The following is a 72,089-nucleotide window of genomic DNA, read 5'->3' on the forward strand; positions in this document are numbered from 1 at the left end:
AGTTTATAAGTAAATTTTGCTTTCACTAGTATTATATGCAAACGACATATTTAGACTTCCTTTTGGTGGTCGCTATTTCATCATACCTCCAGTGTATTGATTCAAAGTGTCAGGTCTGGGAAAAACTCTTGGCCAGTGTCTCCATAATTCTCATGGTCTATTCCAAGCATGGTGATCAGCAGCCTGCAGGCTAGTCACCTGCTTCTGGGGTCATGTTGGAATGCAGCCATGACTGTCAATCTTTGTCCTCTCTGGTACCTTCCTTGCTCTAGGGCAGCTCTGGACAGTGTTGGTACAGATGGTGTGGACCAGTAAGCTTACAGGATTCCCTCTCCGAATTCCAATTTGTCACCTTTCTTCTGCACTACTAGTGCTATTCTAAGAACCCTCAGTATATCCCACTTACATACTTGGTCAGGAAAAAGATGGGCAAAGGAAATGTCCAGTTCCTCTGTGTGTTCTGGTTTTGTGGATTAGGCCTGATTTTCAGTGTCTTTCTTTGTAATTTTGTAAGTACTCAAATTTGACCTAAGGCTAGTGACTCCAGTTCAGAGAAAAACAATGAACGGTGTCCAGCATAACACAATTCTCTGTGTTTGGGGCTTTATGAATCCTGACTGACTTTTCTGCTGTGCTTGGGTCTATCTCTAAGTTTGTTTCAGTATCCTACGGAGCTTATGAAAATATGAGCTGTTGAATAAACTCTTGCCTTCATTTTAGTATCTTTCTGGTTCCCTCACTAGTTCCTGAGGTAAATAAGAGCTGTGAGCTATATTCACTCTATATTTAGATTACTCATAAAGTCACGCATACAGGTAGGATGTGTAGGTCCATCCCGTCACCACAGCAATTGGGAGGCAAAGGCAAGGAGCCTATGGACCTTCAAGTTTGGGCCAGTCCGTGTTGCATAATGAGATCCTTTATAGAAAACAAAGTGTGTCCTTAAAAACTTGTATATTTGGGTCTAGAAGGTAGCTTAGCCAGTAAACTTTCTGTGCAAACATGAGGACCTGCATCTAATCCATGTGCCAGGTGTGGTGGTTCATGCTTGCAATGAAAAGCCAGATATGGTGTTACATGAACGGAATCCTGGGGCGAGGGAGGCAGAAGTGAGAAGTTTACTGAGGCTCTCTGCCAAGCCAGCCTAGTCTAGTCAGTCAGCCCCAGGTTCTATTGACAGATTGTCTTGCAGAAAGCAAGGTAGAGAATAATTAATAACACTTGAGATTGTCCTATGTCCTATAAACACACACACACACACACACACACACATACACACACACAAGCTCATATACTTTCATGTGCATACATGTATACACATTAGAATAAGTGCACTCAAAATTAAAAAGAGAACTTATACATTATTCAGGCACCACCTAAATCCCTGGGCTGAATCAAGAAGCAGAGAAGCAGTGTTAAAAGACTAACCTTGAGTTAGTCTAGTTTGCTGTTTCCTGCCCATCTTCTTAGCGAGATGATCAGAGTCAGACAAAAATCACTTAACATCTCTCTGTAAACCTCAGTCTTCTCCTCTGCAATGTGGTTATTTGAATAATTTCCACCTCGCACAGTTGTTTGAGGATTAAGTGACATAATTCGTGTACAACATCTAATATTCAGCAAATAGCCTGGCAGAGCCAGCTCAGATTGGTGTAATCGTGGTTGGAAATTGCATTTTTGTTCATTAGCTGAGTGGAAATTTCCAGCTTCTCCCTCATGTTACCTTCTTCCAGCTGTGTGCACACAGCCCTGATGACTTGGGTTGGACTCTTACACAAGCTGCACCTGAGACAGGGAGTGGGGCAGTCTGATTGGGTAGAGATTGTATCTTCAAGAAAGGATGAAGAACCGAGAAAAATAAGAGGTTGAAGGGACAAAGGGGAGAAGAGGAAAAGGCAGGGTAGCTCAAGCTCTCACCTCACATCCTGTTTCCTGTGCTTCCCACGTGCTAAGAGTACAGGTGTGGAGTGCCACCCTGGACCCCACAGCTTTGTGCTTATTGGCTGAGCACTCTGACGGTGGAGCTACACTCTTAGCTCATTATCTCAGAACGTTATCACCAAAACATAGCCATTGAGGCAGTAGAAAGATTGGGGCTTGCTGAGGATCGGGAGACAAGCAGGTAGGGAACATGAATGGGTGGAGCGCTTGAATGCTCTAACACAATGCAACCACCGTCTTGTAAGATACTGGAATGGCTAGTGCATGCCGTGCCTCTGTCTATAACCATAACACTATGTAGCACAAAAACATCAGTCCTCCTGTAAGCTAGGCACTTTGGTTGCTAACCATGGGTTAATATTCATTCATTGTAACAAATGTGTCACAGGGATTCATTGGTTCAACAAATGGTAGAAAATGTGAGGGTTAGGGGAATGTGGGGATTTTATACTCTCTGCCAGTCTTCTGTAAACTAAAGACTGTCCTTTAAAATGAGGGTTGCTAAGGACAAGGGCTCAGGATAACCTCCATCCTTCCTGAGAACCCACAGCCAATTAGTGGCAGAGAAGAGAGACATTTTCTTTGGTTAAATTGGAGCTGGTATGGTTCCCATCTTCCTGTAGTAACCCTTCATCCCTAAGGAAAGTCACTGGGAAGAAAGAAGGGACTAGTTGGGGAGAAGAAGCAGACCCAGTGAATGGGAGATTGTGTAAAAGTGTGTAAGAGAATGTGTAAGGGTGATCAAGGTACATTATAGACTTGTACAAAAATCTCATAATAAAACCTGTTATTATATATAATTGATGTATTCAAATAAGCCTTTAAAATACATTTCCTTAATTTAGAGCAAACAATTTATAGCAATTCCTTGCAGGTGGATACTGTGCATTACCAACGAGACAAGGAAAACGAAGCCCTGGCACATTTCTGGTGACCACAGGAATTTAATGGCCTATGTGGGTGGGATATTTGCATGGTCATGAGAGTTATGTTCCCACAACCACATCACCTTCCTTCCCCGTAGACCCCGCATCCTTGCTTTGTGCTCTCTCTCCTCCATGGAAAGTTGTCTCCAGTCTTTGCCTTCTCAGCCACATTGACAAGGCTGTCCCCTGAGGTCACCCTGCCAGCACACTGCAGTGATGCTCTCCAGGAAACCCAGCTCATCAGCTCCAGGCTTTCTAATGAGTCTGGGAGGTGTCATCAATTCTTAGTCCCCATTTCACTGAGGTACCTCAGGGCTGTGATGTATGGATCAATCTAAGTGCTTCTGGTCCTTGGAAAGCCTAGACCAGTAGCAGCCCTGGGACTCCAACTCACTCAGTTACCCTTCTGCTAATTTATAATTTAGCTGACACGACTCCACTGCTGTTATACTTGTCTCCAATGAATGCCAATCGGTACACAGGACAAGGCATTTGGGAGCTAAATTAACAAAATTATTGCATGAATTAGTTAGACCTCACTGAAACACAGCACCCATTTTCCTCTACTTTCTTTGAAACATTCCACAGAGAGCCTGCTAGCCTCCCCACCCTGACCCTGGCCCCCTTTCCCACTTGTATGTTGTCTCCGAATCCTGTACCTCAAAATAATTTACTCTGTATAGAGAATCACAGCTAGGAAGATAATGCTCCAAATATATGAATAATAATGAGAACCTTTAATAAAATCAGACATAAGTTATGCATACAGACATCAATTACAATAGGTTTTAAAGGTTTTGATCTAGAACCCGGGTGGTGTTACATTTAGACTAATAACTGTAAGCATGATTTATGTGTTTGCAACCAAAATGGTTTCATTGCCTCGATATATGTCCAAAGAAAAATTTATAGTCTGCTACAGAATGTATAAATAATGAACAGCCATATGTCATCATGCATTTAAAAATGTGACTCTCTTTTGTAGCTCCAATGGGGTAAACTGAATTAAAATCTTAAGTTCATTGGGAATCAACTTATTTGGGAGCTCTTTAAAGAATGTACATGAATACAAGCACGAATCTAATATTTTTTTTCCTCCAAGTCAAAAAAAATGGCCACTGTAAAAATGACAAAAACTCCGAGGAGATCTCAGGAGTCCTCAAATTAAACAGGGGCAGGAAAGAGAAAGAGGCTTGGTGTGTGGATATTGGGGGGGGGGTGACTCCAGACAGGCCACTTTCACTTCTGCTGGGACCTCAGCTTATTAGGAAGGTTTTAAATATGGTCAGAAGGAGTCAGCTAGCTTATGGCAGCATTTTACACAGTAGGTTTTCAGCAATTCAAATAACAGTGGATGGTGAGAGATACAGTAGAGAACAGCAGAAGCCATTCTCTATTTTGAGTCTCTGCAAGTCCCCTAAGGCACAGCTTCTTCAGCTATAAATAGGACAAACAAAGTTTACTAGATGCGGCAGCTGGAAGGAATTAACAATGATAATGAAGTGCTGAGAATGGTGGTGAATGCTTGCACATGGGAGGCCGCATCAGGAACATCAGTACCAGTGTGGGCTGTCTAACAAGAGACTGTATAAACGCATGCATATATGCATATATAAGCAAACAAACAAACCAGTGATAGGTAAAAGGCAATTGTATGCTACCTTGCACAGGTAGCTGATATTTAACATGTCAGTTCTTGCATCATTCCTGCTCATTCCTTCATGGGCAGTAACACGTAAAGGCCTGCGTTTTACTATGTTCATCCTTTTAAGGATAGAGTCTAGAAGAGGAAGTAGCTACCAAACATCAATGTCTCCCTTCACTAAGTGACTCTGGGGCTTAATGAATGTGGTGCTTGGAAGATGGCTCAGTGGAAAACGCACTGGATGAGAAAGTCTGATGACCTGAGTTTCATTCCTTATACCCAGGTCTAAAACCAGGTGCCATTTCAGCTGTAAAACCAACAGTTCTACAGAAACTGAATTAACCATATGCTGACAGACCAAGTAGACTGCAATACCCAGCACAGCAGAAACAAAAGAGACCTATTTGCTTCAACAAAGAGGAAAGTGAGACATAACTTCCAAAGTCACCTGATGACCAAGTGTGTGCCATGATACACACACACACACACACACACACACACACACACCACACACACACAAAAACTAAAACTAATATCCCATAATGTGATTTGATGGCTCTAAGGGGCATTGGAAGACAACCTGATAAGCATTATGAGTAAGAATATTCGCACAGTTGAGATTATTGCAAAATGTTCGTCATTAATACATTTATAGAAAACAGAAATTCACCTGCTGAAATTTTCACACAATGCCATTATTTCATCTTTGACAACAAAAATCTCTGAAAAATGTATTCCTCATTTCTGAGGGTTGCAAAATAACACGCTGATGAGAATGTAATTTGTCTTCCTAACTCTGTGTTATCACGAGTACATAAGACAATGGGATATGATTTAGTAATGGTTATTGTGAGGCTTTGATTCTGGTTTTTACCGTTTGCTTGCTCTTCCAGCTAAATGGTCTCTAACTCCTGTGTTTTGATGTCTTCTCTTGATTTCAGTGGTCCCCATTACTTCCCTCAGATTTAACTTTCAATTCCTTCTGCTGCTGGTCTTACCTTCCTACCTAATTATTATTCCTCATTGCTCTTTTATAACTGGAAACCTGGTAGCCAAGTATCTATTGCTGTACAAGTGAATGATTTCAAATGCACGGGTTTGGAATACTTAGCTAATATCTCTCCTAGTTCTGTATGCTGTGTGGGAGAGATAGCTCTCACTTGGTATGTTTGCTATAGTTCTAATCAGATAGCAGCTGGGTTGGAGGTACTAGAAGACTCAGCTTGGCCACATGCCCAAAGAGTTCAACACCTGCAGGATACCTGCTGCTGAATCTCTGCTAGGGTAGGAGCTCAACTGTGGCTATGGATACTCACCCAAAACCCTGGATACTTGGCTGGGGTTATAGATGCTGGGCTAGAATCCTAAATGGGGCTAAGGATTCTCAGCTTTGGCTACAGATGCTAAACTGAGACTGGGGAAGCTCATGCTCAGGTTGGTTTATAAAAATTAAAAATGACTCTGTTTGCCCAAGGGTCCATGTATGTTTATCTAGGGTTATACATGTTCAGATTGAGCTATTAGTGCTCAGCTGGGGACACAGGTATTCAGCTATGCATGCTCAGATGGAGCAATGGATAGAAACACCCACACAGGTATTCCTTTGATTTAAGCATTTTTTTAGCTGTGTTTTGAAAGAGAATAACTCTAAATTAAACATTCCCAAAGACATAGTTTGAAGAAATTTTCATAAGGCTATCACACCATTTGTGCCTTATCCAATTCTCCAAAGCATATATAGGGACAACCCAGGTGCAATAGCATTGCTAGGGAGTATCTCCAACAAGAGTGGCTGAAAGTGCATATAGGAAAGCTGGATGTATGTATATCCAGATAGTATGAAACAAAACTTGTCCAACTGAAGCCTTTTCTTTTAACTCTTCACCTTCCGATTATCAAGGTCACACTTTGTCATGTTTAGGGATGTAAGGTCAGGCACTATTTTTTAACTGACATGACTATAGCATAGACTTTGTTGATGTGTCTTTTTTTGGGGAAAAAAAGGCCTATTTTTATTTTATGTATATAAGTGTTTTGCTTGCGTACATGTAGGTCCATCATATGAATGTCTGGTGCCCTCAGAGGCCCAAAGGCAGCACCAGATTCCCTGCAGCTGGTATTGCAGCTGGTTGTTAGTCAACATGAGGGTGCTGAGAACTGAACCAGGATCCTCTGCAAGATTAGCAGGTGCTCATGTCTGCCGAGCCATCTGTTCAACTCCCTACCTCCTTAAAAAATTATTAACAATTCTTATAAGACCTTTATGCTTTTAACAAGGCTTCTTAAAATTTTCATCAGTGTGGCTCTTTATCACAACTTGCTCACCACCTTGGTCTTATTTCCTTCTTATGGGAATTAAGTTTTATTGACTTGAGGCATAATTTTCACGACAGGTTAAAATTGGGACAAACATTGTTGTATATGAGAATTTTAAGGAAGTTAACAAATTCTTCTTTTAACATTTTCTTTGTTTATTCCCACTCAACCAAGTACCAATTTAGTGTAAAAAAAGAGAAAAAAGCAAAAGGGAGCTCCTGTGCACACACAGGAGAGAGAGAGAGAGAGAGAGAGAGAGAGAGAGAGAGAGAGAGAGAGAGAGAGAGAGAGATTCTGTCATTTCGTCTGTGTTGTGTAGATGACAGATGAATGAAAATTACCCAGAACACTAGAACACCCATCCCTACAGCATGTTTAACTCCATATTTTTGTGTTTAATTTTATTGTCATTTAGTGGATGTTTGGTTGGGTTGGTGTTTAGTTTTATTTTGAGACAGGATCTCATTAGGTTGTGGTTCCATTTTGCTTTCTCATTCTGTGATAAACACCATGATCAGAAGCAACTGTGAAGAGGAACTTATTTATATCAGCTTACTCTTCTATCACTAAGGGAACTTGGAGAAAGAACCCAAGAAGGAGCTGGAACAGAAAATGGGAGACGGATGATTGCTGGTTCACTCAATGGCCTATGCTCAGCTAACTTTCTTATATAACCAGGGATCCTATGCTTAGGGGTGGGTCCAATCTAAATGGGCTGAACTTTTCTATATCAATAGGCACTCAAGACAATGTCCTACAGGTACGTCCACGGTCCAATTTCATCCAATCAAGGCATTTTCAACTGAGACATCCTCTTCCCAGGTTAAGTTGTAACCAGTTGACAATAAAACCTAATCAAGACAAATTTCCAGGTGAATCTTGAGCTTTGCACTCAAGTGATCCTCTTACTTCAGCCTTACCAGTAGCTGGGACTACAGGCATGGTACAGGCATGTTACAGGTATGCTACAGACTTGCTACAGACATGCTATAGGCATGTTACAGGAATGGCCAAATACCCCACTTTAAGTAACTATTTCCCAAGGTTAGTATTCTAACCTTTAGTGGTAGGCACAGATACAAATTTCTATTTTAAAATTATCTGAAGTCTGCTTCTCTTGCAGCTAGATCTTTGTGCCTATGCACATTCTCTTCTGCTGAACCAAGTACTCCCTTGAATTTCTTGCTGCTTTCTTCACACCAGTAAACAACATCTTTTGAAGTTTCTGCTTCCTCCCCCAAGTCATCTAGCTTTATCTTGCTTCTTTAAACCATATAGCTCAACAAAGACATTTGAAATTGTTCACTTAGCTAATGTAATTGACTTGAAGTCAGATCTTTCTCACCTTTCAGTATTACTAGTTTGAATTAAAGTTTAGTTTATTTAATAAATTAAAGTTTATTACTAGTTTAGTATTAAAGTTTGAATCTAATTATACTACTGGCAAAATATTCAGCATAGTTAACATATAAAGTAAAGGGGGGCACCTGGACTTAGTAGTTTAGAGGTTTAAGTCCACAATAGGGTAGCCCTATTGCTCTGAGCCTTTAGTGGGTGTGTTGGCTGGAGAGCAAGTGCTGGGAGCTAACAGAATTAAGAAATTCCCTTAGCCTGAGTAACCATTTTACATAGATCTAGGCCTAGGTTTCTGTTTCCTATGATAGAGGCCTTTCTCCAGAAATCAGGTGATCTCACTGTGGTCAGATAGTTAGCTGAGTAGAACTGATCACCCAGGCAACTGATCCTGCTTGGCAAAACATTCTGTTGCACCTGGGTCATCCCCAACCCCCATGTAATTCTCCCTGTTTTTCCTTAAAAAATGGTTTGGGCACATAAAATATGAGAGCTCTATTAACACTTTCAACTCGTTCTCCTTCTTTGTGTCTCTTGTCCCCCATTCGTCTGTTCCCTCCTCAGACCCCACAGGCAGGGATGGGCAAGTTAGCAAGAAAGCAAAAGGGGGGCTGGCATCCCGTGATCTCCTTGTGATCATTGTGATCCTATTCCCAGTGGCCTAAGAAAGTCCCGTTAGACACACCAACTCTAAATAATGCAAGGCTGGGGTCTGTGTTTGAACATGCAGATTCTCATGGAACACACATGTTGTCTCCCCAAGTCATCTTCAAACCTCAGCAAGTAGCTTCACTACACTTCAACAGAGAAGCACAGTTAATAAAACACCTGCTGTTTTATGTTGAGTGTGATGCTTCTATCTTCTGATCCTTTTTTTTAAATCTATAAAATGAGAAACATTATTCTTCACTTAAAATGTGATCATGAGACTTCAGAAACAAAGATACATAATGAAAACGCTGTGGTCTAATTACACATAAAGTGGGGTGAGTGTGTGTGTGTGTGTGTGTGTGTGTGTGTGTGTTTATTTATGTATATCAGCACTACAGTATGGTCTTATAAGGGGTAGGTGTCTATGATTGTGTTTGTGTGTGTGTGTATCAGCACTGTGGTATGGTCTTGTATGTTGTAGGTATATGCATGTATATTGTGGGTGTGTATAAATTGTATTATGATCTTGTATGTTGTAGATTGTGGGTGTGTATAAATTGTATTATGATCTTGTATGCTGTAGGTGTGTGTGTGTGTGTGTGTGTGTATGTGTGTGTATCAGCACTGTAGTATAGTCTTGTAGGTTGTAGGTGGGTGTGTGTGTATGTTGGTGTGTATGTGTTAGAGAGAGAGAGACAGACAGACAGAGCGACAGGCAGAGAAGAGAGAGAGGGAGGGAGGGAGGATGAGAGAGAGAGAGAGAGAGAGAGAGAGAGAGAGAGAGAGAGAGAGAGAGAGAGCACTGAAGCATGGTATTGCATGTTGTCAGTGGCTTTAGCCTGGGTTCATCCTAGTTCTCCATGAATGTATGTTCTAATAGGGAAGGGATGGAAACAGTGACTGGAGGAAAGTTTATAAAAGAACCTAGTCACAAAAGTTAAAGAAGAATCTAGGAAGAGTGCCACAGATAATACATTGTCTCTGAAGTGGGGCCTAAGAACAGTGCAAAGGGAGTGTGGATAGTAGCCAGCCATGGTGACCTGGAATAAATGGGGCTAAAACATCAGCTATTCTAATCTTACTCTCTCTGCAGCTCAGCTAATACCTTCTATCAAGAAACACCAAAGGCAGGAGCTACTTGTGCTCTGTACCCAAAAGCTTTCTTGCTCATGTAAAGCAGAGAAGCCACCAGGACACTTAGCACTGCCTTTATTCTCTCAAAAGATTGTGCCTTTTGTCAACTGGAACTAATTCATCATCAGGCTTGGGTCATATTCAGAGCCTCAGGCTTTGAAGTCAAGAAAGGGTCTGCTTCCTTCAAGTGTTCCCTGGGAATGTTATTTCTTGTAAGTGATAATACAGATAAATGTAAAACGTACTGTGATTGCTGTATTATCAAATGCTTGTCTACCAACTACAGGGCATACATATTGTCCCTTTGTGTTTCCACTTGAGTTGGCACAAATTGCTTCCCATATATTGTAGGGAATAGAAAGATGTGAATGTCTAATCATAGTACATAATATAGTATATGAAGACCAGACTACAAGTGTAAGGTTTCTAAATTGTTAAAAGTCTCTCTGTATATGTGTGTGCACAGGTGTGTGTGTTTATGTGTATTAATATGTGTGTTCATATGTCTGCAAGTACATGCATGTTTGTGCATGTTTGTGTGTACAATTTTGAATATGCTTTCTCAGGATGCTATCTATATGAGTGAGATCCTGTGGAGCTGGAGTTAGAGGTGACTATGAGCTGCCAAGATGGGTGTTAGAACCAAACTCAGGTCCTCTGCAAGAAGAGTACATCCTTCTAAGCACTGAGTCGTCTCTCTATTTCTATATCTTATTGATTTTCTGTTTTGTTTCTCAGAGAGGGTCTCACTACTGTCCTGGAGCCTGTCAAATAGGCTAGGCTGCCTAGCCAGTGAACCCCAAGGTTCCACCTGTGTCCACATCTCCAGCCCTGTAATTAAACCGTGACCTGCTTTATAACTAACATAAGTGCTGGGTATCAAACTCAAGTCCTCAAGCTTGCTCAGCAAACACTGATGAACCAAGCTTCCCCCTAGCCTTTTGTAACAGGATCTTGAGATGGAAGTCTCTTCAAAGTGATGATAGTCCACGGATGACATGGCTGTTCACACTAGCTTTGCGATGGTTTGTAACTGGTTTAGAACTTTAGAGACAGTCTTTACCTACAACTTGATTGGAGCCAAAAGTCAGTGATTAGTAGAAACTTCCTTTTCTGCTTTCAGCAGTCACAGTTCTATATATCCATTTTTGCACAGGCCTTCCAAAAAACCCCACAAGTTTGACCAAAGTCTCCAAAGAACAAATAAGATGTATGAAAGATGAAATGGCCCATCATAACTTGGTCTCACTCAGTGGAAGAATTTTGGTTTAGGAACTGCAACCTGGCCCTGCTATACCTGTGTGTAAACTCCTGGGAAACAGTGCTCAAATGCAGTTGAGCAGGATGACTGAGGAGGAATGGATTTTCTGTTTTTATCATCAGGAACAAAATGTTAAGAGACATTATGTTCACTAGTAAGCCTTGTATTCCCCAAATTATTGTTTAAGCCTCACATTGTAAATTAATGCATTTACACTGGATTTTGTTTGTATCGGAGCTCGGCTGTATTGACTCTGTGAAGCCACTTGGATTTTTACAGCTGAGTTAAAATAGCAGACCTGCGGGTGCATGCTAACTTTGCTAAGCACCCCTGTGTAATCTGAGACATAAACAGGAGTCCATGCTGGGGTTTCCATACCACTGCCCCACTCCCTTCCCCTCCTCCCTGCCAATAGTTACCTGTGCAGCTCGAAAGTTAGAGGACCCAAGTTCAGTTCTTTCTCTTCTGGGTTACTTTTGGCAATGATCTTCCAAAGTTTTACCATGCTATCAGGTTGCAGAAGCCAGGAGGCCAGAATCAATCACCGACAGACACAGAACTTGAAGGCGATGAAGGAGGGGGAGGAATCATCCACATGCCGAGTTCTGAGTTCTACCACCTTCTGCGCCAGCTCTGAAGTCCCTTACATAGTGACATTCTGATGAGGGCCCTTTCATCCTTTTGGAGAGGTGACAGGTTGCACTGCTTCCCACCTGAAAAGATGTAAAAATAAAGAAAATTCAACTTGTTCTGGAGAGAGACTGTCAGTCATGGGGACCATCTCCTTTAGCAAACTGCCCAGCATCATCGGGAAGTTACCTCAAGTGTCAGAGAAAACACTATTGAATTTTTTGTCTGTTTTATAAACCAGTCGATAAACCTTGATTTTTTTTTCTCTTGGCTTCCTGTCTCTCAGTTCTCTGAATCTAGCTTCTTCTGTTCCTTCTCCTTAGTCCCTCTTCCCCCCGTCCTTCCCCCTCTCTGTCTTCCATCCCTTCCCTTTATTTCTTTGCTGCCTTCTTTAGTACTATTACCAGACAGTTACCATAATGCTTCATTATGTCAAACTCAGCTCCTGTGAGATTCATGATAATTTATCCATGATTCATTTTTAAAGATAAATTAAGATTGATTTCTACTTAACAACACTAGCTGTAGCGTGGGTAGAAATGCTTTTGCTTGCCCCATTTGTTTATTTTCTGGTTGCTTCTCAATGTAGCAAAAACTTCCCCCACGTTGTTGAAGTAACTGCTAAAAGAAGCCATGCTAAAAGAGTCTCCATGATGAAATCTTCCTCTTGGAATCCAAAGGAGTTCTGAAGTCACACTCAAAGAAAAATCACACTTTGCCCAACTCTGCTTGAGTACTTGTCAAATAAGAACACTCTAGATTCCATCTTTAAAAATATTTGTTTCTATTTCATATGAATGAGTGCTGGTCTGTGTGTATCTGTTAGTACTGCATATTTTGCTGATACCCACAACGGCCAGAAACGGGGCACAGATTCCCCATATGTGAAGTTATGGATGTTTGTGAGGCACTATGTAGATGCTGGGCACTAAATCTAGGTCTTCTGCAAGAGCCATATCTTCAGCACCCCCCTCCCCATTATTGTAACAGCTTTAGTAAACTGGATTCTACTGTTATCACCATTTTATAGTCGAGGAACATGGGGCACTGAGAAGATTCTTCCATCCCTCTTTTTGTGACCAAAGTTTATGCCCAATCGCCTCAGGTTAGACATGATACATCTTCTATTTACTTTTTTCTGGGCAGGAGGTCTCACAATGTTGTGGCTCAGCATCGGTATTTCAAACTTAGGTGTGTGAACACCACATATACCAGAGCTTCTCTGTGACACACTCATGTATGCTCCATGGCCATTAGTGTCTTCCAGTGTCAAAACCAGCCAACAATACCCACTCTCAATCCTACAACGACCTCCAACTCATTCCTTTCCTCACATGCTCCTCTGCCCCATTCTTCAAGTGACTGACTTGTACTGGCTAGTATGAGTTAGGTTTTGCTGCAGAAACAGTAAAAGAAGGATGCAGCAAAGGTTTTCCTTTCCTGTGATACACTCCCCTGATGCTCTAAAAACCCAAGGTATTCAAGGCTCACAAATCTCTCAGTAATTACTGTGACAGAGAAAAGGACACCCAGAAAGAGCACTGTCTTACATCCTTTTCTTTCTCTCTGAACTGCCCCTGCTTCCAACTCTACCTCCTTCACTCACTTCATTTTATCCAATTTTATCCATCTCCATATTACCTAGTTTTGTTGTTGTTGTTGTTTGGTTTGTTAGTTTGCTTTTTTTGTTTTGTTTTTATATTTTTTGGTTTCTTTTTTTAAACAGTTTCTCTGTATAGCCTTGACTGTCCTTGAACAGGCTGTCTTTAAACTCAGAGAGATCCTCTTGCCTCTGCCTCCCCAGTTCTGGGATTAAGGTATTTGCCACCACCACCTGGCCATCTTACCTGTTTTTACCTGCACAGTTCATCAGGGTTAAATCTATTTGCACAATTGTGTTAATGTGATTCTCAAAGATCAAAGAACATTGTATTTATTTCTCATTCTCTTATGTTTCAGGTTCAGAGGAAATAATCTAAATTGAAAATAAGCAACTTTCACAAGCCAAGGATTCAAAAACATGTCAAGATGGATCTGTTCACCTCCTCTTTGATCATTGGCTGGAGTTTGCTATCAGTGATGTGTGAACAAAGAAATACTAAGTGTGAATCATTATATTCACATTTGGGTTTTTACAGCATATTTATGTTAATTGACAATATGTATATAACAGGAAATTGCTATTTAGAATTTCAAGTATCTTCTAAAGAGAGGGGATAGTACGGAAGAAAATAGTCTTTATTGTCAGGGAAAATACTAAACCACTTCGGAATTCAGATTTGCAGCTAAATGGCAAAGCGTTGGATTTATCTCCTCCTTTCCTTGCTCCTTTCTTTCCTCCACTCTTGCCCCAATATTATCTTTATCCTGTGTCCTGTCATTTTAAATAATGGATCTATATGGAGCTATTAGCACTGATATGCCAGTAATCCTTCTGTTCACTATGACCCACTACTTAAGGAGAGCAAGTTAAGAAGAAATTGGGTGTTTTTGCTTCTGGTGTGAGTATGTCCTATGGTGGAGAAAGTCTGGCAAAATTTCTAGAGACTGGGACACGTAGCTCCCATATCCTTAGTGGGACAGAAAACAGAGCACAGTGGTAGAACTGGGGACGATCTACCAGACTCTGAGCACATGTCACTATCCTACATCTCTGCTTCAGGTCCAAATGGTTCTCCATAGCACCATCTGGAGACCAGGTGTTAAACTCCTGAGTCAGGGACGAGAAGGGGTGTTTCAAAGGAAGCTAAACAAGTTAAAATGTGAATTTTTAGATGTGTTTCAAATAAAACAACGAGCTAGGTATACAAGGATCACGAAAGCACACCTTCATAATAGAAGAAGGGAAGAGACATGCTGATAAAGCTAGAGAACATCTGACAGGAAACTGCTACATAAAAGAATGTACCCAGGGTGCCCCACACTGTAACGACAGGAAAAGAGTGTCTCTCCAGTTACATCAAGTAAGCTGGGTGCTCTGTGTAAAGAGTCCAGTGCACTCAGCATAGGAACCCATGCCTGGCACAGACAAGATAGTAAGACTGCACATTAGACACATCTACAAATCATAGGAAAACCCAGAACCTGTACAGGGAGGAAAATGGGGGCAGCAGGCTTACTGGTATACCACAGCCCTCCTGATTCAACTTCATTGTAGAGTCGATGGTATTTAGAAGGATCTAGGAAACAGTTTCCAGTGTGGCTGTACAGGTAATTCAGGACAGTCTGAAAGGGGTGGGAAACTGACCTTGATGGAGGGGTGGGCAGCACAATTCCATGGGCTTGGGCCCAGGACCAGAGGAGCAGAAAAGGTGAGCTGAGAGCCTGCTTCTCTCTCTTGTATCCAGTCAGGATGCCAGGCAAGCAGATGCCTCTGGCTCCTACGACCACTTCGTGGCTCAACTGTGAGCCAAAGCACATCCTCTTTCCTTGGGTCTTTTTTTGTCCGATACCTTGTCACAGTATGAGTAACCAAGAAAGTGTTGTTTATAAAACATCAAAGTCAAGCAAGACATCCCTCCCCAAATTCTCTGCCAGTAACAAATCATTCCCGAAGAGAATAACACGATTAAATGACTATGTGTGCATGTTCAGTGGCCTCTTCCCATGCATCTCTGCAACTCTAAGCTAATACTTGGAATAGAGACATAAGAGTTTAGTATATTACAGGGAAGTCTTAGGACAGCCTGGAGAGTCCTCTCACCACGACAGTTTGTGATGGCATTATAGTGAGTCCAGACTAGGGGGATTTTGTTCAAGAAGTGCAGTTTCCATTCTAGGACAGAGAGAACATCTTTGTGACAGAGTTGGTGTGTATGGGGGTCAATTGTGTTAAATTGGTCCTTATGAAAATGATTTTTGAAAGTATGCCTTATTAACATTTTTTCCTTAGTATGAACAAAATATTTGCATTTTCTCAGTCAAGAAAATACTAAGACACACCCTATCCACCTAGAGAGTAACCTATTTTGCCCATTCTCCCCAATGTAGTCTGCATCATTGTGTTTTTAAAATTAGATTGTGTTTTATTAGTTCTTTCTTGCATTCATCCAACAAATATCTATTTAGCCCCGAGTTATACCCATATCAAATAGGTTTAACCAGACAAATACCATCACTGGGTGGGCTAGGGAGGTAACTGGAGGAAGAAAGGCATTGAAATCCAGAAGACTTTCAATTTTGAAACGTTAAAGTTTTTCCAAGTCATTCTACTCCAGATACCAATCTAAACTATAGATGTAAATGTATATTCTCATTGGAGAGAAACTAAGAAAATCATTCTCTCTCTCTCTCTGTCTCTGTCTCTGTCTCTGTCTCTCTCTCTCTCTCTCTCTCTCTCTCTCTCTCTCTTTACCCACCCACCCATTCACCCACCCACCCACACACGTGTGCGCACATACACAAACACACACACACACACACACACACAAATTTCCAGAGTAATATTCATCAACCGGAGAACAATAAGGGGTACCATATTCAAACAAAAATCTCCAAAAAAAGAGCACCACCGGAGTTCATCACTGTAGCCATCAGCAGTAGTATACAGAAAATAAAAACCGTCTTCTCTCTTCTTCTAGCCCAATAAAGAAATGGCAGTTGGAGAGCAAATGGAGCACATGTATGACCCCGTATATATGACATGTGCTCATCACATCTGCAGGGAGATGCATGTACATGGTACAAGGCGAGAAGAGAAGACCTGATAGCAATAATTCCATAGTTTCTGGTCCTGTTTGGTTGGTGTGGTGGTTTGAATAGGTATGACCACCATAGACTCATATGTGTGAATGCTTGGCCCATGGGGTGTAGCACTATTAGGAAGGGTGGCCTTGTGGGAGTAGGTGTGGCCTTATTGGAGGAAGTGTAGCCCAGTGGAGGCAGGTTTTGAGGTCTCTTATATGCTCAGGTTGTATGCAGTGTGGCACTCAGTCTTCATCTGCTGCCTACCAATCAAGATGGGAAACTCTTGGCTCTTTCTCCAGCACCATGTCTGCCTAGGCGCTCTCATGTTTCCTTTCATGATGACAAAGGACTGAACCTCTGAACTGTATATAAGCCAGAGCCTCTGAAATGTTTGCCTTCATAAGAGTTGCCATGGTCTCCGTGTTTCTTCACAACAATAAAAACACTGAGACAGTTGATGTTTCTGTTGTTGTCATTGTCACTGCTGTCATTTGTTTCTTTGTTTCGTATTCAGAAAGATAGGAGAGTCAGTTGTGGAAGAGAGAGATAGAAAGATGGAAGGAGCAGAAAGAGAAGGGGAAGCAAGTTGAGAAAAAAGACAGTGGCGTGAAGAGAAAGAAGAAGAGGGAGGAAAAATGCAAAGAGGAGAAAAAGGAGTCTGAAGTGGAGAAATTACTAAATGCCATTCTGGGAAAGAAGAACAATCGATACAATGTACCAGATGCAAGTACCACACCAGGGCGGAAAATCAAAAGAAACAAAGATGCAAATGTCTCCAGAGAAGTGCTTGAGCATCGTTAAAGGGGGATTGGATCAACAGTAAAAGGTTCCTGCTCTATTCAGGGGAGACCAAGTCTCTCCAGGAACTTGTTGTCATCTGATCAGAGCATTTATACAGACCCCCACCTAAGACAGCAAAGACCATCACCTATTCATTGAGCACAATCCAGAAATTATGGCCCAGTGGCTGTAATTCTATAAATATTACACACATTTCTTTCACTTAGCTATCGTACCCGTGTGTGTGTGTGTGTGTGTGTGTGTGTGTGTGTGTGTGTGTGTGTGTGTGTTGCACATTTGGAAGCCAGAGGACAACTGTAAGAAATGTTATTCTATGGTTTTGTGTGGTTTTTAAAACACAGTCTCTCACTGGCCTACAACCACCAATGACGAAATTAAGTTTCACTCTCCTCTTGTCTCCTCTTCCCCAGCGCTGTTACTACAATTGCCCGCACCTCACCTGTTTTTTCTTTGTTTTCTTTTTTTCCTTATTTTTCTTTTCTTTGTTAGTTTCTATCTCTTTCTTTTTTCCCTTCTTTTCTTACTTTTTGTTGGTTTTTTTGCTAACACAGGTTCTGAGAATCAAACTTAGGTCTTCAGGCTTACCAAGCAAGAATTTCCCAGCATGGCCCTTCAGTATAGCATTTTGAATAGTCACTACAATCTCATAATTGAATAAAATGACAATAATTCCAAAAGCAATCTAGTGTCTGGCCAGCATTGTTGCCCTTAGCTGTGCTGTAAGGTGCCATAAATTTTTGTTTGTTTATTTGTTTTTTACAAGATCCTTTCCAATATTCCTCTTTTAAAAACCTGTTTTTAAGTCCAATTATAACTACGTTTTAACATCACTGATACATCCCTACATCAGCAATCCGCAGTATTCACTATTCAAACAAAAAGAATATTTACTGTATTGATAAACCATAGAAGGGGTCAACATTTGGCCATTTGCAACTCAATGATTTTATGTATATATAATTAGGTCCGATTTTACCTTAAAATTTTTGTTTTTAATATATACATATATATGTATATATATATATATGCATGTATCTGTATTAGTGTCTATTTATGTGTGTAGTGTATATGCACACTGTGTGGATGGCTGTGGAGAACAGAAGAGCATGTGGGATTCCCCGGAGGTGGCGTTCTAGGCAGGTGTGAGCTGCTTGACTTGGATGCTGGGAACCAAACATCATCCTCTGCAGGATCAACTCTCCTTCTTAGCGTCTAACCAACCGACCAATCCGGCCATCTCAAATCTTAATCCTCACAAGCTAATGGAACACTAAAAGGTCTGAATGTGACCAATGTCATATTTCTTCTGACAAACCTTTTAGAATTTGTTTTGTTGCTGTTAGATGTTTTGGGTGTGTTTGTGTTTGGTTTTGAGGCAAGGTCTTACACAGCCCAGGCTGACTTTGAACATGAGACTCTCTTTGCTTACTCTCCTAAGGTGTGCACAGTTCTCTCTTGGAATTTGTAAAACCATATTTGTCTAGAGTGACTGTGCACATGACTTCTATCCCTGGCCTCTCCCACTCCACGAGTATTTTAAGACTATTTGTACAGAAGAGGATTGTAGTTCATTTTTGCTAGACGTGTATCCCTTTCTTAAAAAATGATGGTCTGGGGCTGGAGAGATGGCTCAGAAGTTAAGAGCACTGTTGCTCTTTCAGAGGTCCTGAGTTCAATTCGCAGCAACCACATCGTGGCTCACAAACATTTGTAATGAAATCTGGTGCCCTCTTCTCTTGTACAGACATAACACATGTAGAATATTGTATACTAAATAAGTAAATCTTTAAAAATTGATGGTCTGACACATGCTTTTACATTTTTAAATTTTTATATTTTAGCCTCTGCTCCCCCTTTTTCCTTGTGTTTGAGCTTTGAATTTTCCGGTTTGGAGACAACTTTGTTTCTAAGTAACCCACACAAAGAATAAAAGCCACATGTTTTAGCTCGAGAAGAATGCACTAATGTAAAAGACCCTTTGCACATCGATGGGTGAGGAATTTAGTGACATTCCCTGTCACCACAGGCATTTGAAGACAGGAGCTAATTCTGGAGGAACTTGGTAGGCAGCTTCAAGAAGAAATGTGAGATTGGACCAGTCTGTTTTGGGCTTTTTAAAATCTTGAAACTTTTCTGTTAAACTAAAAAGACATTTAACAACATCTACATGACCGAGCAAATAAGTCCTCAAACTAACAGAAAAAAGAAAAAGTAAAGCTAGATCTGGGTTTGTCTGTTTCGAGTTGACAGGATATTAAGGTGTCAAGATGCCGTGTCAAATCTCACCGCAGCATTCATCCTACTGACAGTGAAGATGGGAAACTTCTAAGAACGAAGGAAGAGGGAAGAGAAGGAGAAGGGACAGGGAGAAGGAAAGAAGCATGGAGAGAGAGGAAGAGAAGTGAGAGACAGAGTGGTGGGGGAGGGAAGTAGACAGAGGGAACAGGACAGAGGAAACAGAAGATAGAAGGGAAGAGAGGAAAGGGAGAGGGACAGACAACACAAAAAGAGAAGGAGGAAGGGAATGTCCAGGAGAGAAGACCTCAGCAACCCTGACACTGACTTGACAGATCTGGAAACAAAGAGGAACTTGGTATTCTTGCCAAGCTTCCTCCCTGTCGTCAGTGGTTTTTCCTAAGCAGAGAATTTCTTTAGCTTCTAAAACTATCTTCAAAGAATGGGACATGGATTTTTGCCTTGTCAGCTGAGTGCTGTTAAATTTCAAGGTAAACCAGAAAGAACAGAGAACAGCTCCATATCTGTACGTCAAAGCCCTCATGGGGATGTTCAGGAACACCTCAGAAAACCAGTGAGGAAATGGCAGCCGGGGAAGAGTCTCGCAGTCTTTCAGACCACGCCCTCCCTCCTGCCAGCCATTCCTGAAGCCGGTGGACATTTTAAACAATTTTTGCCGAGTTGTTGCTGTGTTTGTAGTATATAGATACTGTTTTTTATTTTTTTTAATTGCTTGTGAAAATAAAAGGAGTGAACACTTCTTAGGTAGGGTGAAAGGTTTGTTTTGTTTCGCTTTGTTCGGTTTAGTCTTCAGGGATCCAGGCGTGTTGCTTTCCCAAACCTCAGTCTCACTTTGCAGAATGCTCAGGTGTGTGCAGCATCTCAGGAGCAGTGTTTGCAAGCCACGGAGCAGGTGCTCAGGACAGGGTCTTCCACTTAGTTCCATAAGCCTACTAGTGACTGGCCAGGCTCTGACGAAAACATCACACAGTAAACAGTGAGGACAAAATGGAGGAGGAGGACACGGGACTCTCTCAGAAAGGGGACAACTGGCGTTGTCATTAAAGCACCATCTCATCTCTTGTTTAAGTTGGGACAGCTGCGGCAAGCAAGTTCAGTGTTATGTATGCGAGTACACCGTCGCTTTTTTCCAGACACATCAGAAGAGGGCATTGAATCCCATTTTAGATGGTAGTGAGCTATCACGTGGTTGCTGGAAACTGAACTTGGGACCTCTAGAAGAGCAGTCAGTGCTCTTAATCACTAAGCCATCTATTTGATTGTTTTTAATATTTAGTGGTGTGTGTGTGTGTGTGTGTGTGTGTGTGTGTGTGCATGCGCGCGCGCGCGTGGCACTTTGGATCTGCTGGAGTCACAGGAGTTTGTGAGCCACCTAATGAAGGTGAACTAGGAACTCAAGTTGGGCCCCCTGGAAAAGCAGCAAGCGCTCTTCACCATGGGGCCATGTCGCTCCTATCCCGGACAACTCAGTGTTCTTTCTCCCGTATCACCCTCCTTTCCACGAGATAAAAGCCCAAGCGGCTGACTCTGGTTCAGGTCTTCTTCCTGTTTCCTCGCAGTGATGAGTACGAGATTGCAGCAAAGAGAAATAAACCTCCCAACTTGGGCAAAGGCGCCATATGTCTTCAAACTCGTGGCACAACGGGGAGCCTCTTTAATGACTTTCCTAATTCTGGGCTCCCCCCTCCTGCCCTTACATTGCCAATGCTGGCTGCACATATGGTGCCTTTCCCTTCCCGAGGAATTGCTTTTCCTGATATCGTTTCCTGTCACAACCTTAATATTCTTTTAATGTACTGCTGCTGCTCAGTGCAGAGCTAATCTGTTATGCCTTGTTATGGAGACCTCCTTCCAAACGCCAGCACAGACAAGCACGTTTCCAAGCCAGAGCCACACTCTCTTAGTTTCAAACCTTGGCTTTCGAATGACGAAAATCACACTCTACATTGTAAAATTCTGAGTCTGGATGTGCATGACAGTATTAGTCATGGTGGAATATTAGCAATGGCAATCCACTAGATATAACATCAAAAAGCCCGTTACCTTGCATCAAAAGTAATTTTCTTTTTATAATTAAAAAGCTCAGACACAGAGTGGAGAAGAAGTCCAAGTGGTTCAAGGAGGGCACCAGAATCAGCAAGAAAAGCACCAGCATCACCAGGGAGGGCACCAGCGTCACCAGGGATGGCAGCAGTGTCACCAGGGAGGGCACCGGTGTCACCAGGGAGGGCACCGGTATCACCAGGGAGGGCATCAGTGTCACCAGGGAGGGCACCTGTATCACCAGGGAGGGCACCAGTGTCACCAGGGAGGGCACCGGTATCACCAGGGACGGCACCAGTGTCACCAGGGAGGGCACCGGTATCACCAGGGAGGGCACCGGTATCACCAGGGACGGCACCAGTGTCACCAGGGAGGGCACCGGTATCACCAGGGAGGGCATCAGTATCACCAGGGAGGGCACCGGTATTACCAGGGAGGGCATCAGTATCACCAGGGAGGGCACCGGTATCACAGAGAACCAATCACATCCGTTCACTCTGCCTTTCCCAGCACCTGATCCATGCTGGACTCATCCTCTGTGTTAGTTACGTTTTGTCACTGTGAGAAACGTGAGTGAGAAGAAGTTCAAAAGAGAAAAGGTTACTTCGGCGCATGCTTTCCGTAGGTTTAGCTGGGGTTGGCTGGGTGCATCCTTGTGAGCCTGATGCCATGAAGGCACAGAGCATGTGCTGAGCATCCTGTGGTCCCCCAGCGCCATTCTCTCAGCATGGGCTCTCTCATTCGCATTGACAGTCTCAGTCCCATGTTCATGTCATAGATACACAATGTTAGGTATCGTTATAAAATTAGGAGCCACGAATAAGAAAAAAACTGCACCTTTAATCCTAGAACCCCAGAAGCAAAGGCAGGCAGATAACTCTAGGTCCAAAAATTAGCATAGATTGCACCTTGTCAAAAGAAAAGAGGAAAGAAAGGGAATGAAAAGGAAAAGACTACCAACCAGCATGAAGCACCCCAGGCACAATTGCTTGGTATGAGCCAGGATTTTGCATTTCCTAGTTTATAATAATCAAAACAGAATCCACCTCCTTTCACCGGAGTCGAGGCGGGATTCAGAAAATATAATCTCATTGGCCTAGGTACGTGATGTGACCAGGAATAGGGAAAGTGCTGATTGGCTTAAAGCCAAGAAATCTATAATTCCTAATCAGCCCATCAGGTTGTTCAGTAACCACTATTTCTATACATTGTTTTCCATATTTAATAATGAAGGACAGGATGAAAACAAACCGTTCAGCTACTTACAGGGCAAATACTTTAGTGAGGTGTTAAAATTCCTTTAGGAGCTAAAATAAGTATGGCAATGGGGAAGTTCATTCTACATAAGCTCTTCCATCTCAGATGTGCCCTTTGCAGAGCCCTATGTTGGTCTAAATGTATTAATCTTTCTTAATTGCTGTAAGGCCTGTAATAACAGCATCAGGTAGTGGACATGACAGCCATCACATGCAGTTCACACCAGAGAGAACCAAGGCTCTGGGTCTTTCAGGCCTTCATCATGGAGAAGGAGTGTGGGCAGGAGGTGAAGGCCACCGATCACATCACTGACACAGAGATGAGGGCTGACTCTCAGCTCACTTTCTCTGTTGATGCCATCCAGGTCCCCAGCCCATGGGATTGCCTTCAGTTAAGGTTAGTCTTCCTAACCAAGGTCATCTCTCACAGGTGTGCCCAGAGCTGAAGCTAACCTAGATAACTCTGCAGAGTCACGCCTAGAGGCTTGTCTCTTATAGGATTCCACATTCTATCCAGTTAACAATTCCTGTTACCTACCACAGAGACCAAAAACATTTTTCTAAAAGAATCAGTGGAAGAGAGTGTCATTGACTTCTCACAAATCTTGTGTGGTCATGTGACAAAGGTGTCTTTAATTTTATCAATTACTAAAATAAAATAACTAAAATAAAATAACACATAGCTAGCCCATGTACACAGTAGGTACACAAGGGCACTTGACTAGACCTGATTTAGTTATATTTTGGAAATTTTTCATCTATAATAAGTATGTGCAGACAGTTTTTTTCTTACCATTATCTCTGAACAATGCATCCAATTATTCATACAGCATTCATATTATGTTGGATATCATGCATTATTTAGTGATAATTTATAGCATGGGAGCAGATGCTCAGAGTTATGTACAGATATTCAGTATAAGGGTCTTGGACATCCTTTGAGAGTGATACACAAGGAATGTTCTAGAACAAGTCCCTTAGTAATGACTGCAAATAAGGAAAGCACATTGATTCTATTTAATGTTAGAGCCTAATGTTAAAATGACTTTAAACTCTTTCTGTCTGTCTTGTCTTTTGTTCTCCTCTGAAGGAAAGAAGGTGCACCCCATGAGAATAAGGAGCAATAGCCTTGGCCACTCTGACACACACTGACACCTACATGGAACCTGGCACCCCCAGTTTCAGATGCTCCATGCCAGGACATGTCTTTATAATTAGCTTCTCTGGGAAGTACTCTATGCTTAAGTACATAGTAAGTTGGTAACAGGTACATGAAAAGGGGGCTTTATGACAGAGAGTAATGTAAAACTGACTCTGGATTTATTCTTCTTTTCCTCTCCTCTTGGCTTTCACTCTTCTGCATTCTTCAAGATGGCTTTGCTTCATGTATGTATGTTTCTATGTGCATATGTATGTAGGGGATATATATATATATATATATATATATATATATATATATATATATATATATTTCATATGTTTAAGGAGTGTATGTGAATATGTGTGTGTTAGTGTGTGTCTGTGTGTATGTGTTCAGATGTGTTTGGCTTACAAGAGATTTGAGTCTGTCCTATTTTGTGGGTAAATGTTATAGAGTAAAGATGACACACTTTCACTTGTTGGGCTATTTCCCATAACCTAAGGCCATCCCCTGGATAATACTTGGCTTCTATCTCCTAGAAGTGCAGCTGACTTTCTGCCTCACCCTTCCAAACATGAGTGCAGAAATTCAGCTGGTCTCCCTGGATGTTGACAAACTCTCTGTTCCTCCTCTCTCCAGAATGCATTTTTTTCCTGCTTGCCTTTTACCTAGGCCTTGGAAGGTCTCCTCCTCATTTGGAAGTCTTTCCCTTCATCTGTTTTTTTTTTTTTTTTTCATGACGACTCTATATACCTCTGATAACTCTTTTTTAAAAGAGGAGGAGGCAAATGAATTCTTCATGTGAGTGGTTTCAGTGTGAGTAAAATATTTTAAAGTCTGATGGGTAAAGTGGGGCTTTAATGCCTTTTTACACCAGGGACAAAAGATGTGTAGTTCTAATAGAAATGCCAGGCCAATGGCTTGTTTTCTCCTGAGACTTTATCAAGAAATTGCTCTTTTAAATAACTCTGGTTTAAAAAGTTAAATCCTTCAGGGACATAAACAAAACCAAAGCAAAATACTGAACAAGTCCTGATGCAGATACATATGAAATTGCTTTGTCTCTACATTCAGCTAGAGTTAGGAGACACATTTATAGAGTTGTGTCCCGTGTGTAAAGTCCTGTGCACAAAGCCACCTCCACCCTGTCATTTTAAAGCACCAATTTGATCATGGTACTAAAAACATATAATGGGTACAGGACAATATCTTTAATCAGTGGTACTGAGGAAACCAAGTTTCACATACCGGACAATGACTGAACTTTTGCCCCAGCCTTCATGCAAAATCTAACTCCAAATGTAAGAAAAAAACACCAAACAAACAAAAACAACCTTAAATCTATGACTGAAACTAAATCTTCTAGAAACATAGAAAGCCTTCTGTTGTGAGAGTTTGAGTTTCTTTAAAAATGTAGTTCTACTGGGTGAATATGTTTTTGTTTAAATACAAGGTGTGGAATATGGGGGCTGCTTCAGACTCTCCACAGCTGCTAACTATGATTGTCTTGCGCTCTAGGAGGGGTAGGATTTTTGCCAGCTGGAGACAGTTTCTGTTTGGAATTCTGGGTACTCTGGAGAGAGTATAAATGTGTGACCCCCAAGACAGCTAAAGTGGCTGCTGCTTTTGCTGTTGCTGCTTTTGCTGTTGCTGGTTTGCTATTTTTCTGTATTGCTTGTAGGAGATATCCTGACAATGGAGATTGGATTCTCCCCAAGGAACAGGGTCATCAGAGAGTAGTCTAAAGAGGTCTACATACTCTTTATGCTCTAACACTCCCCCCCCCCACTAGTGTTTGGGAGTTGGGAGGGATTGGGCTGGAGTAAGGCCTGTAGATAACAGACAATAATGGTCGTAGTCAATAGAACCCAATAACGTAAGCTAAGAACGTGTGCCAAGAACATTCTCTGTGTCTTTGTCAGGGCAGGAATATCATAGATAGGATTCTAAAAGCATAAAAGAGTGGGGGAAAGAAGGAACACAGCACGGCAAGGGGGAACGCATGGCTGTGTTCGTGGAATGCTCTGGCTGCCATTTTTGAAGCCCTGGATTTTAGCCCCAGCACTCCATAAACTATGCACATTGGTTCGAGCCTGCAATCCCATACTCTGGAAGCAGAATGATCAGGAGTTTAAAGTCATCCTCAACAGCATAGCAAGTTCAAGGATAGCTTGGGAGGAAAGAGACAGAACTGTACTTAGGTAAGTCCCTGCAGGAACTGGACTACTGTCCTGCTTCCTGCTCCACCCCACCTCTCCTTAAAAGATGTGCATGCATCTCTACCCACTTCATTCTCAAAGCAAAATTCAAAAAGTCCCCTTTGATCCTTTCCCAGTCGTATCTGCCTATTGTCCTTAGCAGGACCTGGAAGTTCTCTGTCTGAGCCGCCTCAGGCCTGACAGTCTATCAGAACCACACTCTGCACCCCATATTCCAGAGCATGAACCATAACCGTATCTTCTGGTTCTAATTGTATTCCCACCCACCTCCAGTCTCACCTCATTCTTCTCTCTTCTGCACTGGGCATTAACACACAGATCACTGCATGCCTGGAATATCTTCTGTAATACTCAAGCCGACTCCTTGTCTCTCTTCCCATCCCTTGTCTTTTCTACCACGCCCCCCCTGAGCCTCGGGCCAAACAGTTCTTCCTCATAGTTATTGCCTTGCTCACCTCTGCCTCCCATTCCTCCATGAAAGTGGGTTACTCTCCTTGGTAACTGGTGAAATGGAACAGGAGAATGATTCTAAAGGTGGTAGATCTTTCTCCTATTTTGTGTTAATCCACAATTATATGCTTTCTGTTCACTAGTGCCCAAGAAAACCGGTGCATGTCCCTCTGCTTTTCAAGAATGTCCTTCTCCCCACTTTGTCTCTTTCTTCTCAGATGGTCATGAATATAGAGAGAAGTTTCTGTTTGGGCTAACTGGCTCTTTGGCTCACACGGCAATTCCAGCGCCACATACAGACCTGTCTCTCCTCTTCTGTCATTGGACAGCCAGCCCTGTTTAGAATGAAATGGTAACACTGTGTCAATGAACAAACCTATTTCTTTATGGAGGAATGACCTGTTCACCAGTTAGGAACCCTGGGCGCCTTCCAGAAATTGAGTTCTTTGGGTATGTGGACCAGGCTTTCAGGGAGATTTAGAATTCTGAAGCTTTGAGCTGCACTCATATTTAAACAGATTTTTCTGGGACCTAATTGTGATCTGACAGAGGCTCAGTGTAGACTACAGTCCCATCTCAAATGGTCAGTCCTTTCCCATGTGTCACTCTGTTCCTCCAACTCATCTCTCCCATGATGTGGGTTGGTTGAGGATATAGAAGGACAGCTGTGGAGGAATGCGAGGGCTGTAGGCATGCTGAAACACTCTTAGTGTTATACAGTTTCTGCATCACATCTAACCCTCTAAACTTCCCTCGAGATTAGCTTCCTAAACTGCTCTACCCAGAGAATGTCACCAAGTCATTAAGTAAGTAAAGGAGAGTCAAATTTACAAGGCTACTAACTGGGACACGTTTGCTTTCCTCATACACCAGCGGCCATTTGAACAGCTACGTCACCTGCACTGTTTTCTTTGACTTTGTCCCACAACAAGGTTTATCCTTATTTAAGTTACTGATAGAGATGTTCCAAAGGGCTGAGTGACTTTCTCATATTGTATACTATTCGAACACAGAGTTTCTATGACTGAGCCCAAGGACACAGAGGCGTGGCTGCCTTTGGATGCAAAGCCGGTAAGTGCTGACACCATTTTACATCTTAAACCTACAAATGCAGCCACCCCTGGTTCTCTCTGTGCTCAGAGAAGCAAACATGTGAAGTATCTGGAAATCAAAGCCCACAGTAGAATGACCTAACGCAATTCTGCCCTAGGACCTACTGTCAAAGGCTCTAAGTACCAGCCTGCCTACTAATCGTTCTGAGAGACACTGAAGCGGAGCTAAAGAGCTATCCAACTGCAGCACACACATTGTTTATATTGAGACAGTAAATATAGAATGTAGCCTTGCCCAGAGAATGGTGTGACTTATTCTGATGCTCTTCAGTATACACACACTTCAGGGATAGAGTGACTTAAGCAGTTTGGGGGAGAAGGAAGAAACTGTGCCTCCTTCTTCCTTTGCCCCATTGTTTTTTCAGCATCAGAGATGCATTGGGATGTTTTCTGATCAGAGATGAGTGAGGTATACTGGAAGGCCTTGATGGCTCCGTTATAGTGACCACAAAGAGAGATAAAGCCTCCCAGTAAACACGTGCGTGTTCTCTCTCCACGTCTAAGTGCCCCCTGCATTTTGACAATGATCAAGAATGTGTTCTCAGAAATGAACTCTATAAGGGAAAAATCTATATGAATAGATATAGTAGTGCTGTTTCTACTTGATCCATAAAATCATTTTGTAGTAACAGGGGAAAATTTTTGGAAGTCTGCTGTGCAGAGAAAATAAATCTCTCAGAAACCAACCTACCTATGGCAAAACTTCAAGTCTGAAAACATTCAAGCACAACAAGGAGGATTTCAGTTTGTTGACTGACTTAATAACTGAGTGATTCAGCCACTCCTAAGACGCCCAGTTTGGCTCAGATCTTGTGCCAGAGACTGGGATTCCCAAGATGAACTGTAACATACTGTGTCCTCCAGAAACTCACTGCATGAAAATGGGAGACGTAATGAGGAATTTCTTCTTGATGACTAGTTTCAGAAGAAGTGTAAGTGAAATAGGGTGACATCAAACTTCTGATGTACCTACAAGATCAGCATCCTCTTCCAAGACCCTGCAGGGAGGTGAAATTAACTCAGGCCATAACCTTTAGGGGTTCACATGTGATCAGAAAAGAGAAAACACCTTAGATGGCAACTTACTACAAGGGAGAATCTGTCACGTGTCACCAAGCAGGCTTGAAACATGGCGCTGAGGGCTCTGGACAACTGGGGGGGCATCAGAAGGCATCCCTGATAAATGTGGCAGGTGGTCAGGTTCCCTAGCACTTCAGAACTTCAGGATATACACAGAGGTCTGACAAGCAGGTGTAGGACAATGCCCCAGAAAACACCAGGAAAGCTTTGTTCAATTTTATCCCTTGCTTCTCAGTGCAGGTGGCATTCTTAAGAAACATCTTTTTTTTAAACGCCCATCTCCAGAGTACATCAGAGTTCCAGGACAGAGAGGACTTGGCGTAGCAAAGGAAACTTGCTGACACAAACCGAAGTGCAGCTTGATCTGTTCTAATACTTGATTGAAATGTTTCTCACTTTGCAGCGTCACCAGCCTCCATCTATCATGGGCTGTCACATTTGAGTTTCCTAAATTACTGCTTTTTAACATTTGTCACTTATTCAGCAAAGAGGGAGATTCCAAAGCCCAGCCTTTCCTCAGCCTACCCCCCTCAATTGTATCTTAATATTAATAGCAAGAGATGAATAGTAACCTTCACCCCATTCATAAAGCAAGTGGTTTTTTAAAGTCAGAGCAAAATGTTTTTCTGATTTCAAGCCCAGTCATTGACTTATTTCAGTAACCTTTCTGTGGGCTAAAGGGGAAAATATAAGAACTGGAGCTGTAGAACCAGGAAAGTAAAAAGGATAAACATGCACACATCTCTCCATAATATATGATAAAATGTGTGTATGTGATAAAAGAATAAGCTTTTATTAAAATATCTTGGAGAATCCCGGAATACCAGGCATGCACCTTATATAATTAAGGTAATATTTGATGTATAGCCAACATCACACTAAATGTAGAAAAACTTGTAGCATTTACACTAAAGTTGGGAAAAAGAGAAGGATGTCCACTGTCCATGTTCCTGCTCAACACAGTACCTTGGCTGGATAAGTAAGACTAGAACGGGAGACACAAATAGGAGAGGAAGCAGTCAAAGCATGTTTTTTTGCAAACACTGTGATTCTACACATAAAAGGGCTTGCAAGACTCCACCAGAAAACTCTTGCAGCTGATAAACACATTCAATAAGGTAGCAGAATACAAAATTGATGCACAAAACTCAATACTCAATAGCCAACCTATGTACCATAAAAAAAAAATACATTTTGAGAATGAAATCCAGGTGAAAGAATCTCATTCACAGTAACCTCAAGAAATGTATTGGAATAAATCTGACTAAGGAAGTGAAAGATTTGTACAATGCCAATTTCTCCCAAACTAATTCTAGCAGCCATCAATTTTCCCAGCAGACCACATGGTCCATATTCTTCCTTTTACTCTCAAAAGTCCTGCTTTAAGTAAATTATGTGACTGCCTTGCTCATGGGAGGATTACTTTTGGCATACAAAGCCATCAGTAGAAAGAGGAACCCTGAGAAACTCATGGATATGACAAAGGAGTGAGTCAGGGCAGAAAGCCTTCTCTCTCTCCCTCTCCTTCTTTCTCTCCCTCTCTCTCCTCCCTCTCCTTTCTTTCCCTCTCCCTTCTCCCTCTTTTTCTCCCTTTCCCTCCTTCCTCTCTCTCTTCCTCCATTCTCTCCCTCTCTCTCTCAGTGTCTCTCTTCCTCTTTCTCTTCCTCTCCCTCCTCCCTCTTTTTCTCCCTCTCCCTCCTTCCTCTCTCTCTTCCTCCACCCTCTCCCTCTCTCTCTCAGTCTCTCTCTTCCTCTTTCTCTTCCTCTTCCTCCCCCTTCTCCCTCTTCCTCTCCCTCCTCTCTTTTTCCTCCTCCCTCTGTTGTGAAAGAGGACAGTATGCATTCTTTGTGTTAATCATCCAAAAGACCAGTTTATCAACATTACCCTCAAGAGAGTGCTAGGTAAATTCCTAATATCTACCGGAGAGAACATAGATAATTTTATTGCTTCCCTCATTACTGTGGCAAAATGGCTCACCAAAACAATTTAAGGAAGGATTTGTTTGGACTAATGGTTTGAGGGTAGAGTCTTTTCTGGTGGAAGTCACTGAAGGAGGAGCTTAAGGTTTCTGGTCTTGGCACACTTGAAGTCAAGAAACAAGAAGGAATGGTCTCATTTCTAAACAACAGAACAGTGCCTCCTATTGAAAGCAGATCTTCTCACTCAATTAACCAAATCTAGAAACTGTCTCAAGAGTATGCTGGGGGTTTCTTTATGACTCTAGCTCCTGTTCAGTTCAAAACACAGTCATCACAGAGGCTCCATTTCACTCTAGCACACAATCCATAAGCTGTGTGTTTAACGGAAAAGATATGGTACACTATCAATTGCTATGTTATGACCATATAATTTCATTTAACACCACTGCATTGCCCACCACATTTCTTCTAAATTAATAATTTAAACATTTGTTTTAATTTTAATGTATCTGTGTGCATGCACACACATAGTTATGTGCATAGATGTTGCTCCCTGTACATACAGGAGCCTACATAGTTTATATAATGGCATCAGATCCCTTAGAACTGTAGTTATAGGAAATTGTAAGCTGCCATTGGCATGCTGGAAACCAAACCTCTCCAAATCATGTCACCAACTGGGAACCAAACATTTAGCATTTGAGCCTATGAGGGATATGTCACATTCAAACTTTCACAGATCCTGGTTGTATCCAGGGGATACTTTTTTGCCTATATTTTAGACGTTCAGGGAAGAACATCTGGAATTCCAGGACAGCACAGTATACATATTTATGCAAATCCCAGAGAGAATCTTTCTGGATAGGCAGTGGCAAGAAGAGCCCCAACGATGGCGAAACGGGAGCCCTACACAATCTATTTTCTCTGTATTTGCCCTGATTCTACAGCAAATGTTCCCACCTGTACAGACTGTGCTCTATGGAACAGATGTGGTACCAGCTCTTCATATGCCATAGTCCAAGACAAAATCCTTCAGACACTTGGAGGCAAACAGCTCCCGCATTCTGCAAAAAATGAAAAGGTTCCTGAAATTCTATCAACTCTAAGTCTCTCTCAAACTTGATCTTTTTCTCTGTCACCTCCATAGATCTTTAACCATCTCCCTCTATCAGCTTCTTCTCCATCTGTAGCAGTGCTGCCTGTCTGTCTGTCTGTCTACCTACCCATCCTTCTATCTCTGTCTACTCTCTCCCCCTACTTCGCCCTCTCTTCCTCTTCCTCCCCAGTCTATATCTTCATCTCTATCTCTATGTCCATCTCTCCTCCCTCATTGCCTTGAGTTCAAAAGAAACCAAGCTCAAGAATGGACTGACTGACTACCGATATCTTCTGATCCTTCCAACAGGCAGACGTCCCCAAGAAACCAAGGTGGGATCTGTAAGTTGTTCTTGAAACCTTTCCAGTGCTCTAAACTCAGTTTCAACATATGCTGACCAGCAATCAAGCCAGATTTGCACCCCAGAAATTTCTGTCTCAGAATCGTCTAATGCTCACTAGTCCCCTGATCTCTTTTTCCCTTCCATTGGCTATAAACCACTGTTTTTTATTTTCTGATTGGATTTAAATCCACAAAAGAAATTTATATATAAATACTCCCATGTGTTTATTTATACATTTAAATCTAATCAATCTGACTTTGTAAATATTTGTACATAAGTAAATGAAATATTAAACACATTTTAATGTCTCCCATTTTTACTGTCATGTCTGTCATCACTGATGTTGAGACACCAGCATCTCTAGTTGATAGTAACCACTTCTCTGACGTTCTCTATCTTGATGATTCACATCATGAATTACAAACTGGAACCATGTTTAGCACTTTCATAAGTGTCTAATTTGTGTCTAATACCTACATGTAAAACTTATGGTTAAGATACACAGGATTTCTAGGATTCAAACTGACCACTCTTTCCTTGAGATTTTTTTCCATTCCTGCTAACCCCTGACCTCTTACCTGATTCACTTCAGAAAGCCAAACAGCAACTCTATTGATCATCCAAAAAGGGTGTATCAAGATACCATAATAAACCCATTAGTCTGCATTTTAAAAACTAATAAAAAAGAAAAAGAAAACGGCACTGAAAATTGAATAATATACATTTGATTTAAGAAAGAAGATATTCTGATAACGTGGTTTGAGTCATCTGAGGTGGTACCTAAAAGATTAAGAATAAAAGAAAGAGGTCTGAAGTCCTTGCTAGAAATGGGAACACTAACCAAGAGTGGGCTTTGGTATAATGCAGGTGATGAAAGGCACATTCATGCACTCTGCTTGCCAAGAATAGATTAGTCCAGGACTAATCTGCTGTCCCACCCATACGGTGACCCTATCACCTCGTGAAAGTGCCAATGCTTGGCCAGAGTGTTTTCCACCATGCAAGAAGTAGCAGGATCCTGTTGTCTGGACATTCCACAACATAAAGGCTTGAACAACAAACCCAGAATAGACTCATGTTCCCTCTCTACTGTCATCAGTGTCAACAAGTTCCTTTGGTGTGTCATCTGAAGTGTCTTAGATGTTTGCACATCACTCTATCTCAGAGTTTGTCAAGGAGAAAACAGTGTTGGAGAGTTTTCTTAAACTGGAAGTAATTTCTAAGATGCAAGGAGGAAGCTGTTTCAAGAATCAACTCTGAATGCAATCAAAGTATTACCTCTTTGCAAACCACCTCTATGCATCCCTGAGAGACAAAGAAAGCTGGGATGACTCTACATTTGAGCATTCTGAAGAGCAGCGAGCATTTTGTTATCATTGCTTCTGCAGGACAGAGAATACATGGATAATTAAAATCTATAGACATGTGTAGAGAACATCCAGCCTACTGCCTAAAGGGGAAGAACATATTAGTTAGGTTTTTAATTGGAAATAAGATTAAAGATAGTGAGACAACATGCTGTGTGGTAGGGGATGTTAAGCGGGTGTCTCTGCCATCACTCGGCTGGGGCTTGACTTAGCTATTCTCACCCACCACGCACAGAACCTTGTTCGACTTGTTTGGCTTATCCATACAAGAAAAATTGTGGTAAGACACAGAGTGAAAAAATAGCACAATCAAGAGCATGCTAGCCGTTGTGATAGCATGCCAGCCTATAATAAAAATTTGATTTTTATCATTGCTCATTTAAAGACAAATGGAAGCATCTCTGTGACGATCTGGCTCCTCAGAATCAGGGTCAAACACAGAAGAAATTATTTGTAAATAACTCTTCTTGTTTCTTATTTTCAGACCTAATTAATCTGATGTATTTGTAAAAATTAAATTAGATATTAAAATGCATCTCTTGACCTCATCCATTTTTCATTATCAGCACTGTCAGCATGCAGTTTGAGACACGAACATTTTAACTGATAATTTTCTTTCTTATTTCCCAAACTATTGGAAGCAGAGCAGGAGGGATCGATGAGAGACTCAGTGGATGAGAGTGATTGCTGGTTTGGAACCTCAGAAGTCACAGTTGAAGAAGACTTGACTCCTCAAAGCTGTTCTCTGGCCTCCATATGCACACCATAGCATGCACATAGCTGTTCTATCACACACACACACACAAACACACACACACACACAATACATCATACACAACATACACAGTCATCACACACACATACACATATCACACATATATCACACACATATGCATCTCACACACACACACACACATACATATTACACGCGCATGTGTCATTACTCAAATCCACAAAAGGTAGTTGACCCTTTATACTTTTATACTTCTCCAAAACTGGATTTCACAAGCACCTATCTATTGCTCAATAACTTTATTTATTTGTTTTTTAATGTTGAATTTTTTTCTGAAGCATAAGTTCTTGTTTCATACACACACACACACACACACACACACACACACACACACACTCCAACATGAGCTCTCGTTTCATACACACACAGACACACACACGTTTCAACTTTTTCTTCTGTGGTGCCTTTTCTTTCAGTTTACTAGTACCTTGTTCCCCTTCAGTGTGGCCTGAGGGGCATTTTCAAGAGGTAATAGGGCCACTGTATGGATAGGACAGCAGATTAGTCCTAGATTAATCCATTCTTGGCAAGCAGAATGCATGAATGTGCCTTTAGTCACCTGCATTATCCCAAAGCCCACTCCTGGTTAGTGCTCCCATTTCTAGCAACAGCTTTAGCATTACTCCTTGCAATTTTACATGCATGCAGCAGAAATGTATCCCTCTTTTCAGACTGCCCACCTATGTTTAGTCCCACTGTTTGGCTTGGGAGTACTCATGATTGCCACCATTATCTTGCCTGGATGACATGTTCCATTTCTTTAAGAGAACATCCTGTAGGTACGGAGTGGCTTTTTGTATATGCACACCTTTGATGGTCTGAGCAGTGTCAAGGGTGCCCTTAAACTACACATGGACATTTGAATCTCTTGATTTGTATGGTTTTTAGAGATTCCTGGGCCCAGAGATTAGTGAGACATTTTCACCAATCACCTCAGGCTACTCACAGGCAGAGGGAAATTGAAAGCCCCAGTACATTTGATCAGTTCCTAAAACCTTGTCCTTGACTTAACATGTGGACTGAGGGATGAACACACTATTTGCTGTCCAGTGCCAATGGCCAGTCTTAAGTAAAGTGCATGGAAGTGGTATTAGAAACTTGTATTTAGAAATAGGTATGTACATGCAAATCCTATACGTGTGCGCAATAGCAAGTGATGGAAAAAGAGGCCATGAAGTTGAAGGAGACTGGGGAATGGGGCATTTGAGTGTGTATGGAAGAAGGAAAGGGAAGGGAGAAATGTTACAATTAAAATACAATCTCCAAAAACAAGCAGAGATATGTATCAGTAGTACCAGAGTACTAGAGACAGACAAATGAATAAAAATTGTGGAGTGAAATACCTGGAGAATTCTTTCAGAGCTTGCATTTACTCCCGAGATTCAAAGAGCATGTGTGATTTAGAACAGCATACATGGATTAGATGATAAGGAAGTAAGGGCTATGTGCTGGGCTACACCATAGGACATCCACATGAGAGCAAGTGGGACCTGACCTTTCAGTTCCGTTAATCAGAAGAGAAAGAGTTCCAGGTCACGAGTAACAGCAGGTGAGGTAGTGAAAACATAAGGGTACCACATGGAACCATCCTTCCTGAGTCAGTCTTCCAAAATTTGGGAGGATCATAACTGTGGTTAGTTCAAACTGTGCCTAAAATTATACAGAAGGAAAACTATTTTATAGCAAAAAAAAAAAAAAAAAATAGAAAAAGAAAAAAAAAGGAGATGGAACAGCACTCAAGGAGAAAGCTTGCTGTTGTTACCTGGTACATTTCCATTCTCTCAATTTGCATATGCAAAATATTTATAGTCCTTGTACATGTGTATCATATTTCTGATTTGTTACATCTGATGTTATCCTCAAAAAAAAAAAAAAAAAAAAAAAAAAAAATGGCGCTCAGCTTGGCTTACTAGTTTGTGCATTGCTTCTTAACTTAATCTTTTGGTTTCAGGACTATGGGTTGGACAGTCCCTACTTGAACTCTTGACTTTGTAAGGAAAATGTTCAATTAGATTCAATAAACACTCTCTAAGCATGCCATGATTATTTTAACATGAAAAATTATTAGAAGAGGAAAACATACTAGTTTTTCCTAGTGTCTATTTTTATTTTATCAGTAAATAAAATAACCAGAACCTTCAGAGATGACCTTTTGAATGAAGACAAAGGTTGAACTGTTAACAAAGTTTTATTCAAGTGCTTTCTGGAATCAGAGCTGTTTTCAATCTAGTTAAACCTCCTGCCCCCATTGCTCCACCTCAACCCCCACCAAAAGGAAAAGAAACAAGTTTGACCTATCTTGAGCCAAAGTCACACCATTCTGGCTGTTAAGAATATGATTAGCTCCTGAAAGTGACTGATACTCCGAGTTTTCAATCATGTTAGAATTCTGGAATAATGGAATTTCTTATGAGGTCCACGGAAAGGTCTTATAGACTTCAACATCAACTCCCTCCTCCCTTCTGAGAGGCGATTTTACTTCTGCCAGTCACCTTCTGTTTGTGGCTACTGGGACGCAGACATTTGGGGTTTGTACCATGTAAAAATGTCTGATGATCAGTAAAGCACTCGATTACTCTCCTAAGATCAAAAGCCAATTAATATTCTTGTCCTACAGTTTTCATGCACCCCCACTTCAAATTCAAAAGCAGCAGTTTCTTTTTAAATGAGAATCAATATCCTTGTATACCACAGGTAAAAAATGGATCTTTTTGTTCATGTGGGAGCATAGATTGGAGTTCTAAACCTCCCTCTCCCAAACTGTGTGGGTCCCACCCAGCCTTACTCTCACTACCTGCTGTGTGTGTGAGACAAGACTTGATTGTCTGTAGTGCTTGGTACTCTCCTAGTGGTGTTAGCTCAGAGGACTCAGTGTTATGCATGTTAATGTTAGAAGGTTCTTTTTCTTCAGTGAGGAAACCACTTTGAGTAGATTCCTTCTTCCAAAGACTGTGGCTATGTCAATATGGCAGGGCAGTTGTGAGTGATGCTGGTATACAAAAAAAAAAAAAAAAAAAAAATTAGATGTTGTGATGGGAGAGACATTTGGGGAGCACTGGTACCACCTTATGACTGTGAAGATATGCATTTATGAACTGGCTAAGAAAAATAACACATCTTCGTTGAATATCCCGAAGGCTGATTTACTGACAAGAATTCAGTGATGGTGGAGATGGAGAACATGGCAGATCAAGAGACAAAACTGTCTCCAACAATCCTTTGTCCTCTTACTGTCCCTTACCTGTTTTTGGATCCAAGGGTTATCAAGTAAAACTATAGAATGTGCTACCTCTGTGTATCATTACCTTCTACCAAACCCCAAACTAAGAAGGTCATCAGTGTGCACCAAGACGTACATCAAAACTTGATCTGTCTATTAACATATTTTATTTACTCCACTGTCTAGCTGCCAACCCTACCAGTGTGCTGAGAAATTGCATTGATTTGTGATTTTGCTTTGTTCCGTAACTGTTAAAGGTTTTGTAGCCACTTGTATCATTCAGGACCATCTGAATCTGCTTCTGCACTGTAGTCTCACACGTTTTTCGGAGAATGAATTGCTTTGTATTTGTTTTAAAGTAAGAGCTGTGTTTTACATCAACCTGGGTCATTACACTAACTTATGTGCACTCACAGGAGAGCGAGTGTGCTCTTATCAAATAAGAGAGTAACATTTCTGTTCATTTTTTTGTTGAGCCCACATCTATACATATAGGGTATATTATATATGAATATATATATATATATATATATATATATGTATATTACACACACACACACACACACACACACACACACACACACACACACACACACACACATTATGGCCAGTAGCAGGAGGCAAGTTCAACAAGGCAAAGCAACCTGCAATGTAGGTCTCAGGTCCTAACTGATGATCCTCTTAGCTCTTGGATTGGTAGAAGCTAAGGCTATAATGATATATGAAGGAAGAAACAAAGAAAACGAATTCTTGCCAAAGGAAAATACAATCAGTACAGACCAAAAAAAAAAATAGATCAACAATGTATGAGTACTAACAGGGCCAGCCATGTACATTGGTGGCTAAAGGCTCGAGGCATGGTGACTTGTGCTTAACCCTCAGGACCCATGCCATAGAAAAACAAAACTGAATCCAGTAAGTGCTCCTCTGATCTCCACCTTCACACACTGACACTTGTGTGTCCAGACAAATCAAGCAAATACATAAAATGCAGTAAAATATTTTAAGATATAAATGCCAGAAAATTATTTAAATCAAGCTGATCTCCGTCTGTTCAGTGGAGTAAATAAAATATGTTAATAATAAACAGAAAAATAAGTAGTGTCATCAGAGCCATGTAGACTATTAAAATAAAAACAACTGATATTTTAGCTATAATTTAACTGATATACTAAAAACTATAATACCTAATTTAAATGATGCTAGGTTGGTTTCACAGATATATCAAAGACCATTGGATTAAGAGTAAGTAAATTTGAATACATATTACCAAAAACATAGAAAAGGAGAAAAGGTGGCCTTGATAATTTTTTAATTAGCCATTCTAATGTAGACCTTCTCCACCCAATCTCTGTGTGCCTGTGTGTGTGTGTGTGTATGTGTGTGTGTGTTGTTTGAATTTACCGAGACCCAAGCCTTCATTCTTGTTCCTCGCTCTGCAAGAGATTACCAGTTACAGTGTAACGTTTATTTCCTATGGATTCCAGAGATCGTGTTCTCTTTAACTCTCACCACACATGCTTTACAGCATCCCAGCCTCCAACACCAGAAGGCATTCCCTGTGAGCACACCAGATGACCAGCCCAGAAAAACATGCAATATACAGGCATTACACTTTCTAAACATTAAGAGAGGAAACAAAAACCAAGAAACAAAAGACTTACCCAACAAAGTCAAGTCCAGAAATGAGCACCTAAACCCATAACCATCCCAAATCCAAATGCCTAAATATTAGCTTAGGAACACAATTATTAACAGCCAGCATACTATATATCTCCACTAGAGCCCAACTATTCTACCACAGCAGACACTGAATATCCCAATACAGCTGAAACACAAGAAAAGACTTGAAAACCAACTATATAAAGATGATAGGTTGGGCTCTTCAAAGAGACAATCAATAAATCCCTTAAAGTAATCCACGAAAATATAAACAACTGGATCAGCCAAAGAGGAAAAAATAGAAAGCCAAATTAGTTGAAGGAAACAAATAAAATTGCTAAATACTTAAAAGGTAACTAGAACCAATAATGAAAATATAAACTGATGGAATTCTCAAAATAAAAAAGAATTCAAACAGGAACCACAGAGGCCAACTCCACCAACAGAATACCAGAGATGGAAAAGAGAATCTCAGGTACTTAAGACACAGTAGAAGAAATGGATATATTGGTCCAAGAAAATATTAAATCTAAATACTTTCCTGACACATCTAGGATGTGTCACTATGAAAAGATCAAACCTAACAATAATAGGAATAGAAGAAGAATCCCAGCTCAAAAGCCCAGAAACTATTTTTAGCAAAATCATAGAAGAAATTTTTCTTAACCTATACATGGACATGCCTATAAAGGTATAAAAAGTATACAGAACACCAAATAGATTGGACCATAAAAGAAAGTCCCATGAACACATAATAATCAAAATACTAAACATACAGAACAAACAAAAATATTCAAACTTCAAGGTAAATGACTAAATAACATATAAGAGCAGACCTCTTAGAATTACACCTGACTTCTCAGTGAAGACTCTAAAAGCCAGAAGAGCCTGGGCACATACATGTACTGCAGACTCTAAAAGACCATGGATATCATTCCACACTACTATACCCAGTAAAGCTCTCAATCATCACAGATGGAGAAAATAAGCTATTCTACCATAAAGTCAATTTAACAGTATCTATCTACACCTCCAGCACTACAGAAGTTATTAGAAGGCATACTCCAGCTGAAGAAAGTTAATTACACCCATTCAAACACAGGAAATCTGATACCAGCAAAACCAAATGAAGGGAAACACATGCACACTCTACCACCACCACCACTACCACCACCAGTAACAACAACAACATAACAGAAGACAATAGTCAGTGATACCTCTCAAGATCAATAATCTCCTTGCCCTAATAAAAAAAATACACACTAACAGAATAGATGCAAAAACAGGATCCATCACTCTGCTGTATCGAGAAACACACATCTCAGCATCAAGGATAGACATTACCTCAGATTAAAAGGTTGGAAAAATATTCAAAGCAAATGGACCTAAAAAGAAAGCTAGCATAACCACGTTAATGCCTAAAAAAATAAACTTCAATCTAAAACAAATCAATAAAAAAAAAATGGAGAAGGATACTACATACTCATCCAAAAAAAATCCACTAAGATGACATTTCAATCCTGAACACCTTGCCCCAAACACAAGGGTACCTAAGTTTGTAAGTGAAACACAACTACACTATAAGTGACCATTAACTTTCAAACATGGAGGTTATAAAGACTTCAATGCCACACTTTCACCCCTAGACAGTTCATCCAGGCAAAAACTAAACAGAAAAATACTGGACATAGCAGACATAACAGCAATTTGTAGCACATTTAACCCAAGCACAAAGGAATATACTTCCTTCTCAGCACTTCACAGTACTTTGTCCAAAACTGACCACATGCTCAGTCACAGAGCAAGTCTTAATAGATACAAGGAAAACAATATAACTCCCTACATCCTATGAGATCACTATAGATTATAGGTAGATATCAACAACAACAGAAAAACAGAAAGCCTAAAACTCATGGAAACTAACTGACTCTCTGTTGAATGAGAAAATGTGTCAAGAAAGAAGTAATAAAGATATTAAAGACTTTCTAGCCTTCAATGACAATGACTATTAGGCATTCCCAAACTTATGGAACACAGTGAAAATAGTGCTAAGAGGAAAGTTCTTAGCAGTAAGTACATACATTAAAAAATTGGAGAGATCTCGTATTAGCAACTCAGTGGCATGAATAATTGCTCTGGAGCAAATAGAAGCACAGTCAAGAAGAGTAGACAGCCAAAAATAATCAAACTTAGGGCTGTAATCAATAAAATGGAAACCAAGAGAAAAATACAAAGAATCAATGAAACAATGACTTGTTTCTTTGAGAAAAATCAGTAAATTAGAAAAACCCTCATAAAAACTAAAAGATGGAGAGAATATTCAAATGAACAATGCCAGAAACAAATAAGAGGGCATAAGATCAGGCACCAAAGAAATCCTAAGAATCATTAAATTATACTTTAAAAACCTGTACTCCACCAAAAACTGTAAAAGTAATGAATAATTTTCTCAATAGGTCCCACTTACCAAATAAGATCAGATAAACAATTCAAATAGAACTATAACTTCTAAGGAAATAAAAGTAGTCATTAAGTCTCCCGACTAGAAAAAGGACCAGATAGTTTTAACAAAGCACTCTTTTAGACTTTCAAAGAAGAGTTGAGATAAATACTCTTAAGTCATTACATAAAATATAAAAAGAATAAACATTACCAAATTAATTTTATGAGGCTACAGTCACCCTGATTCTCAAACTACATAAAGACTCAACAACAAAAAAGTGAATTAAGCACCAATTCCTCTTATGAACACAGATGCAAAAATACTCACTCAAATACTCATAAGTCAAATCCAAGAACACATCAAAAAGATCATCTAGTTTCATTCCAAAGGTACAAAGATGGTTCAATATACAGAAATTAATAAATGTAACCCACCTCATTAACTAACTGAAAGAGAAATTTACACGATTATCTTATTAGACACAGAAAGACCTTTGAAAATATTCAGTGCCCATTAATGATTAAAATAAAACAGTCCTGGAAAGATTTCTGGTACAAGAGGAATACATAAACATAATGAAGACAATTTATAGAAAGTCTAACAACAGCTTCAGATTAAATGAGAAGAAACTCAAGTCAATTCCACTAAAATCAGGAACAAGACAAGGGTATCCTTGATCTGTGTCTATTCAATACAGTACTTGAGGTTTTTGCTAGAGCAATAAGACAGTTAAAGAAGATAAATTAATGCAAATTAGATAGGAATAAGTCAAAGTATCATTCTTTACAGATGATATGATAGGTTATATGGGGAATCTTTAAAGTTCCACTAGGGAACTCTTGCAGTCGATAAACACTTTCATTAATGTGACTAGATACAAGATTAACTAAAAAAGAAGATATCAGTAGTCTTCTTACAAAAGGCCTGAGAAAGAAATCATAGAAATGGCACCTTTCACAATAGTCTCAAATAATATAAAATCTTGGGTTAACTCTAAGCAAGTGAAAGATTTATGTGATAAAAATATCAAGTCTTTCAAGAATAATATTAAAGAAGATATCAGAAGATGGAAAGATCTTTCATGCTCCTGGATCAGAAAGATTAGCAAAAATAACAACCTTACTAAAAGCAATCTACAAATTCAATGAAATGCTTATCAGAATTCCAACATAACTTTTTATAGACATTCAGGCTTTTCCCAACTTCATGTGGAAAACAAAAACAAAGCAAAGCAAATAACAACAATAAAACAGGATACCTAAAACAATCCTAAACATAAAAGAACTTGTGGAAGTGTCACCATCCCTGACTTCAAGTTATCGTGCAGTGCTATAGTAATCAAAAACATATGATATTGACATAAAAACAGATATGTTGATCAATGGAATCAAATTGAATATGCAGACATAATTCCATGCACCTATGGACACCTGAGTTTTGATAAGAGAGCCAGAAAAACACACTGGAAAACAGAATAGAACCTTCAACAAATGTTGGTAGTCAAACTGTATATCTGCATGTAGAAAACTTAAATTGATCCAAATTCATCACCCTACACAAAGCTCAAGTTCAAGTGGATCAAAGACATCATCTCGAAACTAGATACATTTCCAACAGAAATCCATGCATCACCCCCTTGGGCTAAACTTGTTATTTAGCTCCTGTGGGCCTGTGGATTTTAGCATAATTGTCCTTTTGTTAACAGCTAATGGCCACTTATGAGTGAAGACATACCATGTTTGTCATTTGGGTCTGGGTTATTTTGCTCTTATCTAGCTAGTTCCATCCATTTGCGAGCCAATTTCATGATGTCATTTTTTAGCAGCTGATTAATATTCCACTGTGGAAATGCACCACATTTTCTTTATCTATTCCTTGTTTGAGGGTCATCTGGGTCATTTTTAGTTTCTAGCTATTATGAATAAAGCTGCAATGATCATGTTTAAGTAAAGAGTTTCCTGTGGGCATATGCCCAAGAGTGGTATATCCGAATCTTGAGGTAGATTGGATTCCAGTTTTCTGAGAAATCACATGTTGGTATCTGTAGTGCCTGTATACACCCAGTAGCAATGGAGGAGTGTTGACCTTGCTCAACATCATCACCAGCATGTGCTGTCACTTAAATTTTTGATCTTAGCAATTCTGACAAGTGTAAGATGAAATCTTTGTTGTTTTGATTTGCATGTCCCTGGCAAAGAATGTTGAACATTTATTTATTCCTAATTTCTACTTATTATGTGTTTCTAAACTATTTAAGACTCCCTTATTGAGAATATTTCATTTAAGACATCCCCCCCCCACACTTTTCCTTCTATAAGGTTTTGTATGTCTAGTTTCATGTTGAGGTCTTGGACCCACTTGGACTTGAGTTTTGAGTAATACATTAGACACTTGTCAATTTGTTTTCTTCTACAGGCTACTATCCAGTTTGAGCAGCACCATTTGTTGAAGATGCTTTAATTTTTTTCCATCATGTTTTTCTGACTTCTTTATAAAAAATAAATGTCTTCAGTTATGTGGGGTTATATCTAAGTCTTTAATTTCATTCAATCGATCAACTTGTCTGTTTTTTAAGCAAATACAACATGAATTTAGCTCCTATAGCTCTGTGGTACAGTGACAGGGATGGTGACAATTCAGGAAGCTTTCTAGTACAAGATTGTTTTAGTTATTTTTGTTTGTTGTTTCTTTTTGTTTTCTTTTTTCTAAATGAAATTGAGCATTGTCCTTCCCAGGTCTGTAAAAAATTGTGTTGGTGTTTTGTTGGGGATTGTATAGATTGCTTTTTGGTAGGATGACAATTTTTACTATATCATTCCTAGCAGTCCATGAGAAGGAGAGCTCTTTCTGTCTTCTGGTATCTTCTTCACATTCTTTCTTCAAAGACTGTTCTTGCCACACAGGTCTTTCACTTGCACTGTCAGAGTTACCCCAAGATACTTTATATTTCTTGTGGCTATTGTGAAGGGTGCTCTTTCGCTGATTTCTTTCTCAGCCCATTGGTCGTTTGTGTATAGGAGCAACACTAATATTTTCTAATTCTTCTTGTATCTACCCACTTTACTAAAGGTGTTTATAAGCTGTAAAAATTCCCTGGTGAAAATTTTAAGATCAGTCATGCATATATCATTTCATATGCACATATCCATATTTTGATTTCTTCCTTTCCAATTTGTAGCTTTTTGACTACTTAAGTTTTCTTAATGCTCCAAGTAGAACTTCAATTACTATATTGAAAAGATATGGAGAGATTGGACAGCCTCATCTTGTTCATTATTTTAGTGTAATCAACTTGAATTTCTTCCGTTTCATTTGGTATTGGCTATAAGCTTGCTGTAAGCTGTTTTTGCTATATTTAAGTATGTTCCTTGTATCCATAAACTTCCCGAGAGTTTTTTCTTTTAGTATGAAGAGGTATTTAATTTTGTCAAAGTCCTTTTCTGTATCTAATGATATGATCATGTTTTTTCCCCCTTACAGTTCATTTATATGTTAAATTGAATTGACTGATTTTTAAATATTGAAGTATCACTGCATCTCTGGAAAGAAGCCTGCTTGATTATGGTGGATGACCTTTTGGGTGTGTTCTTAAATGTAGTTTGCAAGTATTTTATTGATTTATTTGCATTTATGTTGATGAGTGTAATTGGACTGTAAACCTTGTTGAATCTGTGAGTGGTTTGGGTATGTGATAGCATAAAATTAATTGAGCAATGATCCTTCTGTTTCTATATTCTGGAATAATTTTAGGAGTATTGATGTTAAGTTTTTCTTTGAAAAGCCTGGTAGAATTCTTTTTTAAAAACTGGCCTTTTTCTTGTTGGAAAACTTTTAATGGTTACATTAATTTCCTTAGGGGTTACAGGGCTATTTAAATTGTTTATCTTAACTTGATTTAACTTTGGTAAGTATACTAATTGAGAAAATTATCTATTACATTTAGATTTTCCAATTTGGTGGAATGTAAGTTTTTAAAATATGACATAGTAAATCTTAAGGTTTCCTTGGTGTCTGCATGTCTTCCTTTTTGCTTCTGGTTTTGCTAATTTGGATATTTCCCTATCTTTTAGTTAGTTTGAATAAAAGTTTTTCTATCCTGTTGATTTCCTCAAACAACCAAATCTTTGATTTGGGTCATTGATACTTTGCATTTTCCCTTAGTTTCTATTTTACTGATTTCAGCCCTTGGTTTGATAATTTCCCACTATCTATGCCTCTTGGATACGTTTGCTTTTTTTTTCTTTCCAGAGCTATCAGTTATGCTGTTAAATTGCTAATATGAAATCTCACCAATTTATTTTCTGTGTGTAGGCACTAAGTCTTATAGATTTTCCTCTTAGCTCCACTTTCATTGTGTTCCATACGTTTGGTTATACTGTGTATTCATTTTCATTGAATTTGTTTTTATCTCTACCCATTTTTTTTTATTCAGTAGATACCTGTTCAGTTTCTATAAGTGTGCAGGCTATCTGATGTTTCTGTTGTTGTTGACATCCACTTTTATTCCACAGAGGTCTGGTAGGATGTGTGTGTGGGGGGGGTATGTAAATTTTGTTATCTTGGTTAAGATTTGCTTTGTTACTGAGTATCAGGTCCATTTTGGAAAATGTTTCTTGAGGTGCTGAGAATAATGTGTACTCTGTGTTAGGGTGAAATGTTCTGTAGCCTTGTTTGGTCCGTTTGGGCCATAGCCTTTCTTAGCTTCAGTATCCCTCTGTTTAGTAACTGGTTTTGTGAGTAGCCTGGTGCTGGGAGGATATGGAAACAAGAAGAATCAGGTGGGGGTGGGAGGATGAAGGGAGAAAGTACTGGGAGAGACACTGGAATTAGGGCATTCTGGAAAGTTGATATAGAAACCTAGTGCATTGGAAACTCCCTGAAATCTAAGCAAGTGACTCTGTTGCAGTCTCCGAGTAACAGCACACACTGAGCCTGAAGTGGCCACCTTTAAAATGAGGTAAAACAAATCATCAGTAGCCTTCCTATACTCAAAGGACAAACATGTGGAGAAAGAAATTAGGGAAAAGGTACCCTTCACAATTGTCACAAAAACTATGAAATACCTTGGTGTGACTCTAACTAAGCAAGTGAAGGACCTGTACGACAAGAACTTCAAACCTCTAAAGAAAGAAATTGAGGAGGATCTCAGAAAATGGAAAGATCTCCCATGCTCATGGATTGGAAAGATCAATATTTTAAAAATGGCCATCCTACCAAAAGCAATCTACAGATTCAACGCAATCTTCATCAAAATTCCAACACAGTTCTTCATGGAATTAGAAAGATCAATGTGCAATTTCATATGGAACAACAAAAGACCTAGAATAGCGAAATCCATCATCAACAACAAGAAAACATCTGCGGGAATCACTATCCCTGACCTCAAGCTATATTACAAGGCAATTGTGCTGAAAACTGCATGGTACTGGTACAGAAATATGGATGTGGATCAATGGAATAGAATAGAAGATCCAGAAATAAGCCCTCACATATATGGTCACCTAATTTTTGACAAAGGAGCTGCAAACATTCAATGGAAAAAGGACAGCCTATTCAACAAATGGTGCTGGTCCAACTGGCACTCAGCATGCAAAAGAATGAAAATAGACCCTTTCTTATCTCCTTGTACAAAGCTCAAGTGTAAGTGGATCAAAGATCTCCACATTAAACCGGATACACTGAAACTATTAGATGAGAAATTAGGGAAAACTTTAGAACATATAGGCACAGGAGAAAATTTTCTGAACAAAACACCAATAGCTCAAGCTCTAAGGTCAAAGATTAACAAATGGGACTTAATGAGATTGCAAAGTTTCTGTAAGGCTAAGGACATTGTCAAGAAAACAAGATGGCAGCCAACAGAATGGGAAAAGATTTTTACCAACTCCACATAAGATAGAGGCCTAATATCTAAGGTATACAAAGAACTCAAAAAGCTAGACACCAGAGAATCAAATAACCCTATTAAAAAATGGGGTACAGAGCTAAACAAAACATTCTTAGTTGAGGAATATCGAATGGCTGAGAAATATCTGAGGAAGTGCTTGACATCCTTAGCCATCAGGGAAATGCAAATCAAAACAACCCTGAGATTCCACCTCACACCAGTCATATTGGCAAAGATCCAAAACTCAGATGACAACAGATGCTGGTGAGGTTGCGGAGAAAGAGGAACCCTTCTCCACTGTTGGTGGGGTTGCAAACTAATACAACCACTCTGGAAATCAGTCTGGTGATACCTCAGAAAATTGGACATAATACTACCTGAAGACCCAGCTATTCCACTTCTGGGCATATACCCCAGATACACCTTAGTACACAACAAAGATATATGCACCACAATGTTCATAACAGCTCTATTTATAATAGCCAGAAGCTGGAAAGAACCCAGATGTCCTTCAGAAGATGAATGGATACAAAAATTGTGGTACATTTACACAATGGAATACTACTCAGCTACCAGAAACAATGACTTGACCAAATTCTTAAGAAAATGGCTGCATCTAGAGAATATCATCCTGAGTGTGATAACCCAGTCACAAAAGAACAGACATAATATGCAGTCACTGATAATGGGATGCTAACCCCAGAGGCTCGCACTGCCCCAGAAACAACTCACAGACTGTATGAAGTCCAAGAAATAAAGAAAACAAAACAAAACAAAAAATCTTTATACAACAAGAAAACTTTGACTATTTCCATGTTACATTTTGTTTTACGAGTACTTTATGCTCATTGTAACTATTAAGTTTTCAATGCATACTATCAAACCTTTAAAAAATCAAGTACTGACTAACAAATATACTCATACAGTTTTATGTAAAAATTATTTTAAAATCTGAAAAAAAGTACTGACAAAAATGTATTGTATAATTTTATGCAAAAAATGCTTAAAATCTGTAAATTTATCTTTGTTTTGTAAAATAAAGTTGTTAAAAAAATAGGCAAAAAAAATGAGGTAAAACTCTTAGAAGTAGGACTTGGACACCAACCCATGTTCAAACCTATGACTCACAGTATGCCCTGCCTGCAAGATGTGTTAGTGTATTAGTGATGCAAAACTTGTGTGAGTGGCCATCCGATGACTGGTCTCACTCACTGCCCTTTCTACGAGAGGGAGTCTACACCTGACACTGACTGGATGTCGAGGAACCGGAAGTAAAACACCGCAGAAACCCAGAAGAGAGCCAAACAGGACTGGCAAAAGATTTGAAGCCAATTAAATGTTTCCTAATGATATCCGGTTCAACTCAGAAATTGGTGTTCAGATTGGTGCTCAGCCCAATTGTCATCAAAGAGGTGTCACCTAGCACCTGATGGGAGAACATGCAGAGATCAACAACTAAACACTGAGCAGAGTCAGCAAAACCCTGAAGAAAAGGGGGATGAAGAATTGCAAGAGCCAGAGGCGGTTGAGGCCCCCATGAGCACGCACAGCACAGAATTAATTGAGCAGAGATCATACCTAGAAGCTCACAGAGACTGAAGCAAAACAAACAAACACAAAAACCAAACACCTGACCCCGTATGGGTCTAAGATAAGTCCTCTGACTATGTTTTATGGCTGTATAGCTTGGTGTTCTTGTGGGATTCCCAGCAGTGGAAGTGGGAGAAATAGCTGACTCTTTGACTTGTGCTTGAGACCTTTTCCTCCTACTGTGTTGCCTAGTCCAGGCCTTACATGAGAGTTATTGTCTAGTTTTTTTCATTAATTAATTAGTTTACTTACTTTTTATTCTAATCACAGCTTGCCCTTCCTCCTCTCCTTAAAATCACTCCCTCTCACCTAACCTCTCCTCATATTTTCTTTCCTCTGTCGCTACTGTCCCCGACCAGCAGAAAAGGAGTGAGACCAGAGCGTTCTTCTCAAAGCGGTTTATTCAGGAGCCTTACAGCATGCAAGTGAAAGTCTCCCTGTCCCCAAGTACAGTCCCTTTTATCCTCTCTCAACTCCACCTCCTCAGTCCATGTTGCGTGGCTGCAGTTCATAGGTCTGCATCATCTGGCCTGATCTCGCGTCATGGGTGCTCCTGCGCAGCTTAAAGGAATGACATGGCTGTATTCGGGAGTGGAAGGAAGGCAGGGGCCAGTCACAAGACTTGGCCCAAGTCCCAAGCACCATCTTGGAATTATCACCACACCGGCTCTCCACATCCCAAAGAAGATACCGCCCATAAGTTGCAGAAGAACTAGGTGCATCTTCTTGTATTGAGTCTAGACAAGGCAGCCCAATTAGGGAAGAAGAATCCAAAGATAGGCAGCCGCGTATTAGTTATACATCTGTAGGAAGACTATGTCCATTCTATGCATGCCCTTTGATTGGTGATTTAGTCATGGGTCCAGATTAGTTGATTCTGTGGGTTTTCTTGTGGAATCCTTGACCTCTCTGGCTCCTTCAATCCTTCCTCACCTTGTTTTATAAGATTCCCTGGGCTCCCCCTAATGTTTGGCCATGGACCCTCATATCTGTCTCCATCAGTGTCTGAATGAAGCCTCTCAGATGACAAGCATGCTAGCCTCTTGCCATATTTATCTTTCTGGGTCTTAATTACCTCAATCAGAATAGTGTTTTCTAGTTCCATCCATTTGCCTACAAATTTTATGATGTCATTGTTTTTAACAGGTTAGTAATATTTCATTGTGTAAACGCACCATATTTTCTTTATTCATTTCTCAATTAAGGAACAGTTTCTGGCTATTCCAAATAAAGCTGCTATAAACATAGAGGAGCAACTGTCCTTGTGGTATCATGGAGCTCTTTTAGGTATATACCCAGAGGTGATATAACTGGGTCTCAAGGTAGACATATTTCCAATTTTCTGAGAAACTGCCAAATTGAATTTCAAAGTAGTTGTATGAGTGTGCACCCTCACTAGCTCCCCTTGTTTCACATCCTCACCAGCATGAACTGTCACTTGAGTTTTTGATCTTAGTCATTCTGACAGGTGAGTAATGTGGTATAAGATGGAATCTCAGAGTTAGTTTAATTTGCACTTCCCTGATGACTAAGGATGTCGAATATTTCTTTAATTACTTCTCAGGCATTAGAGATTTCTCTGTCAAGAATTCTCTGTTTAGCTCTGTACCTCATTTTTAAATTGGGTTATTTCATTTGTTCTAATTTCTTAAGTTCTTTATGTGTTTTAGATATCAGCTCTTTGCTAGATGTAGTGCTGATGAAGGTAATTTTTCATTCTATAGGCTGCTGTTTTATCCTTATAAAGGTGTTCTTTGACCTATAAAAGCTTTTTAGTTTCAAGAGATTCCTTTTATTAATTGTTGATTTTAGTGCCTGAGTTGTTTGTTGGTAATTTGTTCAAGATGTTGTCTTCTTCTGTGACAATGTGTTTAAAGCCATTCCCACTTTCTCTTCAATAGATTTAGTATATCTAGTTTTATATCATGGTCTTTGATTCATTTGGACTTGAGTTTTGTATAAGGTGATTGATGTAGATATATTTACATTCTTCTGCATACAGACATCCAGTTAGACCAGCACCATTTGATAAGACTCTTTCTTTGTTCCATTGTATATATTTGGCTTTTTTGTAAAAAGTCCAGTGTCCATAGATGTGTGTGTGTATGTGTGTGTGTGTGTGTGTGTGTGTGTGTGTGTGTGTGTGTGTGTGTGTTTACTTTTGGGTCTGTATCCCATTCCATTGATCAGTCTGTCTGTTTTCACTCCAATACCATGTGTATTGATACCACTTAATAAAGTTAAAAAAAATCAAATCCCTCCCCCCCAAAAAGACAAGTCTTACTATAACGTATTATGCCATGTTCAGTGGATATCAAAGGGAGGCATGAGATATGGGAGGACTGCTATTTTGTTTGTTTGTTTTAGAAGTAAAACAGGAGGAGTGGATCTGGAAGATACAGTAGGTAGAGAGAGAATGGGTAGTGGGGGAGGCAGAAAACTGTGGTTCGAATACAATGTATGTGAGATAAATGAATGAATGAATTAATTAATTAATGAATGAATGAATGAATTAATTAATAAAACCAGACACACTGAACAAGATAAAAAATAGGGTGGAAGATATTGTGGAACTCATTGGCACAGGAGACAACCTTATGAACAGAACACTGAAAATACAGGTACTCATAACAACTATCAATTAATAGCACGTCACAAAACTTTGAATTTCTTCAAAACAAAGAACACCATCAATCAGATGAAGTCATAACCTACAGAATGGAAAAAAAAATTTACCAACTAATCTACCAATTACCTCTACAAGTAATAGAGGATTATATCCAAAGTATACAATGAACTGAAGAAATTAACCAACAAAAAATCAAATAATTCCATTAAAAATGGGGTACAGATCTAAACAGAGAAATCTTTATAAAGGAATCACGAGTGACTTAGAAATACATAAAGAATTCAATATCCTTAGCCATCAGAAAAATGCAAATCAAAATGACTTTGAAATTTCATCGTACACCTGTCAGAATAGCCAGGACCAAAGCCTCAAGTGACAACTCATGCTGGTGAGGATGTTGAGCAAGAGCAACACTCCTCCATTGCTGCTGGGATTATACAGTCACCATGGAAATTAATAAGTGATTTCTTAGAACACTTGGATTTGATCTACCAAATGACCCAGATATATCACTGTTGGGCATATATGTAAAGGATGTTACATCTTATCGCAAAGACACTTGCTCAACCATGATTACTGCAGCTTTATTCACAATACCTAGAAACTAGAAACAATCTAGATATCCTTCAACCAAAGCATGGAAAAAAATAAATGTGTTCCACTTACACATTTCCCTTAGAAAGAAAAAGATAATAGATTTTAGATAGGAAGAGACAAGAAAGGAGGGATGAGGTGGGGAAGATGGAGGAAGAAAGTGTAGGCAGAGATGAATGACACTGGAGGATACATTTGAGAGGTGGTGTGGAAACCTCCTGCAATAGAAACTTCTTGGAATCCGTGAGTGTGACCCCAATGAGCACTCCTAGTAAGAAGATTCAACTGGCCATCTTTTGTATCCAGGCAAGGTTTCTAGTGGCAAGTGTGGATTATATGCAATTGAGTTGTTAGCCAAGGAAACTAAATGAAAATTCCCCCAAACTCAAGCTGATACTAAGACAAAGGGTTGCTCTGTAACACCCATTGCCAAGGACAACATCCAAATAACTCATTGACTATGGAGAACTTGAGCTGGTACCTACATGGAGCTGTTATCCCTGAGTTCTAGTCATTTTGGTTCAAAAGTTACTCTGCAGGCTATTGAAAGTGAAATTTGAGCACCAACCCAACCACAAAATGTTTGACCTACAATCTGTCTGGCCTGCATGCTATGATAGGGAAATGATGGCACAGAACTTGTCTGATTTGACTTCAGGTTCACTCCAAGAGAAAAAACCCATATCCAGTACTGTTTAGGTAACCAAGAACCAGAAACTCTATAGCGTAGAGGCCTAGGGTAAAACCAAACAAGACTGGTAAAAAACAAAGAGATTCCTAATGATACTCTGCTCTGCCCAGAGATCCATAGGTTGTCCAGTCTTCAGAGAGACCTCTGACAACAGATGGGAACAGAAACAGACACCCATAGACAGACATCATGAGAAGAGAAAGCCTAAATTGGTGGTCTCCACTAAATTTCTCCCCTTAGAGCTCAGCGAATACTACAGAATAGAAGACAGAAAGATTGTAAGAGTCAAGAGAAGGTGGAAGAAACCAGGAGAATATAGCCCTCTGAATCAACTAAGCCAGGGGCAAATGAGCTCACATAGAATCAAGCAACAAAGAAATAAAATCCAGTCTTAATAAAAATTAGAGTATCAGAACTTTCAAAATCCAGAAAAAAATACCTGAGGCTTATCCGAAGTAATAAAATATTTGGACAATTACAAAAAAAGACAATAAATTTAAAATGCACAGAGGAAATGGATACAGGGAAATGATGTGATTTCTCCTCGGAAACTATGGAAGCAGTGCCTTTATCAGTTGAAAGTAGGGGACTAGAATAACAGAACAATGGTTAAAAGTCCATACTGCTCTTGCAAGGAAATCAAGTCCAAATTCCAGCACATATGTTAGGTGGCTAACAACTGTCTGTAACTGCATCCCTGAGAGATCAGAAGCCCCTGGTCTCCACGGACAACGAACTCACTTGCACACTTACACATTACAAGTATAAAAAGAACCTGAAAGTTAAATGGAAGCCCGGCTAAATGGTTTCGGGATAGTCAAATTCAGGCCTTACAAACCAAAGACTTTGGTTTAATCTCAGAACTCACATAAAAATGCCAAACATGGTAGCAATTGTTTGTAATCCCAAGTCAGAGAGGCAGAATCAGGAGGATCCCTGGAGCTCCCTGGCCATCCAGCCTCCCCAAACTGATGAGCTCCTGTATCAAAGAACTTAGATGATGCTCCTAAGGATGATACCTGAGCTTGTCCTCAGGCTGCCATAGGCACATAATATGAGTACACACACACACACACACACACACACACACACATTCAGTACATACACAATCAAGCACACATGTATACATAGGTAAGAAAAATGATAAGTTTAGAAGGAAAAAAACTATCAATCCAAAATTATTGTTAAAAGCATTCTTTATATGAAATTGTCAAGTAATAAGTGAAAAATTCTAAAAGACAAAAAACTGGTACCTTAATTCAAAAGGGGTGGGTTCATTTAAACCTCAGGTAGAAGGCCTGGCAGTGCAGCATAGCAGTGTGGTGGGTCAGCAATAAGGAACTGCCTTAAATACAGGAATCCTCCCTTGTTTCCCTCTCTGGTACCACAGAAAAATATAGAATAAAATATTTTTCAATGAATAAAAGCACAATGATTTTTATTATCAGGTCTATAGTATCAAAAGAACTATAGTCTTTTTGTTAGAGAATGAGTTACACCTGATCAGACCTTTTAAAAAGGATTGAAAATATAAATACTTAGGTGAATGCAAAAACATTGAATACATATATGTATATGTATGTATGTATGTATGTATGTACATATGTATGTATATATGTATGTTAGTATGTATGTATGTTTTCCAAGACAGATTCTCTATGTAACAATCCTGGATGTTCTGGACTCATTTTGTAGATCAGAAAGTCCTCAAACTCAAAGAAATCCCTCTCCTCCCTCTCCTCCCTCTCCTCCCTCTCCTCCCTCTCCTCCCTCTCCTCCTTCTCCTCCCTCTCCTCCCTCCTCTCCTCCCTCCTCTCCTCCCTCTCTTCCCTCCTCTCCTCCCTCTCCTCCCTCTCCTCCCTCTCCTCTCCTCCCTCTCCTCCCTCTTCTCCTCCCTCTCCTCCCTCCTCTCCTCCCTCTCCTCCCTCCTCTCCTCCCTCCTCTCCTCCCTCTCCTCCCTCTTGCTGTGTCCCTTTCCCTCTCCTTTCTCCTCTTCCACTCCCTTCTCCTCCTTTCTCCCTCTTCCTCCTTTCCTCTCTCCCTTCCTCCTGGTTTCTATCTGTCTGGGAGAGTACATGCATGTATGTGTGTGAGGGGTGGTGCACACATATACAAGTACATGTTACTGAATAGAACCTGGGCCCTTGACAGTTAGGCAAGATCTTTGATTTTAAAGTATACTTTTAATCTCTTTCTTATGCCTTTAAATTGTCTACTAAAAGCACTTAAAATGAGGTGAGCAGACACAACAGAAATGTTATTTAATTATTTTATGTAGTTCTATATAAATATTAAGTATGCATCAACAGAGAGTAAAATTCATGTCCCTGTTACTTTGAGTCTGATTACAAGTAACATAAGTATAACCCAGACACAGCGAATCACAATGCACAAAAAGAAAAAGCATAGGCAAGCAGACGATTAACGAATGTTTAGTGAATGCCCACCTTACATGTGTAAGAAGTCAACAATCAGTAGGAGCCTAAAGCCCTGTCAGTCACCTCCCTAAAGTCAAAGAGAGACATATTTAACAAAATCTGAAAAGAGTTACAACTCTACATGAAGTATGTCTAGGGAAACCATAACCCTGGATGATGAAACTCAGCTAATTACTGAGCACAACATTGTAGGAAACATACTCCTTATGACCCAGCAGGAAAAACAACTAGGACTAAAATTGGCCTTCCTCTGCCCTCCAGTGTGATCATCTGAAAATTCTTGCTGTTGGTTCAACTGGACTAGAGACAAAATAACCCCCAAAACACAGCCCTGGAAGGGTCAAAGTTTCTTCCAGCATGAGTGTTCAAAGATAAGTGAAGATGAACATCCCTACAAGGAAGAGAAACTAGGAGAGGGTAAGGTGCCTACCCTTGGGTTTTGTGGGATGGTTGTTAAATATCAATCCAGTAATAGGCTTGATCTTTATCAGCAGCTGCCCAAATTGCAGCATAGAACAAGGACTCTTGGTCTCTTGTATAAGTAAACATGGACTGTCTAAGTGTGGATATAGTCCATGTGTAATCAAGCAAGCTTTGCCCTTAACGCCTGTCTCAACCTAGTATATGCCATCACCAAGGAAACAAGCTTAGAAAAATAGAAATGGTTTGCCTAAGGTTATATTATTCATTATTGTAATGAGACAGGATTGTAACCTGATCGGCATGTAATCTGGCCAGCATTTCTTCCATTCCAACTTCAAACATAAAATATAAGGGTTTTTATCAAAGAAATGGCTTCCTAAAATCAAGTTTTAGTAATCTGCTCTTCCTGGTGGTTTATTCAAGGATCAAGAGACTTGAAATAAGATTTTTCTTTCCAAACATGAAGAACACATACAACTTAAAATAGATCTCAGTTCATCAAAATCACTAAGGTAACCACGTGTAACTAGCATGAATTGTTTTTAAACAGAAAACAGTGAAAATGTAACAAACATGAGTTGGTTGAATTGAACAAAGAGCACATAGAGTATGCTATATTAGCCCCATTTTACAGATGAGAAAAATCAAGCAATGAAAGATAAGTTTTGCCTTGTGGCTTGTTATGAGGTTCAGGGCATGTTTGAGAGAGATCCTGTACCGTTAACCTTAACCATTCTATCACCTTGGGGGTAAGTGAGCTAAAGCCAAGGTTGACCTTGGTTGCTAGTGGTATATTAGCAATGATCTGATGGAGTGGAAACCAATTCATAATTTATCTCTGGGGTATGAGTGAAGGAGGGGGTGGCTTCTTCTATCCTGCCCCTGCCAACTGAACCCTTTAGCAGCATTGGGAATTGTGTCAGAAGAAAAATGGTATGTCTGTGAATACTACATTATCTTCTAGTCCACTAAATTGATTTTTATTTTCAGAGATAAAATATTTCCAGAAGTGCTGTCTGCCTTGGCAGGATGCCAGGGATGATTGAACTTTCCCATCTACTCTTTTGGGTGAGTCTGAGCCTTCTGGTTTCAGCCTCTCCTGGGCAAAGGCTGCTGATAGGAAATGAACATAGAGCTCTTTGCTTCCATTAGAGCTCATGTTTGGAATTCACTTGTTGCTTAAAGCTCTGAGTGGGCAAAAAATAGTGTAATAAGAACAGAGGACTAGCTGACATCATCAGAAAAGAAAAACAAAGCCATTTATAAAATCATTAAATACAGCATCAGTGCCCAACACTTACTGATCATCTCTTTCTTGTGTTTTCGTGTGTGTGTGTGTGTGTGTGTGTGTGTGTGTGTGTGTGTGTGTGTGTTTGTGTTCCTCTATCCCTCCCCATCTAATTTTCTTGGAGAGAAAGAAATAGTCTTTTAATGACCCTAAACCTCACTCTCTCTACTATACCAGCTATCTGGCAAGCCTCCCCTCCTCTCTTAGCTGGGCTCAACTTACCTATTTTTTTTTGTTCAGTTTCTATGGATCTGAGCTGAGATCATCACACTTACGCAGCTATCTTCCCAACCCTACTTTTGAAACTTCTCACCACAAGACTAACATCAAATGCATTCTATGGTCAATCTTACTTAGCATTTCCAACAAAGTGATATTGGTTAGATTTATGAAAGACCTACTCATAACAAGTAGCTACTTGATAGAATTAACTCCAGTGATAGTTTGACTTGAAACTCATGTTTCATTGCATCTTAGTATTGAAATTGCCTACAGTAATTTTTAAATATATCAGTACCTAAACACCATGCTAAAATACCTAAAATAGATCACAACTGAGAAAATCACTGGACATCAGTGTTTAAATTCTCTAAATGATGCTGACATGTAGCCAGAGAAACCACAACACTAAAAGCTTACGAATACATCACATCATCCCATCACAGCAGAGTCTACAGACACTGTAAAGAGGACAAATGGTGGTCTTATACCTGCTATGTGACCCTTGTAAAGAATAGGAATGATGAGTTCTGCCTATCAGAGAAGATCTAAAGCTCACTTCAAAGTTCCAATGAATTCCTGTTTCATCTCACATGCTTTATAATATTAAGGACCATCTAATTTTTCTTTTGTCCAAATGGCCAAGGTGGAGACATTTCACTACTGATAAAATACAACAGAGCACCTGCATCTCAAGCCTCAGAGCATGTTTTCATTAATAAAATGAGCAAAGACCTCCAGAAAACTAACCATTGTTTCCATAAAAAGACTGATGTGATTCTTCAAAAGAAAGCATAATTTTCATATCCATTACGGAGGTAAGATCATGTTTGCTGTGGGGCAGCAGACTGGCAACCACACAGATATAATCAGCTAAGTGGCATAAGTTGACTTTATTATCAAAGGACACTTGAGAATAAGTGACAGATCTTAGGAATTTAATTGTATATTTAATCAGTGTAGAGTGAATTTGGCATTTCATGATATTATCACCTCATCCTTGAACAAGAAAAAAAGATTTCTTATAGTGGTTTCATTGTCAAAACAACCTAGAGTCACCTGGAAAGAGAGCCTCGATGAAGTACGATGTACATTGGATTGTCCTGTGGCCTTGGCAAAGTTGTATTAATAAAGCTAATGGATGTGCGAAGACAGCCTACTGTGGGCAGCACCACTCACTATGAAGGGATCCTGACCTGTATAGAAGTAGAGAAGTTGAGTTGACCACAAGCTAGCAAATAAGTGAACATGCTGTGTGCATTTCCCTTTCCTTGACTGTGGATATGATCTGACCCACTGTCATAAATGCCTTCCAATGTCAGCCCCTTGTAGTGATGGACTGTAACTTGGAGTTATGAACTAAGGTTATCTGTCTCCCCTAAATGCTCTTGAAATCTTTACATGTATGGGCGTTTGTGTCTGCACATATGATACCACATCTAATACATATGTGTGCCTGGTCAAGAAGACCAGAAGATATCATTGACTGAGCCTAAAGTTATGAGCCCCCATGTGGGTTCTAGGAAAAGAACCTGGGTCCTCTGGGAGAGCAGCCAGTGCTCCTAACTGGGAAGCCATCTCTTTAGCCATTCAGTTGATTTTTTTCCAGGATATTTTTATCATAGCAATATGAATTAAACCAGAACACTATATATTTTGCCTCTTAAAGTGCATTTATTAGCATGTTAAAATATACTCCTAGTACGTAGTGAATCCATTTCTAAAGATATTTTGATTCATTCAAGTTTATCTTGTGGGATGGGGAGATGACTTGCCATTGAAAGCTAGATCCCCAAGCAAAGCATCGCGTGCACATCATGTGCACTGATTATATACATTCTTCCCTTTTCCTCTTCCCAGACTCAGTTATTCCCTCTCCTTACCTAAGTCTTTTAAAAACTATTCCCATAAATTTAAACTTCACTCATATAAAAGGGTCTTATTATGTTTACTTAGACATTTCTTCCAAACTGCCTATATATTCTATCCCATTTCTTATTTTTTTTTTTCATTTTTATGTAATTAATCAAGATTCTCAACTTCTGCATCCTAGCTTTCCTTTTCCCCCACCACCGGTTTGTGAGTTACATCATGGATGTCAGATGTTTCAGTTGTGGCTCTGAAAATGTTGGAGCCATGCTTCAAAAAATTGAAAGTTCACCACTTCTTTGAAGTCATAACTGAAGACTACTCCTCATATTTATATTATATATTTTCTATAGACTTGCCCCAACATCAGCTGAGTTGTGAGACCAGGAAACGTGGTTTCTGCACAATACACTCTCTCCTTCTGTCTTTACAAGGACATTTCCAGAACCTATTGGATCAGCCTTTGTGCTAGCTGAAAGAAAATTAACTCGGTACATTTCTAAGTTATATTCCCATGCAAAGAAAGATACAAATCAGTAGTCTTGAAAATAAGCACTTTCAACTTGGATAGCTCCATTTAAAACTGGAATCATTCAGAGTTGACCAGGAAAGTCGGTCTTTCCCTCTCTGTGCCTCAGGAACTGTTCGGTAACCTGAACACAGGAGTTGAGGCAGAGAGAACAAGCCTTGTGATAGGAGAGGCACATCTTTTCCTGCATTTAAACCTGAGCATCACGTGAAAAAAATGAGGATAAAATTTCAAAGTCTGATGGGGACCTGTATATGAAAAAGCATTTGGACTGGGAGGGAAGGCAGGGGGAATCCTGCACCTAAAATCAATGCTGTAATCCCCACATTTTCATTTGTGTACAAGAGTATTCCTAACTCCCAAACAGGGCATTGGATACTCGGAAATAGTAAGGATCTAATCTTAGTTTCACCAGCTAGCAGCTGACTAACCAAAGATTTAAACATTTTTTCTTGTTTTCTTTCTTTCTTTCTTTCTTTCTTTCTTTCTTTCTTTCTTTCTTTCTTTCTTTCTTTCTTTCTTCCTTCCTTCCTTCCTTCCTTCCTTCCTTCTTCCTTCCTTCCTTCCTTCCTTTCTTTCTTTCTTTCTCTTTTTGAGACAAGGTTTCACCTTATTCGAAAGGCTTATCTATCCCCTCTTATTTACCAGGCTATGCAATCCCCTGGGCCAAGGAGTTCCAACTTTGGTAAAAGAGTTATTTGGTAGTTAATGACCAAAACAAATGAACACCCAAAACCGCATGAAATTTATTTGTTCTTATTTCTGTAACAATAATGAACAGAACACCTGGATGTGTGTGATGTGTGGTTTGCATGTCAGGGGATGTGTGGTTTGCATGTTGGGGGGTTGCCCATGTATCCAGTTTTTTTTTCTTGAAACAGGGTTTTACTGAAGCTCAAGCTAGTCTGGATCTTACTCTGTACTCCAGGCTCTCCTTCACCTTGTAACTTGTGTGTTTCAGCCTCCTAAGTGCTAGATGACTGAGCTGCACGACCACGCCCACCTCATCTACCCTTTCTCCATCCACTCACCCATTTGCATTCTCTAGTATCTAGGACTGTTTTTAGTAGAATGGCATCTGTATGCCTTCCTCTCCAGTCTGACTGACAGGGAAACTTCCTCAGCACTTCAGCAATTAGTACAGAAAGCAGAAAGGAATAAGTTATTCTATCAGTAAGCCAGCCAATGGACCCTCTAGGGTTCTGCTGTGTGGTGTAGTCTGTGTCATCTGAGGATGCCACAATGGCTTTAGTCCTTGGAATTTGACCTTTCAGTTATATTCTGTAAGTTATCTTGGGCTCAGATAACCATTCTAGTTGTTCCTCCCATATTTTCAGATGAGGTATTTTAAATGGAGTGTGTGGGGGGGCATTTGTGCATGTAAGAGGAACTGTGGAAGCCAGAGGTCAGCTTCAGGTCTTTTAAGAGTAACCAACTATGTTTTGAGAAAGGACCTCCCAAAAGGGCTGATTGGCAGAGCGACATCAGAGGAGACAGACACATACATGTCGAGGCTGGGATAACTTTTTTCTAATGTCTATTTTTAATGATAGCATTTAACCTTTCTTTTACTCCACCACCTACCAGAGGTAGTGGGAAAGAAAAAATATAAGGGAAATAAACCTGTTTCGAAGAGTTCGTTGGTGCAACTCCAGTCTGCGTTGTTTGGGAATTAGCAGTTCAGTTCATAGGTTAGCAGTGGCAGCTTAATATACTCACAAACACTTCATGGGCATATTTGCAGCCCTGTTCAGTAGAGCGAGGCTAGCAAACATAAGTCATCAGTGGTAGTACTACCTAGCAGATACAGCCAGGCCTTAGCCTTGACACGAGTCAGTAGGACAGACCAGGAGGGATACCAGGAGAATTTCTCAGCTGTGCCTCTCAGGGAAGTGAAGGCCAGCGAACACGAGAGAATCACAAGTGTTGCACAGCTAGCTCTATAAGTAAGCCTGGGTCACCCTTCGTCCCTATCTGTAGAGTCCTATTTATACAATCCAAATATCATGTGCCCTCCATGGGTTCTGCTTCACCATGTGTCTTGTCCTAGCATGCGAAACTGTCATGATGTCAGCTGACATCACATTGCCAATCAGCCTGAGTCTGGGGAAGCAGAAAGAAACTGTGGGACTCTACTACAAGTGTTTTGGTTCATTTCTCTCTATGAAGTTCCAACAAATGAAGCTTAACCACACAATGTAAGGTGGACCAGTAATGCATGCTGTTAGCAAAGAATCCCTCATCATGTGTTGTTTCAAGTACTTGCTTACAGAACATCCTTTGTCCTGTATCTGCTCCAGGGCAATGTTGCTTTGAAAGTCTGCCTTAGCCTTTCACCTTGTGTCCACTTCAGAAAAACACTCCTCCGCATGTTTGCCCCAGCAAAACATGATCCAGCACAACTGACTGTTGAAAGAACCCTTAAGTTTTCACTTCGGAGAACAAATACATTCTTTAAAGAAACACATGAAAATACAACCGAGAAGGCAAAGGAAATGAATAAAACTGCTCAAGACCTAAATGTGGAAATAGAAGCAATGAAGAAAACACAACTGAAGGGATTCTAGAGATGGGAAACCAGGCAAGAGAACAGACACTAAAGACATCAGCATCACCAACAAAATGCAAGAGATGGAAGGCACAGGAGATACCATAGAAGAAATTGATACATGGCCAGAGAAAAATGATAAATCTCATAAGTTTCTGGCACAAAATATCCAGAAAATTTGGGACACTGAAAAATCAAACCTAAGAATAATATAAATAGAAGAAAAAAAGAGGAGGAAGAGAAGGAGAATAATCTCCGCTCAAAGGCCTAGAAAATATTTTGAACAAAAATCATAGTAGAAATTTTCTTAACATAAAGAAAGAGATGCTTATAAATGTATAAGAAGTTTACAGAACACCAAAAATATTGAACCAAAAGATAAAATCCTTCTGCCACACAATAATCAAAATACTAAATGTACACAACAAAATAATATCAAAATTTGCAAGAGAAAGTGGCCAAGTAACATATAAAGGCAGACATACTAGAATTGCTTATGACTTTTCAACAGAGACTCAAAAAGCCAGAAGAGCCTAGAAAGATACCTTACAGTCTTTAAAAGACCAGAGATGTCAGCCCAGACTACTATATCCAGTAAAAAAAAAAAAAAAATATATCACCTTATACAGGACAAAGGATGTTCTGTAAGCAAGTAGATGGAGAAAACAAAGTATTGCATGCCAAAACCAAATGAAAACAATATTGATCCACAAGTTTAGCCCTACAAAAGATACTTAAAGGGAAAACTCCAACTCAATGAAGTTAACCACATCCAAGGAAAACATAGGAAATAATTTCGCACCAGTAAAACCAAAAGAAGTGAAGCATAGGCACACACAAATGCAACACACACACACACACACACACACACACACACACATTCATACCAACAATATCAAAATATCAAAAATTAACAACCATTTGTCTTTAGTATCTCTGGAATTAATAAACCTAATTCCCCAATAAAATACACAGGCTAACAGAATGGATGAAAAAAAATGATCCATCATTCTGCTACATACAAAAACACACCTCAGCATTAAAGATGACATTGCCTCAGAGTAAAGGGCTGTAAAAAGGTTTTCCAAGTAACCAGACCAAACAAGCAGACTGGAGAAGCCTTTCCAATATTTAATGAATTAGTCCAGGCAAAATGAATCAAAAGAGACAGAGAATCACAATTCATACTAATCCAAGGAAAAATCTACCAAAAGGAGCTCTACTACATTCTGAATTACTATGTCTCAAATTCAAGGGCATGTACCTTTGAAAAAGAAACATTACCAAACCTTAATCACACATTGAACTACACGTATTAACAGTGAGAGACTTCAACATCTCACTCTCATGACTGGACAGGTCATCCAAACAGAAGCTGAACTAATAGATGTTATGAAGCAAATAAGCCTAACGGATATCTAGATATCTACAGAATATTTCAGTCAAACACAAAATAGTATGACTTCTTCTCAGAACCTCAGAGGACATTGTCCAGAACTGACCACACACTTGGTCACAAAGCAAGCCTCGGAAGATACAAGAAAATTGAAATTGCTCCCTGTATCTTAACAGGCAACCATAGATCACAAGCCGGTCTTTGAAAACAACAAAAGCCTACAAACTTACTGAAGCCAGAATACTCTAATCAATAATAGCCAGGTCAAGGAAAAATAGAAACAGAAATTAAAGACTTTCTAGAATTCAATAAAAATAAATGCATAACGCATTGTGTCACAAACATATGGGATGCAATAAGAGCAGTACTAAGAAGAAAGTTTCTCCATAAGGGAAATTACTGGGATGCCACACTAGTGGCTTAGCAGAACACCTGCAAGCTCTAGAAGAGAATAGAGTAGAAAGCAGGAAGTCATCAAACTGAATAGTCAGGGTTGAAGTCAATAAAATAAAACAGGAAGAACAATATAAAGAATGAATGAAACAAAGAGTAGTTTCTTTTAGAAAAATCAATAAGAAAGACAAACCCTTAGCAAACTAAATGAAAGGCAGAGAGACAGTAACCAAATCAACAGAAAATTAAAGGGGAACGTAACAACAGACATGGAGAAAATATAAAGAATCAGTAAGTCTTACCTCAAAAATACAGTACTCCATAAAGTTGGAAAATATAAACAAAATGAACAATTTTTTGGATTGATACCACTTGCAAAAATTAAATTAAGATCAGGTAAACTATCTAATAAGCCCCAAACCCCTAAGGACAGAGAAACAGTCATTAAAAATTTCCCCAACCCCTAAAAACCCCAGGGCCAAATGGTTTTGTTTTAATGCAGAATTCTACCAGATCTTCAAAGAACTAATACCACCAAATTTTTTAAACTATTCTACAAAATAGAAACATAAGGGATACTGCCAAATTCATTTTATGAGACCACAGTCCCACTGCTACCTAAACCATAACAAAGACTCAACCAAGAAAGAGAATTTTAGACAAATCTCCCTTATGAACATAAAATACTCAATAAAATACTCGCAAACTGATTCCAAGAACACATCAAAAACTTCATCCATCTTGATCAAATGGGCTTTATCCCAGGGGTGCAGGGATGATTTAACATACTTAATGTCATCAATGTCATCTACCATATAAACAAATTGGAAGAAAAAAAAAAAAAAAACATGATCATCACATTTAACACTGAAAAGGCCTTTGACAAAAATCTAACACCCCTTCATGTTAAAAATCTTGGAGAGATCAGGGATACATACCTGAACATAATAAAGCAATATACAAATGATTAATAAAAAACAGAAGTAGGAGAAAAGGAAAGAAGAAATAGAAGAAGAGGTGGAGGATGAGAAAGATGTGGATAGGCACGCTTCTCTCAGCCCTCAGCCTAAGTCCCTCTTTCGGAATCAGCATGGCCACCAGAGAGTGTCAGTTGGAAGGTGCACTGAGTCATTCCCTCTGGTGTCAGGGGGCTTTAGGCACCCGTTCAGACTCACATACCAGAAACTCAAAAATACTCTTGAATATACCATCCTCATAAAACTTTGATAAATATATTTTTAAAAGGTAGCTCTGGACCTATCACCATTTAGTATCTGGGTGACACTCATGTACCCATCTGTGAAATGGACATGCAGGTGTTAATGTCAGAAAATTTCATCCCAGGGAATCATTCATTGCCTAGAGGAGTTCCCTCACCAGCGAAACATCAGTGCAAATGGCATTACTAAAGAAAGATTATTTTCCAAAAGGCATAAGCCATACACCCATGGGGCTGTGCTAAATATTGCAGGAGGAACATAAATCGGGGAAGTTAATTCTGTCTGGGTAGGTGTTGTATTAATAATAATAAATGATCATTCTAGATTGCTAGATTTAGGATAATTATTTTAATTGTATGTTTCACCATCTGGATGACAGTCGTGAATGTTTAAACAAGTTTTCAATTAGTATTTCGAGGGCGTGCCAAGAAAAGCACCAGGTATTAAATTCCTTTCACGATAATTTTATTATTCTTTTTTTGTTGTGCTTCTTAACTTTAGGATTGAATAAAACCTGAACCTCTGGGCAAATGGACAGCTGCTGAACCAGTGAGTAATGATGCCTAGGAGAAAACTCTGGCTCTCACTGGGGTACATCACAGCTTGACTTCAGAGCCTGGTTTCTGTGGTGTCACACTGAAAACACATGAAGGGATGCAGTGGGCGTGACCTCTGTGGGTGTGGTCTCAGTGGGTGTGGCTTTTGTATCTATCACAAGCCACAGAGCACTCTTGGCACAGCACATATAGCCACACTGTTTCTAGCTGTGATTTTGCAGCAAACCTAGATGGCACGGATTATTCACTTAGTTTGAAAGAAGTGTAAGCTTTATGATGTGTTGCATGTCATTGGATGTCAAGTGGTATCACGCTACATACAGCAACAGTGACAACTAGTGTCTCTTTCTCTTACTGCTAAGTGGAGCTTTCCCTGTGAACAGGTAATAAGAGAGATCTTCCCAAGAACACTTAGTGAGAATCTATGTAAAAACAGAAAAGGGTGCTGGTAGGATTGCTCAGTGGGTAGTGGTGCTGGACACTAATCTTGACAACCTAAATTTGAACCTCAGCACTCTCATGGAGAATGGAGAGAGCCAATTCCTGAAAATTCCCCTTTGGCCTCCCTCCAGACATGGGCCACAGTGTGCATTTACAAATGCATGTGCATGCACACACATTAGTAAGTGTACAGCAGAGGAGAAACAGACAAGGAAGAATCACATAATCTCACAGTCACGGAAGCCCTGTGAGGCATAGCTTAGCTTTCCAAATGCCCACAAAGATTTAGTTTAAAAGGTTTCCTTTTGGAAACATTGACTGTAAGTTACACCTGCTGTCTCCCTCAAAGAGATTTCTCAGGCAGAAGGTGCTCTCTCCAACTCTGTGCAAAGGAGACCGAGACCAAGGGCCATAGAGGAAAGATGTATTCCGGAAATGCAAACAGGAGCGATCTCTCAGACTTGCCTTCCTCTGGGGCATGGCAGGAGCCATTCCATTCACCAGCATTTGGCAAAAAAAAAGAAGCAATGATCAACTTCTGAGCTGTGGGCAATAAAGATATTTCAAAATGCTTGGAGAAGGTCCTCTGTGAGGATAGACCTGCTCGGAAACACGGAGCTGAGCCCCTGCACACTGGGCAAGAGAAGATGGCGGCTTCGGATTGTGGTCTCGCTATCTTGGTATGGAGTGATTTGCAATCGGAAAGTGAAGTTGGCCTGGAAAGAGAGAGGGAGAGAGAGATAACAAGGCAAAAAATATTCAATTTGAAGTTGCCTTCAAGGGAAAAAATGTCACCCAGAAAATGATTTTATCAGGTTTGAAATGCAAATGTAATCCAATCTCTGACATATTTGGATTGGTAAAATAATATATTTCCGGACTGAGTGAAGAGAGGGCTTCCGCGCAGAGGAAACTGCACCACTGGGCAGAGCCAGGAAATACAGTCCCTCACTGGAAACAAAGAGAATTTCTGGTATTCGGCCATCGCTGTGGAAAAAGATGCCAGAGGTTAGCCAAGGTTGTCCCTTCAACACTTCCCTGCCTTCTATCCTGGGAGGCAATAGAAAGGATGATGAGAAAGAAGCACAGTCCCCGATTCTATGACCCCCCTCGGGCAGATGAGGCTGGGTCTCTGGCTGCCTGCATCCTGGGTTTCTTCTGCCAGGCCCCTCTGCTGTGGGCTTCTGCCGTCGCCTATGTATATACAAACTGACTCCGCGGCTTCATCTTTGCTCTGAGAGAGTTGATTGCATTAGAAATAGAAACTAACAGAAGCCAGTAAGGTTCTCGTTCTTTATTTTTCAAATGTGGGGGGGGGGCAATAAGAGCTATGAAGTCATGGGTAAATTTTGAAAAGGTTGCATTGTGGGTCTGTCTGTCTATCTGTCTGTCTGTCTCTATCTTCCAGGCAGAACTGGAATTACAGAGACAAGCCATTGCGCCCGGCTACTGGGGTTCTGAACTCAAGTCCTCGTGTTTGTACTCTCTTCCCAGCCCTGTCTCTTTATAATAGAATCTGAAACATGTGGCCATCCACAGTAGATAAAGCCTCCTGGAGGAGTAGTGGATGTTCCAATGAGAAATGCAACTTCCTGGGAATGGGTGTCCTTCCCCAGAAAAGAGCCTGCCAGATGCCGCCAGGATATAGTTACCCACTCTAAGGTCAGTAAAGGAAGAGATGCTGGGCCTTCTTCTAGGTTGGTTGGGGAGATGCTTGCAGAGAACAATAAAAAAGTCAATACCAAACTGATGTCCCCACAGTCAGAGGCCAGTCCTCTTAAGCTCCGTTTCATTATTGGCTTTTTCTCCTTCAAGGACTCTACACTGTTCATCAGTGATGTGAAATTTGCCTCTAAGTATCACCACAATGTGACTCCAGACCCAACTCCAATTTATGTTCCTTTGCTTCTAATTTGACTTTTTCAAAATTAGCAATGGGGTTGAACCCTGGGCCTCAAGAAATTGCTGCATGCAGCCTACCGCTGAGCTGCACCCTCAGTTCTCTTGCATTTGGTTGTCATATGAGGCCTCGCTGAATGGAGCACGTGGCACTGAACACGTTCTATAGAACAGGAGACTTGCAATGAATGATCCCCCTGTCTCAGTCTCATAAGTAACTTGGATTGCAGACCTGTGCTCCAAGCTTGTTGTGGCACTTTAAATTTAATATAAATAAATGTTATATTGCTAAGAGATACCTTATGTCAGTAGCATAAATATAAAACAGAAAACATCTGCTATAGAAATAAAGATAAAAATGAAGTTTTGCTATGCCAATGTATGTATATGTGTGTGTACACACAGCTACCATGTGCCATATATGTGTATACACACAGCCATAATATGCCTAAGTTTGTGAGTGTGGGTTCTGCTTTCCCCTTGTCAAAAAAGACTAGGAAGGATTAAAGTGAGTGCTGGAGAAATTACTATAGCACAGTGGTCACACAAACTATGCAAGGCCCTGAGTTTACCACTCAGGGACTCTGTGGAGGGAGGGAGGGAGGGAGGGAGGGAGGGAGGAAGGGAGGGAGGGAGGGAGGGAGGGAAAAAGAGACGGGAGAGATGGTTAGAAAGATTGTTGGGGATACAGTTTGGTGTTAGTTCTCTTTCTTGTTCTGTTAGAGCTTCTTGGATCAATACACATATATGAAAGGGAAGGAGAAAGGAATGAAGGGAGGGAGGAAGGAAGAGAGAGGGAAGAAGATGAAAGAAGGGAGGGAGAGAGGGAAAGAAGGAGGGAGGGAGGGGAAAAGATGAAGGGAGGGAAGGGAAGGGAAGGGAGGGACAGAAAGCATTAGAATAGTGTTAAATGAAGGAAATGTCCAGATATCTGAATGTTTGGAAAGAAGACAGGAGCTACAGAAGAGGTAACTTTCACTCAGTAAGAACTAACATGGGCTGAAGTTTCCCACCGACGTGTATGCGTGTACAGATGTGTCCCATACCTCAGCAAACATAGGCGAGGCTGTCTGGTGGTGGTGAACCACATAAGAAACTTGAACCTTCAAATCCAAGACAGTCACGAATGGGAGGGGGTCAGAAGGGCTACCGTCAGTCACGGGGCTAAAGATACCCAGTGCCCATCTGCCTTGGGGCTATCATGGTTCTTTGATGTCAGGTTGAACTTGGAGCTAAGCACTCGATCTTCCCATCTCCAGTCCTGTCCCTGAGACTTCTAGGCTTTTCCATGCTGCATATTTTCTGAGAACCACAACTAAAGTTCCCTGTTTGCAGGGAGGAGCACAAGAGGGACCATTTGTGGCTTGGCTGGCAAGCAAAAACACCCGGCCGCGAGGCGAGGCTCTGTTGACAGCTTCTCATTCCTCAGCATCACCTTAGAGCTTGTAAAACTTGCCTTGTTTAATTTTCCTCACGACACAGTGCTGGTTTTCTACTGATTAAGTAGGAACCTGTACCAGTGCGTGCCCTCCTCCGACGGCAGGAAGAACTCCTTGTGCCACTACCCAGATGGGAAGCAGTGTCTCCCCACTTCACAAAGCAAGAAGGCTTGAGAACCTGGTGAATCTCTCCTGGACATAAAGGAGTTATATAATACTTTCTGGAGAGACACAACATACATGTTTACTTACCCTGGATAGGGACCCCATGAAAGACCAAAGTGACCATCACACCAAAGACCGAATACTAAACCAATGGATTTATTGAGGTTACTAACAGGAGTCAGTGAGGGGTAACTTTCAGGGACAAAGAGATTCAAAAGCAGTTGTATCATCCCACCTTAACCTGTTTGATAAGTCCCAAAAGCTGTATCACTGGAGTCCCCAGCCCCATCATCCGCCCACGACCTGTACAGCAGTGCCACTGTAAGACCCAATGCAGCTGGGAGGCAGGAGTCAACAGTGTGTGGAGACCTCAGCAGAGGCTCCGTTTCCCACCTTGTTCTACACAGATCTCTTCACCGTGGACCTCATGGTAGCTATATGGCTCGGTCCATTTCACTGTGTGGCTCTGGGCCAAGGACTTCTGAAAGTCAGCAGCTCTCTGCATTTCACCAGAAGGAAGTAGCTTCATGAAAGCAAGCTGTCCTTGCTCACTAATCCCAGGCTGCTGTTGCCATCAGCGTCCCCGCGCTCATCCCCCACTCCATGGGGCTCGTTGCCCCATGTGAGGTTGTTATTCCTCGGAAGTATGACTCAGTTCCCCAGCTCTGACTAATCTTTGGCCAGCCTCTGAGAACATGTGACCAATCTCTTCTAAGAATATATAAGAATTAAGGTTTTAGGGAGAAGTCAAAGATGAGCATTTACATGACCCCAACAGTTGCGACAAGCTTTGGGTATTGCTGGAGAGGTGGCCTACAAGACCCAAAAGCACAGTGACCAGATTATATGCTTCAATCAGGAGTTTATTTTAGTTCAGAAGATGGAGGGGGTGTGGCTTGGTTTCCTTTCAGACAGAATGGGGAAGGTAGCCGTTTACCTTAGCCAAGTTCTTTTTGAACTGTACGGTCGACTGTTCCTTTCTGCATCTACTGAGTTCAGGGGCAGCTGCTTGTCTTCTGCAATCTGCACATAGCTGCTATAACTGTCCTCCTGGGAAATTGCGCTCAGCTTGGGGCCTTGGCTTTAAGGGTGGGGTCCTTTATGATCTGCATCTCAGGTTTCCTCAGCTACTCTTGGCTTTAACAAATCATTACCATTAAACCCCACCCCTTCCCTCCTTCTCAGGTACACAGTGTTTTACAGTGCAGAGCCCCATCCCAGGGCAAAGCTTTCCCAAATGGGTGTGAGCCATCTTGAGTGGGGACCCTTCAATTTGGGCCCTGATGGCGGGCAATGAAATTACCACAAGAATCTGGAAGATTGGTCTGTTCTTTTTGAAACTGTTTTATGGTTGTTGTAATATTTGTTTGCTTTTTAATTTTTCCCCCGATTCTGTTTTATAAATACGTTATTTTTATTGTTTTAGAACACCATTCAGGCACACACTGTTCTGATGAAATTAAATTCCCAACTCCTCTCCAATTCCTCTCTTGTCCCAACATCACTTTCCAGCTAGGCTTATCCATGCCAATGTCTCAGGTATGTGCTCTCCCCTTCAGTGGGGTCTTACCAGCTGAAGAGTTTACAGAAGCAATGCCAAAAAGCTTGTGACGTTTGAAGAGGTTTAAGTGACACTCCTGACCAACAGTTCAAAGAGAGATACCCTATACCCTGCACTGGGCTTTTTATTTGATAGTTTGTACTACCTGACAGAGACAGTGTTCCTCTGTTACGGGGATAAACTTCAGTCAAACTTCATATATGTGTGTGTGTGTGTGTGTGTGTGTGTGTGTGTGTATACACATACATATGCATATATATACATATACACATATATACATATATACGCACATACATATACATGGGTCTGTGTATGCATTATATATGTATGATATATGGGTATACGTATATGTATTATATGTGTATATATAAATATGTATATATATATATATATATATATATATATATATATATTGTTTAGAAAGCTTTTATGGTAGTAGATTTCTATTTGGATTCAACAAATCCCTTTAGCAGTCTCAGATACTTGTGTGTAACTTATAGCTCTCACAAAAGGCAGGGAGCTGGTAGCAGGGGCTGGAAAGGAGAACTAGAGTCCAGGTGACATGAAG

Source organism: Micromys minutus (assembly GCF_963924665.1).
Source record: "Micromys minutus genome assembly, chromosome: 31".
NCBI classification, from domain to species: Eukaryota; Metazoa; Chordata; class Mammalia; order Rodentia; family Muridae; genus Micromys; species Micromys minutus.